The sequence below is a fragment of the Heptranchias perlo genome, chromosome 5 (assembly GCF_035084215.1).
Source record: "Heptranchias perlo isolate sHepPer1 chromosome 5, sHepPer1.hap1, whole genome shotgun sequence".
In the NCBI taxonomy this organism is placed as follows: domain Eukaryota; kingdom Metazoa; phylum Chordata; class Chondrichthyes; order Hexanchiformes; family Hexanchidae; genus Heptranchias; species Heptranchias perlo.
Genome location: NC_090329.1, coordinates 31764715 through 31836803, shown reverse-complemented (window position 1 = coordinate 31836803; position 72089 = coordinate 31764715).

The following is a 72089-nucleotide window of genomic DNA, read 5'->3' as shown; positions in this document are numbered from 1 at the left end:
GAAGGAGGAAGCCTCCGAAAGCTTGTGGAATTTAAAATAAATTTGTTGGACTATAACTTGGTGTTGTAAAATTGTTTACAATTGTCAACCCCAGTCCATCACCGGCATCTCCACATCACCAATCTTTGTGTCATAAGCAAGCTTAGATATGAGACTTTCTATGCCTTCATCTAAGTCGTTAATAAATATTGTGAATAATTGAGGCCCAAAGACAGATCCCTGCGGGACTCCACTAGTCACATCCTGCCAATGTGAGTACCTTCCCATTATCCAGACTCTCTGTCGCCTTTCACTCAGCCAATTTCCTAACCAAGTCTGTACTTTTCCCTCGATTCCATGGGCTTCTATCTTAGCTAACAGTCTCTTATGTGGGACCTTATCAAATGCCTTCTGGAAGTCCATATAAATAACATCCATTGACATTCCCTGTCCAATACTTTAGTCACCTCTTCAAAAAATTCAATCAGGTTTGTCAGGCACGACCTACCTTTCACAAGTCCATGCTGGCTCTCTCTGATTAACTGAAAATTCTCGAGGTGTTCAGTCACCCTATCCTTAATTATAGACTCCAGCATTTTTCCCACAACAGATGTTAGGCTAACTGGTCTATAATTCCCCGGTTTCCCTCTCTCTCCTTTCTTAAAAAGCAGAGTGACATGTGCAATTTTCCAATCTAGAGGGACAGTTCCTGAATCTAGAGAACTTTGAAAGATTATAGTTAGGGCATCTGCAATCTGCTCACCTACTTCCTTTAAAACCCTGGGATGGAAACCATCTGGTCCTGGGGATTTGTCATTCTTTAGTGCTATTATCTTCTTCATTACTGTTGCTTTACTTATATTAATTTTATCGAGTCCCTGTCCCCAATTCAATATTAGTTTTCTTGGGATTTCCGGCATGTTATCCTCTTTTTCTACTGTAAATACTGACACAAACTAATTGTTCAACATGTCCACCATTTCCCCATTGTCAATGACAATATCCCCACTTTCAGTTTTTAAGGGGCCAACACTGCTCCTGACCACCCTCTTTTTCCTAATATAACTACAAAAGTTCTTCATATTGGTTTTGATATCCCTTGCAAGTTTCTTTTCATGCTCTCTTTTTGTAGCTCTTACCATCTGTTTTGTGACCCTTTGTTGAGCTTTGTATCTTTCCCATTCGCCAGGATCTGTGCCATTTTTTGCCTTTTTGTATGTCCTTTCCTTATGTCTTATACTGTCCCTTACCTCTTTAGTTGTCCATGGCTGTTTTGGGTGCAGAGGAGATTTACGAGGATATTGCCAGGACAGGAGAATTTTAGCAATGATGACAGATTGGATAGGCTGGAGTTGTTTCCCTTGGAACAGAGAAGGCTGAGGGGTGATTTGATTGAGGGTGCACAAAATTATGAGGGGCCTAGATAGAGTGGATAGGAAGGACCAATTTCTCTTAGCAGAGGGGTCAATAAGGAGGGGGCATAGAATTAAAGTGATTGGTAGAAGGATTAGAGCGGAAATGAGGAAAAATGTTTTCTCCCAGAGGGTGGTGGAGGTCTGGAACTCACTGCCTGAGAGGGTGGTAGAGGCAGAAACCCTCAACTTATTTAAAAAGTGCCTGGATGTGCATCTGAAGAGCTGTGACGTGCAGGGCTACGGACCAAATGCGGGAAAGTGGGATTAGGCTGGGTGGCTCGTTTCTCAGCCGGCGTGGACACAATGGGCTGAATGGCCTCCTTCTGTGCCGTAAATTTTCTATGATTCTATGTTTACTTCCTAATATTATCAACAGTAACTTCTGGCTGGAAACATCTATAACATATTAAAAACAGTATACCACTGTGTGTAAACATCACAATCCAGACATGACACTTTGTAACAGATGCAAAACAATCTCAAAATGGAAGCACATTCCAATCTGTAAAGTTCCCCGATCAAACAATAAATAAATTCTGAATGATCTGAACATGAATGTAAAAAATTAAAATTAAATGTGCTGTATCTGAATGCACAAAGCATTCGTAACAAGATAGATGAATTAATGACACAAATAGAGATCAATGGGTTTGGTCTAGTAGCTATTACTGAGACGTGGTTGCAGGGTGACCAAGCTGGGAACTAAATATTCCAGGGTACTTGAATTTTAGAAAAGTTTGGAGAAATGGAAGGTGATGGCGGGGGGCTGTTGGAGGTAGCCCTGATAATAAAGGAGGCGATAAAGACAGTAATGAGAAAGGATCTTAGCTCAGAAAGTCAGGATGTAGAATCAGTATGGGTGGAGCTAAGAAATAAAAAGGGGCAGAAAACACTGGTGGGACTAGTTCACAGGCCCCCTTACAGTAGTTATCGTGTTGGACAGAGTATAAATCAGGAAATTAGAGGAGCATGTAACAAGGGTAATGCAATAATCATGGGGGACTGTAATCAAGACTGGGCAAATCAAATTGGCAAAAGTAGTTTGGAGGACGAGTTAATGGAATGCATTCGAGACAGTTTTCTAGAACAATATGTTGAGGAACCAGCTAGGGGAGAGGCTATTTTAGATCTAGTATTGTGCAATGAGACAAGATTAATTAGTAATCCTATAGTAAAGGATCCTCTGGAGAAGAGTGATCACAGTATGAAAGAATTTTATATTGAGTTTGAGTGAGGTAGTTAAGTCCAAAACTAGGGTCTTACATTTAAACAAGGCCAATTAAGTAGGTATGAGGGGAGAGTTGGCTAAGGTAGATTGGGAAATTAGATCAAAAGATATGATGGTGGATAAGCAATGGTGAACATTTAAAGAAATAATTCTTAATTCCCAACAAATATACCTATCCTTGAGGAATAAAATCTCCATAGAAAAATGATCCAACTGTGGCTAACTAGAGAAGTTAAAGATAGTATTAGATTAAAAGGAGAGGCTTACAATGTTGCCAAAAAGAGTAGTAAGCCTGAGGATTGGGAGGGTTTTAGAAATCAGCAAAGCATAACCAAAAAATTGGTAAAGAGGGAAAAAGTTGAATATGAGATTAAACTAGCAAGAAATATAAAAATAGATTGTAAGAGCTTCTACAAGTATATAAAAAGGAAGAGATTAGTGAAAGTAAATGTGGGTTCCTTAGAGGCAGAGACAGGAGAAATTATAATGGGGAACAAGGAAATGGCAGAGACGTTAAACAAATATTTTATACCTGTCTTCACAGTAGAAGATACAAAAAAGATATTAGAAACAATGGGGAACTAAGGGTCTAATGAGAGGTAGGAACTCAAAGTAATTATGATTAGTAAAGAAAAAGTTTTAGAAAAATTAATGGGAGTAAAAGCCAACAAATCCCCTGGACCTGATGGCCTATGTCCTAGAGTTTTAAAAGAGGTGGCTGCAGAGATAATGGATGCATTGGTTATGATCTTCCAGAATTCCCTAGATTCTAGAATGGTCCCCGTGGATTGGAAGGTAGCAAATGTAACCCCGCTATTCAAGAAAAGAGGGAGAGAGAAAACAGGGAACCACAAGCCAGTTAGCCTGACATCAGTCATCGGGAAAATGCTAGAATCTATTATTAAGGACGTAGTAACGGGGCACTTAAAAAAAATCATAATATGATTCGGCAGAGTCAATATGGTTTTATGAAATGGAAATCATGTTCGACAAATCTATTGAGTTTTTTGAGGGTGTAACTAAAGGGGTAGATAAAGGGGAACCAGTGGATGTAGTATATTTGGATTTGGGGTAATATATTAGCATGGATTGAGGATTGGTTAACAGACAGAAAACAGAGAGTAGGAATAAACGGGTCATTTTCGGGTTGGCAGGTTGTAACTCGTGGGGTGCCGCAGGGATCAGTGCTTGGGCCTCAGCTATTTACAATCTATATTAATGACTAAGATGAAGGGACTGAGTGTAATATATCCACATTTGTTGATACAAAGCTGGATAGGAAAGTAAGCTGTGAGAAGGACAGAAAGACTCTGCAAAGGGATATCGACAGGTTAAGTGAGTGGACAAGAAGTTGGCAGATGGAATATAATGTGGGGAAATGTGAGGTAATTCACTTTGGTAGGTAAAATAGAAAAACTGAATATTTTTTAAATGGTGAGAAACACGTGGTAAAGTTAACATGCAGGTAAGAACATAAGAGAACATAAGAAATTGGAGCAGGAGTAGGCCAAACGGCCCCTCGAGCCTGCTCCGCCATTCAATAAGATCATGGCTGATCTGATCCCAACCACAAATCTAAAGAACACAAGAAGTCGGAGCAGGACCCGGCCACATAGCCCCTGGGCCCTCTCCGCCACCCACAGGGCATTGACCGATCCGAACTCAGCTTCATGTCCAATTTCCTGCCCGCTCCCCATAACCCCTAATTCCCTTTACTTCTAGGAAACTGTCTATTTCTGTTTTAAATTTATCTAATGATGTAGCTTCCACAGCTTCCTGGGGCAGCAAATTCCACAGACCTACCACCCTCTGAGTGAAGAAGTTTCTCCTCATCTCAGTTTTGAAAGAGCAGCCCCTTATTCTAAGATTATGCCCCCTAGTTCTAGTTTCACCCATCTTTGGGAACATCCTTACTGCATCCACCCGATCAAGACCCTTCACAATCTTATATGTTTCAATAAGATCGCCTCTCATTCTTCTGAACTCCAATGAGTAGAGTCCCAATCTACTCAACCTCTCCTCATATGTCCGCCCCCTCATCCCCGGGATTAACCGAGTGAACCTTCTTTGTACTGCCTCGAGAGCAAGTATGTCTTTTCTTAAGTATGGAGACCAAAACTGTATGCAGTATTCCAGGTGCGGTCTCACCAATACCTTATATAACTGCAGCAATACCTCCTTGTTTTTATATTCTATCCCCCTAGCAATAAAAGCCAACATTCCGTTGGCTTTCTTGATCACCTGCTGCACCTGCATACCAACTTTTTGATTTTCTTGCACTAGGACCCCCAGATCCCTTTGTACTGCAGTACTTTCCAGTCTCTCGCCATTAAGAAAATAACTTGCTCTCTGATTTTTCCTGCCAAAGTGCATAACCTCACATTTTCCAATATTATATTGCATCTGCCAAATCTCCGCCCACTCACCCAGCCTGTCTATATCCCCTTGCAGGTTTTTTATGTCCTCCTCACTCTCTACTTTCCCTCCCATCTTTGTATCATCTGCAAATTTTGATATGTTGCACTCGGTCCCCTCCTCCAAATCGTTAATATAGATTGTAAAGAGTTGGGGACCCAGCACCGACCCCTGTGGAACACCACTGGTTACTGGTTGCCAGTCCGAAAATGAACCATTTATCCCAACTCTCTGCTTCCTGTTAGATAACCAATCCTCCACCCATGCCAGAATATTACCCCCAATCCCGTGATTTTTTATCTTAAGTAATAATCTTTTATGTGGCACCTTGTCGAATGCCTTCTGGAAGTCTAAATACACTACGTCCACTGGTTCCCCTTTATCCACCCTATACGTTATATCCTCGAAGAACTCAAGCAAATTTGTCAGACATGACTTCCCCTTCATAAAGCCATGCTGACTTTGTCCTATTAAATTATGCTTATCTAAATGTTCCGTTACTGTCTCCTTAATAATAGACTCCAAAATTTTACCCACCACAGATGTTAAGCTAACTGGCCTATAATTTCCAGCCTTCTGCCTACTACCCTTTTTAAATAACGGTGTTACATTAGCAGTTTTCCAATCTGCCGGGACCTCTCCTGAGTCCAGGGAATTTTGGAAAACTATCACCAAAGCATCCACAATCCCTACTGCCACTTCCCTCAAGACCCTAGGATGGAAGCCATCAGGTCCAGGGGATTTATCCGCCTTGAGTCCCATTATTTTACTGAGTACCATCTCTTGAGTGATTTTAATCGTATTTAGCTCCTCCCCCCGAGAGTCCCCTGTTTGTCCAGTGTTGGGATATTCTTAGTGTCCTCTACTGTAAAGACTGAAACAAAATATTTGTTCAGCATTTTTGCCATCTCCATGTTTCCCACCATTAATTTCCCGGTCTCATCCTCTAAGGGACCTATGTTTGCCTTAGCCACCCTTTTTCTTTTTATATAACTATAGAAACTCTTGCTATCTGTTTTTATATTTTTTGCTAATTTCTTTTCATAATCTAACTTCCCTTTCTTCATCAATCCTTTAGTTACTTTTTGCTGTCTTTTGAAGAATTCCCAATCTTCTATCCTCCCACTAAGTTTGGCTACCTTATATGTCCTTGTTTTTAGTCGGATACTATCCTTGATTTCTTTACTTAGCCACGGGTGGCTGTCATTTCTTTTACACCCTTTTTTCCTCAGTGGAATATATTTATTTTGAAAGTTGTAAAATAACTCCCTAAATGAACACCACTGCTCATGTACCGTCTTACCCTTTAATCTATTTTCCCAGTCCACTTTAATCAATTCCGCTCTCATACCATCATAGTCTCCTTTATTCAAGCTCAGTACGCTTGTTTGAGAATCAACCTTCTCACCCTCTAATTGGATATGGAATTCAACCATGTTGTGGTCGCTCGTTCCAAGGGGATCCTTAACTAGGACATTATTAATTAATCCTGACTCATTACACAGGACCAGGTCCAAGGTTGCCTGCCCCCTTGTAGGATCAGTTACATACTGCTCAAGAAATCCATCCCTGATGCACTCAATGAACTCGTCCTCAAGGCTGCTCTGCCCAATTTGATTTGTCCAGTTAATATGATAATTAAAATCCCCCATAATTATGGCTGTTCCCTTATTACATGCCCCGACTATCTCCTGATTAATACTTCTTCCAGCAGAGTTGCAACTATTAGGAGGCCTATATACTACGCCCACTAATGTTTTTTTTCCCTTATTATTCCTTATCTCCACCCAAACTGTTTCATTATCTTGATGCTTTGTCCCAATATCATTTCTCTGTATTACAGTGATTCCTTCCTTTATTAACATAGCCACCCCACCTCCCCTTCCTTCCTGCCTGTCCTTCCTGATTGTTAAATACCCTGGCATATTTAATTCCCAGTCGTTGTCACCCTGCAGCCATGTTTCTGTAATGGCCACAAGATCATACCCATACGTAGTTATTTGTGCCGTTAACTCGTCCATTTTATTACGAATGCTACGTGCATTCAGATAAAGAACTTTCAAATCTGTTTTGTGACGCTTAGTTCCTGCTTTTTCCTTTTTTAACACTTTACCTATTACTCCATACCTTCTGTCCCTTCCTGTTACGCTTTCCTCTCTCTCCCTGCTCAGGTTCCCAACCCCCTGCCACTTTAGTTTAAACCCTCCCCAACAGCACTAGCAAACACTCCTCCTAGGACAGCGGTCCCGGCCCTGCCCAGGTGCAGACCGTCCGGTTTGTACTGGTCCCACCTCCCCCAGAACCGTTTCCAGTGTCCCAGGAATTTGAATCCCTCCCCCTTGCACCATTCCTCTAGCCACGTATTCATTTGAAATATCCTCCTATTTCTACTCTGACTAGCACGTGGCACTGGCAGCAATCCTGAGATTACTACCTTTGAGGTCCTATTTTTTAATTTACCTCCTAACTCCCTATATTCTGCTTTTAGGACCTCATCCCCTTTTTTACCTATATCGTTGGTGCCTATGTGCACCACGACAGCTGGCTGTTCGCCCTCCCCCTCCAAAATGTTCTGTAGCCGCTCCGAGACATCCTTGATCCTTGCACCAGGGAGGCAACACACCATCCTGGAGTCTCGGTTGCGGCCGCAGAAACGCCTGTCTATTCCCCTTACAATTGAGTCCCCTATCACTATAGCTCTGCCACTCTTTTTCCTCCCAGCCTGTGCAGCAGAGCTACCCGTGGTGCCAGGAAGTTGGCTGCTGCTGCCTTCCCCTGATAAGTCATCCCCCCCAACAGCATCCAAAGTGGCATATCTGTTTGAGAGGGGGATGGACACAGGGGACCCCTGTACTACCTGCCTGCATCTCTTACTCTTCCTGGTGGTCACCCATTCACTTCCTGCCTGTATACCCTTTACCTGCGGTGTGACCAACTCGCTAAACGTGCTATCCACGAGTTTCTCTGCATCGCGGATGCTCCACAGTGAGTCCACCCGCAGCTCCAGCTCCGAGATACGATCGGTCAGTAGCTGCAGGTGGACACACTTCCCGCACACATGGTCGGCAGGGACACTGGTAGTGTCCATGACTTCCCACATCTTGCAGGAGGAGCATATCACGGGTGCGAGGTCTGCTGCCATGACTTGCCTTAGCTGAGTTACCCCTTTTAAATTACGTTGAAATTAGAAAATGTTAACTATACTAGGGACCTAGGTTCACTAAAAAAAAACACTATCTGCTATAAAACCTGCAGATCTTCCCTTTCTTATTACTTTACTTACAGTAAAATGGTAGAAATACTCACCTGAACCTACTCACCAATCAGCTGCCTCCCCTGTGCCGCGTCACTTTCTGACTGGTGACGTCACAACAAGCAATTAGGAAGGCAAAAAGCATGTTGGACTTTATTGCAAGGGGGTTGGAGTAAAAGAGAAAGGAAGTATTTTGTCCAAACATGGACAAAAGAGCTTAATTCCAGAGGTGAGATGAGAGTGATTGCCCTTGACATCAAGGCAGCATTTGACCAGGTGTGGCACCAAGGAGCCTTAGTAAAATTGAAGTCAATGGGAATCAGGGGGAAAACTCTCCAGTGACTGGAGTCATACCTAGCACAAAGGAAGATGGTAGTGGTTATTGGATGCCAATAATCTCAGCCCCAGGACATTGCTGCAGGAGTTCCCCGGGGCAGTGTCCTAGGCCCAATCATCTTCAGCTGCTTCATCAATGACATTCTCTCCATCATAAGGTCAGAAATAGGGATGTTCGCTAATGATTGCACAGTGTTCAGTTCCATTCGCAACCCCTCAGATAATGAAGCAGTCCGAGCCGGCATGCAGCAAGACCTGGATCCAGGCTTGGGCTCATAAGTGGCAAGTAACATTCACCCCCGACAAGTGCCAGGCAATGACCATCTCCAACAACAGAGAGTCTAACCACCTCCCCTTGACATTCAATGGCATTACCATTGCCTAATTCCTCACCATCAACATCCTGGGGGTCACCATTGACCAGAAATTTAACTCGACCAGTCACATAAATACTGTGGCTACAAGAGCAGGTCAGCGGCTGGGTATTCTGTGGCGAATGACTCACCTCCTGACTCCCCAAAGCCTTTCCACCATCTACAAGGCACAAGTCAGGAGTGTGATGGAATACTATCCTCTTGCCTGGATGAATGCAGCTCCAACAACACTCAAGAAGCTCGACACCATCCAGGACAAAGCAGCCTGCTTGATTGGCACCCCATCCACCACCCTAAACATTCACTCCCTTCTCCACCAGCGCACTGTGGCTGCAGTGTGTACCATCCACAGGATGCACTAAAGCAACTCGCCAAGGCTTCTTCGACAGCACCTCCCAAACCCACAACCTCTACCACCTAGAAGAACAAGGGCAGCAGGCACATGGGAACAACACCACCTGCACGTTTCCCTCCAAGTCACACACCATTCTGACTTGGAAACATATCGCCGTTCCTTCATCGTCACTGGGTCAAAATTCTGGAACTCTCTACCTAACAGCACTGTGGGAGATCCTTCACCACATGGACTGCAGCGGTTCAAGAAGGCGGCTCACCACCACCTTCTCAAGGGCAATTTGGGATGGGCAATAAATGCTGGCCTTGCCGGCGACGCCCACATCCCATGAACGAATTTTTAAAAAAGTATTGCTGCAATTGTACAGGGCTTTGGTGAGACCACACCTGGAGTACTGTGTGCAGTTTTGGACTCCTTATCTAAGGAAGGATATACTTGCTTCAGAAGTGGTGCAACAAAGGTTCACTAGATTGATTCCTGGTATGAGAGGGTTGTCCTATGAGGAGAGATTGAGTAGCTAGGGCCAATACTCTCTGAAGTTTCGAAGAATGAGAGGTGATCTCATAAGATTCTGAGAGGGCTTAACAGGGTAGATACTGAGAGGATGTTTCCCCCGGCTGGAGAGTCGAGAACTAGGGAACATAGTTTCTGGATTAGGAGTCGGACATTAAGGACTCAGATGAGGAGGAATTTTTTCACTTAGAGAGTCATGTATATTTGGAATTCTCTACCCCAGAGGGCTGTGGATTCTCAGTCGTTGAGTATAATCAAGACTGAGATCAATAGATTTTTGGACTCTAAGGGAATCAAGGAATATGGGGATCGGATGGGAAAGTGGAGTTGAGGTTCGACGATCAGCCATGATCTTATTGAATGGTGGAGCAGGCTCGAAGGGGCCATATGACCTACTCCTGCTTCTATTTCTTACATCCTTATGATCTGAACCTCTGTTTACTTATCAACAATTGGACTTTGCAGCCTTAAAGAGACCACTTCCCCACAGCTGAACAATATATTGTGCTTTATAGGATACAATCCCTTCTGTCCTCATTAAACAGCCTATCATCCAACTTACTCTAAACAATGTAACAGGGGATGCAACGTGTACATGGGGTAATTTTACAGAATCGCCTTCCTGGTTTGAGGCTTCACCCACCAGGATGACCGTATCAGAAATTCCAAATGATTGTTCATCCACTATATTATTCATTTCGACATCTCTGTGTCAGCATCAAGCACACCTAGCTGGAGCTATAGCATGGAAAGATGCGGAGTAAAGTTAACCCTATTCCACCCCAATAATGTGCCCCAGTCCCAATCTTAGGAGACCACCCCTACCCACCCCACCCCCCCCCCCCATCAACTCCTGCACCAATTAGACATTTTCCATTTCCATTTTCCATTTCCTATGCTAGCCATCCTTTGGCCTCTCTGTGTAAGACTGCCAATACAGTATGCCAATCAATGCCAAATTAAGGGCAGTTACATACCGTGCCCAATAGGGACTGGATGGAGATTGCCTCACCACATTTTATTTGGCGCCCTTACAGCCAGAAGAAACTTTCATTCCAATGGTCTGGACTGGATTCAAACCAGGTCACAGAACAGAAAAGCCATTGTCTAGCACAATCCATTCTTTTTAAATTAGTGATTGATGAAAAATTAACTTAACAAAAGAGGGAGTCCAAAACTAGGGGCCATAAATATAAGATAGTCACTAGGAGAAACTTCTTTACTCAGAGAGTGTTCAGAATGTAGAACTTGGTACCACATAGAGTTGAGGCGAATAGCATAGATGCATTTAAGGGGAAGCTGGATAAACACACGAAGAAGAAAGGAATAGAAGGATATGCTGATAGGGTGAGATGAAGTCGGGTGGGAGGAGGCTTGTGTGGAGTATAAACACTGGCATAGACCAATAGGGACGAATGGCCTGTTTCTGTGCTGTAAATTCTATGTAATTGACAACAGGTGTATGACTTCTCCAGCAGAAGGGCAAATGCTTGTCAATATGGGATGTTTAATTTTCCACTTAATTAATTTATTGGTATAATATAATAGTTTTTACATTCAACTTTTTGATGAGAGAAGTTAACTTAGAGGCAAATTCACATTTCATATTATGAATGGATAAAACGGCTCAGTACTTCTTCCACCAGAATGATCGGATAGTCATTATTTATACAACCATTTCTATAGTATTAATAAATTCAACCATCCTCAAAGCTTCCGAGTTTCTCCAGCTTAGCTTACAGGTGAGATGTCACGAAGATTTATTAAAGAAAAGAGAACTGAAACTTCATTAAGTATTGCTTCACAATAATTGAGCCTCCTTCCAGCTGATTCAGGAATCACGATGGAAACTATATGAAGCTCCAAGCCTAATTGGACACAGATGCATGTCAACCAGTCAAGTAACTCACAAACATCCATATATGCATGAACATTAACCAACATCTTTTCAGTACAAGGACAGTCATAATTAATGCTGGTCTGCGGTTCATAAAATTGCATGTACAATGGAATCAAAAATTGTCTACTAAAATCCAGGAAACAGTTTCACGCTTGTCAGGTGATAACCTGTATGTTGTTATGAATGATACTATTAATACAAGAATAGTCAATGACTTTAAAATCCACAATAAAAAATATATATCACTTGTATTGATGTTTTTAATTAGTAAGTGAATAAATTAATTCCGAAATCTTTAACACAAAAGGCTGTTGCATATAATGGTATATTTAGAGTAAAAATAATCTCACAAATAATTATCTTATATCCTATAATATTTTACGCTGCAGTTATACTGTCACTTTCACATTGATATAAAATAAGTTCAAGTGCACACTGATGTGAATTGGCAGTATAATTCGAGAGTCAAGTGATTAATCTGACTACTGAGCACATGGAAGCCAAGGGATGAGATGTCACCACCAAACAAATAGTTCACCTACATAACAATAGCTACCAAACTTCAAAGTAGCTGTTGCATGTGAAATGCTTTAAGATGTTTCTGGGAGATGTGATAAGGTGATCTATAAATGCAAGTCTTTCTCTTTTTCGCACTGCTTGGAAATACCTCTGTGCACGGTACAACTCCAGTGCAGCAAGTGATGTCCTTGATTGGCTCAAATGTCATATTCATAAAACTTCAATGCATTACAATTGGGTCGATGAGGAAAGTATCAATCAAAAGCAGGCAAAGCAGATGTATTCGTTTGCAATAAAAAATGCCTAAGGAGTTTTGAAAATAACTTTTGCAGTCAACAAAAGCTATTAAGTGGAAAAAAGATAAATCAATGAACTTGCTCTAAATATTTTTCGAAAATCCTTTTGGCCGCCATCTCACTAAACTGAGAAACAGTACTAAAAATAAGTTTTGCAACATAATAAAAACATAATAATTTACAAGAGAATGAATAAAATCACCTATGCAATAGCATTTTCTGCGTTTAAGGTGTGTCCTACAACATTTCTTGTTAGATGCTTGTGAATTCTGAGGCTTTAAAGTCACAGGGCTTTCTGGAGCCATTATTGTCAGTTTAAAGAGACTCAACAAGGTAGCTGCCGACAATTCTCAACATGCATCTGTGCCTCCTGTTTAGTGATTGGCAGCAAACTTGGTTATTTAGAGACTTGCAGAATTTGTTGTTTGCAAGCCCCACTCTCTGTTCACTGTCGATGGAACAAAGGAAAGGAAGATAGAAACAGGAGTGGGCCATTCAGCTCCTTGACCCTATCCCACCATTCATTGAGATTGTAGTTGATCTGTACCCCAAATCTGGATCAGGATTGATGACTACAGACGCTCAGGGAAGCTATTTTTATGAGCAATTAGGATAACTGGATATCTTTTTTGGTATAAAATTGTCAAAACAACCTAAACTTTGGAATTTAGCAGAGATAACATTCACAGGAAGTCAGTGTATGTTACTGTATTCAAAACACTATTGATTTACCAAATACACATGTGACAAATGAAACTTTGTACTTTGAAATTGGTATTCATTTCTGCATATTTTGTAATAATGTATTTGAAATTTTGGCATTTTTATTTTTATATACTTTGTAATAATATTCTCTAATTACATTAGAATAGCTCCATTTCATTTATTTGTTTCTGAAAAATAAACAATAATTGGAGAAGGAAGGCAACTTTTGAAAGGACTACATAAAAGTCATGAATTTAAATATGTTTATTTTAGCAAAACTCTTTTGTTACATTAAGCAATATGCCAGAGGTTATGGTGAAGAATAAAAGACACAAATACATTTAATCTTTTCTTACATCAAGTTACATCGAAACTACAGCACTGAAACAGGTGTTTTGGCCCAACTACTCTATGCTGGCGTTTATGCTCCACATGAGCCTCCACCCTCCCTACTTCATCTCACCCTATCAGCATGCACTTCTATTCCTTTTTCCCTCATGTGCTTATCTACCTTCCCCTTAAATGCATCTATTCTATTTGCTTCTACTACTCCTTGTGGTACGTTCCACATTCTTACCACTCTTTGGGTAAAGAAGTTTCTCCCGAATTCCCTATTGGATTTATTAGTGACTATTTCACATTTAAGAACATAAGAAATAGGAGCAGGAATAGGCCACACAGCCCCTCGAGCCTGCTCTGCCATTCAATGAGATCATGGCTGATCTTCGACCTCAACTCCACTTTCCCGCCTGATCCTCATATTCCTCGATTCCCTTGGTGTCCAAAAATCTATCGATCTTGGCTTTGAATATACTCAATGACAGCATCCACAGCCCTCTGGGAAGAGAATTCCAAAAATTCACAACTCTTAGAGTGAAGAAATTTCTCCTCATCTCAGTCCTAAATGTCAAACCTCATATCCTGATACTGTGTCCCTCCGTTCTAGAATCTCCAGCCAGGGGAAACAGCCTCTCAGCATCTACCCTGTCAAGTCCTCTCAGAATGTTATATGTTTCAATGACTCATTCTTCTAAACTCCAGACAGTAAGGGCCCACTCTACTCAATCTCTCCTCATAGGACAACCCTCCCATTCCAGGAATCAATCTAGTGAACTTTTATTGCACCGCCTCTAAGGCAAGTATATCCTTCCTTAGTACGCAGTACTCCAGGTGTGGTCTCACCAAAGCCCTGTACAATTGCAGCAAGACTTCCTTACTCTTGTACTTCAACCCCTTTGCAATAAAGGCCAACATACCATTTGCCTTCTTAATTGCTTGCTGTACTTGCATGTTAACTTTCTGTGTTTCGTGTATAAGGACACCCAAGTCCCTCTGAACACCAACATTTAGTAGTTTCTCACCATTTAAAAAATAATTCTGTTTTTCTATTCTTCCTCCCAAAGTGAATAACCTCACATTTCCCCACATTATACTCTATCTGCCACCTTCTTGCCCACTCTCTTAACCTGTCTATATCCCTTTCCAGACTTGTTGCATCCTCTTCACAGCTTAATTTCCCACCTAGCTTTGTATCGTCAGCAAACTTGGATACATGACACTTGGTCCCTTCATCTAAGTTATTAATATAGATTGTAAATAGCTGAGGCCCAAGCACTAATCCTTGCAGCACTCCACTAGCAACAGCCTGCCAACCTGAAAATGACCTGTTTATTCCTATTCTCTGTTTTCCCTTCATTAACCAATCCTCTATCCATGCTAATATATTACCCCCAACCCCATGAACCATTTTTTTGTGCAACAACCTTTTATGTAGCACCTTATCAAATGCCTTTTGAAAATCCAAATATACCACATCCATTGGTTCCCCTTTACCTATCCTGCTAGGTACACCCTCAAAAAACTGAAATAAATTTGTCAAACATGATTTCCCTTTCATAAAACCATGTTGACTCTGCCTAATCATATTATGATGTTCGAAGTGCCCTGTTAGCACGTTCTTAGTAATGGATTCTAGCATTTTCCCGATGACTGATGTCAGGCTAACTGGCCTGTAGTTCCCTGTTTTCTTTCTCCCTCCTTTCTTGAATGGGGGTGTTATATTTGCTACCTTCCAATCCACTGGGACCGTTCTAGAATCTTGGGAATTTTGGAAGATCAAAACCAATGCATCCACTATCTCTGCAGCCACCTCTTTTAGAACCCTAGGATATAGGTCATCAGGTCCAGGGGATTTGTTGGCTTTTGGTCCCATTAATTTCTCCAGTATTTTTCTTTACTAATATTAATTACTTTAAGTTCCTCACTCTCATTAGACCCTTGGTTCCCCATTCCTTCTGGACCTCTAGTTTTGGACTTCCCCGCAATTGGAAACATTTTCTCTATGTCTACCCTATCAGACCCTTACATAATCTTAAAGTCCTCTATCATGTCACCCATCAGCCTTCTCTCTTCTAGACAAAACAGCCCCAGCCTGTTCAGCCTTTCCTGATATGGATATCCTCTTAGTTCTGGTATCATTCTTGTGAATCTTTTTTGCACCCTCTCCAATGCCCCTCTATCCTTTCTATAATATAGAGACCAGAACTATGCACAATACTCCAATTGTGGTCTAACCAAAGTTCTGTACAAGTTTAACATAACTTCTTTGCTTTCCAATTCTATCCCTCTAGAAATGAACCCAACTGTTTTATTTGCCTTTTTTATGCACCATCTCACACTTATCTATTTTGAAATTCATTTGCCAACTACATACACGTTCTGCAGGTTTCTTAATGTCCTTTTGCATTTTGGCACATTCTTCCTTTGTATTAACTATACCCCCCAGTTTGGTGTCGTCCACAAATTTTGAAATTGTACTTCCGATTCCTGAATCGTTAATGTAAATTGTAAACAACAATTGTCCCAGCACCGATCCCTATAGAACGGAACTTCCCACCTTTTGCCAGTCTAAACAGCTACCCTTAACCCCTATTCTCTGTTTTCTGTTCTGTAGCCAGCTTGCTATCCATTCTGCTACCTGTCCTCTAACTCCACATGCTCTGACCTTATCCATGAGTCTACAGTGCGGTACCCTATCGGTGGTCTTTTGAAAATCCAAATATATTACATCTACTACATTACCCTTGTTTACTCTTTCTGTTACATCTTCAAAGAATTCAATAAGGTTGGATAAGCATGACTTTCCCTTTTGAAATTCCGTGCTGACTATTCTTTATTATACTTTCGTTCTTTAGATGTTTCTCTGTTACATCTTTGAGTAAAAATTCCATTATCTTTCCTACCACTGATGTTAAGCTAACTGGTCTATAGTTACCTGGACTTGTTCTATCTCCCTTTTAAAATATAGGAATCACATTAGCTGTCTGCCAGTCCTCTGGCATTATTCCCATTTCTAATGATTTTTTATATATATGTAATAGTGCCTCTGCTATCTCTTCCCTAACTTCTTTTAATATTCACAGATGCAATCCATCTGGACCAGGGGTTCTATCCTCTCTTAGTTTGATTAGCTTATCAATTATCTCCCCCCTTTCCATCTTAAATCATTTAATTTTTTTTTCGACCTCTTCTTCTAATGTCCTGCCTACCTTGTTAGTTTCCCTGGTAAATATGGAAGCAAAGTAACTATTCAATATTTCTGCCATTTCGCTGTCGTTACCTGTGAGTTTATTTTTTGCATCCCTTATTCTGATTTTTCTTTTGTTATTTATGTGTCTGTAGAATACTTTACTATTTGTTTTTATATTCCTTGGTAATTTAATCTCATTGTTTCTCTTTGTTTTAATAATTGTTTTTTTGACTTCTTTCCTAACCTCTTCATATTTCCTTTTGTTATCCTCCCTTATTGTTCATGTACTGAGAGTATGCCTTTTTCTTTAGTTTCAATTTTCCCCTTATCTCTATTCATCCATGGTGTTGCATTATTGACTAGTTTGTCCTTTCCTTTTAGAGGAATATATTTCTCCTGAACTCCACTGATCACTGTTTTGAATGTTATCCACTGCTGTTCTGTTTCTTTATCTGTCAAAATCCTTTTCCAGTTTACCCGGTCGAGTTCCATTCTCATCCCCTCAAAATTAGCTTTTTTTCCAATCTATTTCTTTGGTCTTTGTCTTACTTATATCTCTCTCAATCATCATTTTAAATAAAAAAGAAGAAAGCAATCTACAAAGGTTGGAATAAAAACAGAAAATGCTGGAAATACACAGCAGGTCCATAAGGGGATATATAGGTTAATGTTTCAGGTGTATACTCTTCCTCAGAACTGGAAAGTGAAGGATAAATAAGTTCCTTTGAAGAATGGAAAGGGGAGGGAGGAAAAATGTCAACAGATACTCAAATCACCGAGAGGAAGTCAATGGGTTGAATATCCTGCAAATTGCATAAAAGAGATGCAGGAGCCTGTTCGTTGATATGAAAGATCACTTCAGCGAGACAATGATAAGACACTAAAAGAACAGAAAAAGGTGCAAATAGCCAACATGGGAAAAGCTCACTTAAGGGAAAAAGTAAGAAAATGAGGGAAAACAGGAAATGCTGGAAACACAAGGTAGGTCCACCAGTTGTGAAAAAAAAAACAGATCAACAGCCTGCACACAGACTCCCACCCTGTGCTAAAGCTCTATTCTGATCAAGGGTCCATACCCATAGGATTAACTTGTCTCCAACTCTCCTCAGAGGCTGACTGATCCACCCTACATCCCCAGCAAACCCGGCTGAAAAACAAATGGCTAAAGTTTGAAGTTACCAAAGTAAACTTTCAGACCTCAGGTTTGCAAAGAAAGTTGCAATACTAGAGGTAATTTCACAATCCAGCAATCCTAATGAGCAACAACGTTTACAGGTGGTGCAGGTTGGACATAGGACTACAAAAGTGTAGCCTCAATTCTCTGTGCCTCAATTCTCTGACTCACAATCTCTGCAAGAGTAACTCGCCGCTGGAATGTGGGATCATGGAATTACCCCTACTGTTCTTGATGCGTGTCTTGAGCTTGGTCGGAGCAGAGTAAGAGGTCAAAGATGGACAGGTCAAACGGGGAATGGGTCAAGGAGTTAAAGTGGCAAGACACAGGTATAGAATCATAGAAGTTACAACATGGAAACAGGCCCTTCGGCCCAACATGTCCATGTCGCCCAGTTTGTACCACTAAGCTAGTCCCAATTGCCTGCACTTGGCCCATATCCCTCTATACCCATCTTACCCATGTAACTGTCCAAATGCTTTTTAAAAGACAAAATTGTACCCGCCTCTACTACTGCCTCTGGCAGCTCGTTCCAGACACTCACCACCCTTTGAGTGAAAAAATTGCCCCTCTGGACCCTTTTGTATCTCTCCCCTCTCACCTTAAATCTATGCCCCCTCATTATAGACTCCCCTACCTTTGGGAAAAGATTTTGACTATCGACCTTATCTATGCCCCTCATTATTTTATAGATAATGGGCCACACTTATAAATATTCAGAAAGTAGACGCCTAGTCGACATTTAGTCTCCCCAGCGCAGAGGGAACTGCACTGTAAGTAGCTAATACAGTATACTAGATTGGAAATTGTTGTCTCACATGAAACGAGTGTTTGGGGCCCAAGACTGTAGTGTGAGAGGAGGTGAACAGACAGACGAGGGTATCCCAGAGGATATGGTCCCTGCAGATTGGTTGTAGATGATGACAGGGGGAACCTGGTCATTGTTGTGAGATGAGTTTGAGGAGCAAGAGCAAGGACATGGGAAACAAGGCAGACATGTCTTTTCCCTTTACAGATGCTGATGGACCTAACATTTTCTTCTGTTTTATATTTCTTGGTCCTCAGTTTAAAAACTTGCCCAAGAAATACATAGGCTTAAGACTGCTTATGACAGTCATACTGGTGAGTGGCAATACCTACATCTTCAGACTATAAACCCAGAAACTAGTGTTGATGATATTAGTTCATGGACACTAGGCATGCTTGCATCACATCCTCTGTCCACACACTAATTTACCACAGGAATTAATTCTTGTTTTTAAACAAGTTGGTGGCTTTTGCTAAAATAAGATATCGAGGAATATCAGACGAACATATTACCATTTGTTGCTAATATCATCAACGGTAATATGTAGGCTGTAATTTTTTTCATTCCAGAAACTAATGCCTGTGCCCTCTAGTGGATCTGAAGTTAATTGTAGTTAGAATGCATTGAAATTCTTCACTCTGGCATTAAAAAAAATAAATTTAACCAATGTTAATTTGTTTATTTAAAGATCTCCAAACATAAATGTTAACAGATATAGTATTTTTGCTACACAAGAGGTGTGTACATTATCCCATCATTAAAATTAATATGCCTGAACTTTTAATACAGCAATAGGTGTCAGCCTTAGCTCAGCCTTAGCACTCTCGCCTCAGAGTCAGAAGTTATGGGGACACGTGCCACTCCAGAGACTTGAGCACAAAATCTAGGCTGACATTCCAGTGTAGTACTGAGACAGTGCTGCACTATTGGAGATGCCATCTTTCGGATGAGACGTAAAATAGATCTCGTCTGCGTTCTCAGATGGACATAAAAGATCTCACGCCACTGTTTGAAGAGCAGGGGCGTACTCCCTGGTGGCCAATATTTATCTCGCAACCAACATCACTAAAAACAGATTCATTTGGTCATTTATTTCATAGCTGTTTGTGGGATCTTGCTGTGCACAAATTGGCTGTCGTGTTTCCTACATTACAACAGTGTCTACGTTTCAAAAGTACTTCATTGGTTGTAAAGCGCTTTGGGATGACCTGAGGTCATGAAAGGTGATGTACAAATGCAAGTTCTTTCTTTCTAGATTACCACAAGGCATGAATCTAATTAAAATTAAAAATGATTTGTAGAAGAGTTTAGAACAGTGTTCTCTCACCTCGAGGATCTGGATTTTCAGCCAGGCTGCAGGAATGAAAGTGTCGACGTGCAGGTACCTGTAAGGATCATTTCCTCCCTCCCCTAAAATATTGTGAGTCTCGTGCTGAAATCTGTGACTTGTGCTGAGTACACTCTGGAGTACAGGCTGTACTGTATTTCAAGACCCTCTCTTTGAGACTTCATCTCACATTTACCAAGCAATACTTTCATACAAGAGGGAAATATACTCACCTCCCCACCAAAAAATAAATAAAAACGCACTCCCTGATGGTGCCTTCGCCAGCTAGACTATCAGGTGTATTACTGAGCCATACAGACTAGAAGGTTAGTGGTTGAATTCCTAGTCAACTGAATTGGCTGATCTCTGCACTGGCAGTAGTGGGAATTCTACAATTAGCTTCAATAGTCCCAACCTTTCCCGTAGGGTAGAGAAGACACTCAAACAGAAGACAAAAGAGGGTTTTTTAAATCTTTTTTTTTTAAATGGGGCAAAAGGGAACCAAAAGTTTATTAGAATGTATTCAGCTTCCCTATGGATCAGTTGGTATTGGGGCATCAGAGGGTTGTGGATTCAAGCCCCACTCCAGAGATGCGAGCGCACAATCCAAGCTGTCACTCCAGTGTAGTACTGAGGGAGTGCTGCACTGTTGGAGGTGCCGTCTTTCGGATGAGACGTAAAACTGAGATCCTGTCTGCCCTCTCACGGCACTATTCGAAGAAGAAAAGGGGAGTACTCCCTGGTGTCCTGGCCGATATTTATCCCTCAACCAACATCACTAAAAACAGATTAATTTGGTCATTATCACTTTGCTGTTTGTGGGACCTTGCAATTCACAAATTGGATGCCGCCTTTCCCTACATTACAACAGTGACTACACTCTGAAAATGCTTAATTGGCTGTAAAACGCTTTGGGATGTCCTGAGGTCGTGAAAGGAGTGATATAAATGCAAGTCATTCTTGAGCACAAATCCCAGTACAGAATTGAGCCGTGTAGACAAGGTTCAGTCCTTGTTCCATCTGTTCTCAGTTGGGGCAGCAGAAGGGATACTACAATTAGGCTCAGTATCCCCTGAGCTGGTGAAGGGGGAAATCAACTATCATTTCCTGCTCCTCATTACCATTTAGTGAATTCTCTTGGAAAGTGTGTATTTGTGAGTCAGATTGAGCTTGACTGAAATGACTCCCCATGGTTTAATAGATTACCAAAACTCTGTCTCCACTCGTACATGGCCACTTGATTGAAGCACTAGCGGACAGCTAGCATCTGTGGAACTATACATTAGTGTAAATTATGATCTTCAGTGGAGGAGGGGGTGGGAGGGAGTTCTAGTCACAGATCGACTGCAGCAGCAGGGAAGCTGTTTGTTTAAACGTAAACAAAAAACATTCACAAAGTATAAGCTTAGGTAGAATACATTAGATAAAGAGCAAACTTACAGTTAACATTGAGAGGACAAAGTTGGATGACAGCGCAAGTACAGGTAAAATCACTGGGCCAAAATTTGCTGCCAAAATAACGGTGAGATTAATGGCGCTCACCGTTATTACTGGGTGAAAGTTACAATATGTTCGGGTGAAGAGCAGATGTATGGTTAAACGTCAATATCCAAAAGTAGCTGTCCGAGTTGCACCGCTCTGCCGTTAGCTTCACAAAAACGGCATCTAACCCTTATCTTCCCTTTTCTTAGGAACTTGCAGTATTTGTTCATTATTCTCCTATTAAACTCACCACAGAAAGTTAAGTCCTGTCATACAAGTGGTAAGCACTCTTTTAATGACATGATAAGTGTTAATGACCGCCAATCAATCTCGCTGGCACCGAAAATTAACTATTACAGGTTCAGGTTTTGAATTTTTTGGGGAGATTTTAAAAATGTCAAATTTTAAAATTTACAAACTTTTTTCTTACTTTTCTGTTTCTTTTTTCTCTCTTTCTCTTTCTACATCTGATTTGACATTGAATTCACCCTCCTTCTCAGTCCTTCCTGTGTTCATTTCCCAATCCTTAAATTTCGTTGGTTAAGGAGATATACTGTTGGTTGTCCTGTTCACTCAGTTCCCAGATACTCAGTTTCCTTGGCTGCTACCTTTATCAGCTCACATTTTCAGCAACTTTGTGGGCAAAAATGTTTTGCGCTGAAGGGTGCAGGGACAACTCTAACACATGGCATGTGCCGTTAGATGCCCTGCCACAGCAAATTCTGGCCCACCAAACTTTTTTATTTTTCTGTAAGTCTGTATTATATGTATATAATTGATGAGTGTTTACTTATTATTTTTTGTCAGCGCCACAGTGTCTGAACTAAAAACAAACAAAAGTGTTCAGCCGGGGGGTAGGAGTTTCCCTCAAACTGCAGCAACCCATATCATCCACTTATAGAGGAGTTACTGCTCTAACGAGAACACAAAGCATTAGAATCTCTGATCGAGACTATTAGGAAGCATCGAGTAAAGGAAAAGTGAAGAGAACAAAAATATCCCTATGACAAATAACGGTTACAGTTTTATTTCAGAATCATCCATGAAACTAGAAATACTCTTGCTTTTATCGGGAGACTTTGCTGTAGTTTCTGTCATGCTGTAGTTCGTAGAAACTTTGTTTAAATAGATTCTATTTGCTGAGTAAATAGAATGTTTGTAGTAGTGTGATGTTTAAATAGTCTCTGTTTGCTGTTTGCTGAGTAAGTAGACATTGTTTGCTGTAAAATCGACTATTTGCTGTAAAATAGACTGCTGTATGTCATGCCCTAAGTCCCACCCTGCCTCCAACTCATTGGCTGACACATTGCAACTCATTGGCTGCCAGTGGTGTCAATATTCACTTTGAAGAACAAGTGCCAGTCATTAAAGATGTTGATTCGAGTTCAATGGTAACTAGCAAAGAAAGGAAGACATGCATTTATATAGCGCCTTTCACAAACTCAGGACGTCCCAAGGTGTTTTACACCCAATTAAGTACTTTTGAAGTGTAGTCGCTGTTGCAATGTAGGAAACACAGCAGCCAATTTGCACACTTCAAGGTCCCGCAAACAGCAATGCGATAATAACCAGATAATCGATTTAAGCGGTATTGGTTGAGGGATAAGTGTTGGTCAGAACTCCCCAGCTCTTCTACGACATAGTGCCATGAGAGCATTACGTCCAGCTGAGAGGGCAGATGGGGCCTTGGTTTAAAGTGTCATCTGAAAGACGGCACCTCCGACAGTGAGCGTTCCCTCAGTACTATACAGGAGTGTCAGTCAGAGATTTTGTGCTCAAGTCTCTGGAGACTCTGGAGAACAAGCAGAGTCAATTCACTTTTATTTTGTGTTGTTTTATGCCCAATCATCTTGCTGTTATCTTTAAAAGGTGCATAAGTGAGAGTGACTTAATGGCACCACAGAGGAAGGAAAATCTAGAAGGACTACTTCATCATTTTATATATTAGAAAATAATCGATACAGGAAAATATTGATTTTTTAAAATGTCAATATTCTCAGTACATAAAACCCCTTAAGTTAGGCTTTCCTCCCTGCCAGGCCATTCCAGTGGTGTCACCGACTGAAAGTTTCCATGACTTTAGATCAGCCCAAGAGCTAGTTGCCCCTGAGAAACCATACTCCAATGGGGAAATCAGCAAACCCAGGCAACTGCCTGCAGAAGGGAGAGAAAAATCAGGCGAGAAGCCCAAACAGAGTGTTCTCAGGTCCCTTCTTGTGACAAGCCCAATACAACACTGATTCTGAAAATGCCAGAATTGTATGGTCAGCTCATCAACATCTATTAAATGACAGGTTAATGTTTTAAATGTAGAACTTCATAAAAATTGAGTTGTGAGGAAGGGTCTGCGTCCAAGATATTATAACATTAACCTGTTTTTCCAGTGTTTTTTGTTTCTATTTCACCGAAAGTATGTTTTGTTTTTCACCCATCTCTCATAATATCCATTCCGTGAATTAAAGATGGCATTCTTAAATATTAAGCATAATGGGGAGCTTTTGGTGCACCAATACAATAGCAACTCCTGAGACTTACAGTATTCAATTTGGGTGGGAATTTGTTACGGGAATGGAAGGGAGTTCAGATGCAGCAAAAACTATCACGTGAATGCAGGCAAAATTTTAATGAATATTAAAATTGAAATTGAAGAAGTCGGATTTGTTTTAGTGCAGTTATATTGTGGTTACACTGAGCAGGTGTGGGAATACCTCCTTGAGGTGGTGTCACACTTGTTGCCAAATTCCAAACTGACTGATTCAGATGCCGTTATACAGCATATTTTGCACAGTTGCTACACAAACTGCAAAATGTGCAGTACAAAAGATTTTCTAACATTGCAAAATATATTTCAAGATCAGCAAATTCATGCATGGTTCAGATATAGCTAAAATAATCAGTTAACGAATGTTATAAATGAATAACATTCAATATAATTGTATAGATTGTCCAGCTTTCTTTTCTTCATAACCTTTGCAGTGGACAACTCAGTTCCCTTTGTTTCTGAAGTTTAATCTTCCTTGTTTATGCTGGCTTAATATTGTGCCCACATCCCATCCTTTCTACTCTAATAAGATGAGGCTGAATCTGGTAGGGAATTGCAATTATTTCTGTTGTTGTAAAGTGGCTAATAGCAACATCAAAAGACATTTGTTTTACTTGGATCAGTTAGAGAAAGTAATTTGTTTTATGCAACTTAATGAAGTCAGGATCTGCACCATTGATTCAGAATCTGCTTTTAGTCAATTCTGATTCACCTCACTCCCTTGGACCAACAGAGTGGAAAAATTGATAGGAGTTGTAATCAGCACATACGTCATCCCACCTTTGCTGTGTAGTGTTGTTCCATCTTGTGTTACTCATGCCCTCTGTTGGGTGCTAATGTAACAGTTCTCCTCACATGTACTTATGCCCCATATTAGCAGAAGAGCACAGCAAGATGTGCACCATGTATTAGAAAAATCACCATAATGCTAAATTTTAATCATGTGTTACTAGCACTACTTTTTAATTGTGGGATAAATTCCCCATGTGACCCCTAAATAGAGTAGAAATTACTGTTGGCAATAACAGCGAAAGAATGTTTAATACATTCTTATGACATTCCTCTGCTTGTTTAGCAGAAGTGTTAACCCATTATGGAGTTCCGTGGTTTTGAGGTACTGGGGAAAAATGAATTAGAATAGTCTTGGTTTGAACATGGTAAGGATATATGGAGGAGAGTGTGTGTAAGACAGCAGGAGGAAAGTTCAAAGACACTACAATAACAAATTGCTCTTATATAGCTTCTTTTAATGTAGTAAAATGTCCCCAAGATGCCTCATAGAGATGTAATCAAAAATGGATGCTGAGCCAAAGAAGGAACAATTAGATAGTGTTAGGAGGTGTGACCAAACATTTGGTCAAAGAGTTGGGTTTTAAGGAGGATCTTAAAGGAGGAGATGGAATTCCAGAACGTGGGCCTAGATGCCTGAACACATGGCCGCCAATGGTAGGGCAAAGGTGTGAGGATGCACAAGGGACCAGGATCAGAGGAACAAAGGGTTTGGTGGAATTGTAGGGCAGATGGAGGTTATAAAGATGGGGAGGGCGGGATGAGGGGGGCAAGGATATGAATGGATTTAAACATGAGGATGAGAATTTTAAATTGAAGAATTTTAAATTTAAATGAATATAATAGCATTACTCCATCCCAATACAGCTACGTACAAAAAAAACTATGGCTTAGATTTTCCAATTCAGCATTCCGTTGGCCGAACTGCAGCAATGCGCACTTCTGGCCATCCTTGGCCCTGCCACCAACCCAAGCAGATTTACCGGTGGATAGACCATTAACATATTGTTTGGTGAGTTCCCGCTGGAGACCTGGTAAGGACTGCATTCATGCATGGGGGCGGAAACTAAGGTGCCGCTGTAGGATTTATAGGCCTGCAGCAGACTAAAGGGGAAGTGGCACCAATTACAGCATTGGAGAGAAGCTGAAAAGTCATGGCAACCAGAAGAGCTGAAAGAAAGAGAGTCTCTAACTTCAGTAATACTGAGATGGTGGTTATTCTGGTGGTTATTCTGGAAGAAAGGAAGCCGAGATAAGAAGGAGTCTTTGGTAATAGGGGAAGAGAGCATCTGCTGCTACAGTGAGGGCCCAGTGGACTGGGGAGGCTGAAGTTGATAGCTGAAGTAAATGGAGAGTAATATTGGGCGAGGTATAAAACCAGCATTCCACCTGCTCCTGCGGGTATTCCACCCAGCATGTTAAGTAAAAGTTACCACCTCAGTGTCAGTAAAAATGTAATGACTTGACCAGAATGGGCAAGGTAAGTGTGTCAGCATCACCTTGCATGTTGTCCCCTTGTTCCATGTGCTACCAGTACAAAATTGTGAAACACCAATGCCCATACGCACACAGCAGTCCATCCACACCCACACAATAGATTCATAATCACCAGCATCCTGCGTGCTCCCCGTTGAAACTTTCACTGTCAGCCAAGTGTTACCGCCTCTAGTCTTCCAGTTTGCATTAGTCAGTTGGTTCCCCCTCCAAATTATCGTAGAAGTGGAATGATACAGATATATAATATTTTCTGCACTTGTGCTACAAGGAGAGGTGGCACATTATATCAAGGAGAGAAAGTTCAGAAGTAGAGAATTGGCAAATTATATGTAAATTGACTCACCATCGTCCGGTGGCAGAGGAATGGGAGATGGAGTGATTGGTGGATAGATGGCTTGTTCATAGACCAGTATTTCCCTGCTCTTTCCTGTATTCTTTATTACTTTGCTTTTTTGAGCAATTTTGTAATTCACTTTCAAAAGCTGTGATTGACTCATCTTCAATAGTCACTTGTGGTAACACATTCCACATTCAAATAATCTGCTGCATGAAAGCATTTGTTCTGACTTCTCCATTTATACTTCTTTGATTTCAAGTGCCAAAAAATTGGTAGCCCTGCAAATTGGGTCTTTGCCTTCCACCCCTGAATCTCTGCTCTGTACTCCCATTGAGCATGGTTCTGCACCAGGAGTTATATGGCTTATATATCAAAATCAACAAGATGTTACAAACTCCAGGAGTGCCATGGAATTTCCATAAGTTAATGACCTCAAACTGATGCCAAAGAGGAAAATCAAATACAGCAAGATCCAGTTGGTAAAAACATCAATTTAAATGGATAACGTTTGGTTGCGTATACTTCAAATGCATCTAAATTGAATGAATTATTCTGTCCCTCTCCTGGGCCTAAATTTTAACTATGAGGCGGGACCTCAGCAGGGGTGGGGTCAATAAGCAGGTGGGAAACCCAGAAAAAATGTTCACGCTTGTTCCCGAGCAATCGCCGCTCAATTGAAGCCACTTAACTGAACTTCCAGGTCTCGCACCCTCAAGATGCGCAGCGGGCGTACTGCGCAGCGGGCGTACTGCGCACCCGCATGACACGTTTAAAGCTCACTATTTAAAGGGCCACTCCAACAATGCATTTTGATGGAAAAAGGAGGAAAAATGAATATGTAACATCCTAGAGCAAAGCCTGCACCCAGATTCTCAGAGGCCTTGGAGATAAGCCGAACTGTGGAGTGCCTGGCCGTCAGGGATGCTGAGACTGCACCCTGCAAATGTCTGGTGACAGAACTTTAACATCACTCACAAATAACATGGATTGATGATATCAATGATTGACCTGTTGCACAACTCAGTATCCTCATCGCAACATTACTCCTGCGATGATTCTTAATATTGTTGTATGTTCTCTTCCAGGGGTATCAGGGACTGAAGACGTAAATAAGGGCGATTCCTCAGAGGAGCTCCCTGCCTCTGAGGGCACACCGTCACATCTTAGTGAGCCATGAACCAGTGCAGATACTCACACCTCGGTGAGTTCTATTAGTCAATTAGTTGTGTTATCTCCTGGTAAGTCACCACACACAAGTGAGCATGAGCAGACACTGGTGGCAGGGACAGCGGTGGAGAATCCAGGTCGGTGGGCGCACTCCTCTCCAAACTCTGCTTAGCTTGGCACAGACGCTGAACCCTGGGGGCCATCCTTTAAAGGGAGAATGATAGAGGTACAGACGCACCTTTGCGACGTACTGGAAGACTTGTCAGGCTCAGTCTCCACACTGACGGAGTGGCTGGAGGAGTCCACCTCCAGCATTAGTGGACTGGTGGCGCAGGTAAGCGGGGGAATGTCTGTGATGGAGAGAATGGCAGCCTCCATTGAGCTTCAAGCACGGCTCATAATTGAGTCCAGCCGGGCCCTGACAACAGCCGTGCGGACTCTGGATGCCAACATGTCTGCTGCCTTAAACAGGCAGACAGATACTTCAGCCGTGGCCTTAGAACAGCTGGTAGGAGTGATGTGGGCCTGGCCCAGGTGAAGGATGATGGCGAAAGGGGACATGGAAGTGGGGACGCCACTTAAAGCGCTCCCACATCTCACCCTTTGCCCCCCCCCCGTCCCCTCAGCCAGTACCGGCAATGCTGCCTCCTCTCCAGGTGGCCGAGTCTGCCCCTGCACAGGTGCAGGTGGAGCAGTCTTTGGAGAGGCCCTCATGGGCACCAAAACCAAGAGGTCATTGGCCAAAAGCATCTAAGCAGTCCGGGCATGAATCTGAGCAACCTGCTACTACTTCTGCTGCAGCCACAGGGGATGCACCACGTAGAAGCGGTAGGAAGAGGAAGTCAAAGGTTTTGTAATCACCAAGGGAATGCACAAGGGTGTCTGACAGACTGTCATATTTTTCATTTATATTTGTTTTTTAAAATTTTCATTTAAGTATTATGATTCTCCCCACCACTGTCACGTCTTGCCCATTCTTGAGTCCCTTTTGTGAAAGGGCCCGTTCATGTGCGTTTACAATGGGTGTATATGTGGTTGTCGGACTGTTTTGTGCAACCTGGGGTGGGGGGTGCTGGTGTTAGTGGTCGTTCCAGGTGGTCTGAGTACTTGACCATCATCAATTTGCAGATCTCCCTATGAGAATCTGTCAAATATGAGTGACTCCGTGGCATCACGAGCAGTCAGGTGAGACGCTGCTCTGCCGATGGTTCACCCATCCTCATCGTCCTCCTCCTCCTCCTCGTCTTCTTCTTCAATGTTGATAGCAGGTGCAGCTGCTTCTTGAGCACATGGGACCTCATCCACCAATAACCCTCTCTGTTGAGCGATGTTGTGCAGGACACAACACACGACTATAATTCTACCCACCCTCCCTGGTGATTACTGAAGGGATCCCCCAGATCGATCCAGGCACCTGAACCACATCTTCAGCATTCCTATGGCTTGTTCAGTGACAGACCTGGTGATCATGTGACTGTTGTTGTAGGTGCCTCGTAGGTGGGGTTTCTCACAGGTATCATGAGCCACGTCTGCAGGGGGTATCCCTGGTCTCCAAGGAGCCAGCCCTTAAGTCTGTTTTGTGCGTGGGAGAGGGCCGGGATCTTGGATTCGTGCAGAATGAAGAAATCATGGCAGCTCCCTGGGAATCTGGCACATGTCTGCAGAAACCTGTTCTGGTGGTCGGAGACCAGTTGCGCATTGATGGAGTGATATCATTTTCTGTTGATGAACAGTCCTGGCTCATGTGCAAGTCCTCAGATTGCTATATGTGTGCAATCGATTGCAAACTGTACCCATGGGAAGCCAGCCAGAGAGCGGAAACCCACTGCCCTCTCAGTCTGGCTGATGTCATCGATGGAGAAGTTGACATAGTGGGATGTCCTGGCAAACAAGCCATCCGTGACCTGTCGTATACACTTATGGGCAGATAACTGAGAGGTCCTGTTGATGTCACCGGTGGCGCCCTGGAAGGATCCGCACCCAGAGAAGTTGAGGGCTGTGGTGACTTTAGCTGGGAAGGGCAATGCATGGCTACCAGGCCCAGTCGGGAGCAGCTCTGCATTAAGTAGCCTGCAGATGTCTGCGACCACCTGATGACTCAATCTGACCCTTCGTAGGGACTGGTCCTCAGAGAGGTCCAGGAAGTTCAGCCTCCGCCTGTAGACCCTCTCACAAGGGTAGTGCCTCCTGCGACCTCGGACCTTCCATTTTTCCCCTCTCTGCTCTTCTGCAGGTCCTTGTGGCGCACCTCTGTCTTGTGGAGCTGCAACTGCGCTCCATGCCTGCCGCGGATGCTGATGTACCTCCTCCTCAGATGAATTGCCGAATAAATCCATTGCACCCCCCCATCCTGATGGTGTCAGTTTGAAGGGATCCAAAATATGGGTAAATATGTGTGAACACAAGAATTCTGAGTGAGCAAAGAAATCTCAATCTAAATACAATGAACTCCCAGCCAAAGGTTTGTCTGAGTGAACTGATTGCTCTGCTGCAAAAATTCACCTTTTCTTCACATGTGTCAGTCACTGGTTTAAAGGTCCAAATGGCTGCTGGCTGCAACTCGCCTCTGTTTCCATGGCGTCTTTCAGAGGCCACGGGAGACACGTTCAGGTAGAGTAAAAATTGTTTGTCTGCTTCAGTGCACAAAAATTTTATTCCGTTAACTATTTCAACTATCTTAATTGCCCCTTTAAATCTCATCCCACCGGCTTTAATTGCCGACGGGACGTCCAGGTTTCTGAAGCGTGGACGCACCCAGATGTGTTTGGGTGAAACGCATCATTGGGCAGGTTGGAGCTGTGATTCATTCCCGCTCCAAACTTTTAAAATTTTCACTGCACCCCGCCCCCCAATCCACCCGTTCTTCCGGATTAAAACTTAGGCCCTGGTATCTGCAAGAGTCATTCTAGATTAACAGTACATGTTTAGTCCAAAGTAATTAATGGAGCAATACCCTTAACGGGTTGGAAATTGCTTTAAAAAGAGCAGTGAGCTCAATGGTGCTCACCGTTGTTAATGGCCAAATGAAAGAGGAAGTTCCGGTGTTCGTTCCTGTGCAGACAAACGCAGGAATCCAGAACTTCCTCTTCCTGGTTCACCAGCGATCTGACAGCTTTGCCTTAAAGGGATATCGCTGGCTGCAATCAACAAAATCAACGGGCCAGCGCCTTGCTGGAAACTAACTAATATCACCACAAAACAGATAAGCTTAAATATACCAGGTCTAAACTAAGTTTTCACAGCGCAGTTAGTCTTAATGAATGCCAAACAACTAAAAATTAACTTTTAAAAATGTGCAGTCTCATTACTCCTTATTTTAATCATTTTTGGTCATTAAAAAAGGTTTTCTTTTTAAATTAAAAAATTCATTATTTTTTCAATTTTTTCCTTCTGTCTCTTTTATTTAATTCGATATTTTTTACCCTCTCTTTTTTCGCCGTCTATAACTGTTTTTACAAATTATTTTATTGTTGTAGTTTTCACTTCCTGGTTTTTTTACATTGCAGCTCGGACTTCAGGGTTTTGACTCTTTGCGGCTTTTCAAAGATGCTGCAATCTGATTGGTCAAGGGGAGAGATCGATCCTCTCGCTCCTCCCATGGGTCCTAGCTTTGCTGGAGTTAACGCTGGGCTCTTCTCCGCTTCCTATCAGAGGAGGTTCCCGCAGTAAACACCGCGCGGTAAGTTAGTGGGTTAGTATAAATCTATGGAGCGGCAATCACTGTTTGTTCGCCACTCGGAGCAATTTACCGGCCAATGAATCTTCAGGCAAAAGAAAACCAACATCAGCCACGAAAGACATGCTACTGAAGAAGCAGAACCGTACAGTTAGTGTTGGGAGGACCTTTCATACAATGCCAGATAGAGCATAGGACTTTATCTATGGTACATTATACAAGGTGAAAGGTGCATAACTTCATGAAACAGCCTTTGAAATCCCTATTACCAACCAAGAACCTCCTGGAAGTAGATATGCATCTGTTTCATCGGGCCATCCAAACTGTCCTGGTCAGACTACATTCTGGAAACACCCAAATGTGCACTGATATAACATTGTAAAACATTATGCAATTGGGCTGGCAATAACTGGTGGAACAAGTTTACTCTCTAGTCAAACATTAAACCAGACAGGTGAGAAACCATTACCATTTACCTATGAACATAATGAATTAAAAGCAGGAGTAGGCCATTCGGCCCCTGGAGCCTGCTCTGCCATTTGATAAGATCATGGCTGATCTGATTGTGACCTCAACCCTACTTTCCCATCTACCTACTATAACTTTTGACTCCCTTGTTAATCAGGAATCTATCTAACTCAGCCTTAAAAATATTCAATGACCCTGCCTCCACCGCTCTCTGGGGAAGGGAGTTCCACAGACTCACGACCCTCAGAGAAAAAATTTCTCCTCATCTCCGTCTTAAATGGGAGACCCCTTATTTTTAAACTGTGGCCCCTAGTTCTAGTCTCTCGCACAAGGGGAAACATCCTCTCAGCATCTACCCCTTCAAGTCCCCTCAGGATCTTATATGTTTCAATAAGATCACCTCTCATTCTTCTAAACTCCAGTGTATACAGGCCCAACTTGTCCAACCTTTCCTCATAAGATAACCCCCTCATCCCAGGAATCAGTCGAATGAACCTTCTCTGAACCGCCTCCAAAGCAATTATGTCCTTTCTTAAATATGGAGACCAAAACTGCACACAGTATTCTAGATGCGCGGACACGATGGGCCGAAGGGCCTCTATCCGTGCTGTATAACTCTATGACTCTATGTGGTCTCACCAATGCCCTGTACAACTGTAGCAAAACATCTCTACTGTTATATTCCATTCCCTCACATTAAATGACAACATTCCATTTGCCTTCCTAATCACTTGCTGTACCTGCATACTAACTTTTTGTGATTCATGTACTAGGACACCCAGATCCCTCTGTACCTCAGAGTTCTGCAGTCTCTCTCCATTTAAATAATATACTGCTTTTCTATTCCTCCTGCCAACGTGGACAAGTTCACATTTGCCCACATTATATTCCATCTGCCAAATTTTTGCCCACTCACTTAACCTGTTTATATCCCTTTGCAGACTTGGGCGCTAAATTGGGCCGTTGTTTCGGTGCTACACGGCCTCTCCGACATCCAAGATGGCATCTTGGATGCGCACACACGTTTCCTGTGTGACGTGCCCCGGACGCCATCTTGATATAGGAGTTTGCGCAGGCGCAGATAAGAAACGCTGGAATCATGTAAAGTATGGAGAAAATGGCTTCAATCAGTGTACATAGAGTACCTGGAGGACCCCCCACCAGCGCTATTTAAGGGGGCCATGCAGGATTTACAGGTTAGTGGCTGGATTATTGCTTCTGGCTGCTGAGACATTTGTAACCGTTTTTGGAGGTCTCCTAGACTTCGATACTAGGACGCGGGGACATCGCCTAACATTTAGAGCCAGGATGTGCAGGAGTGAAGTTAGAAAATGCTTCTACACGCAAAGGGTGAGAGATGTTTGGAACGCTCGTCTACAGACAGCAGTTGATGCTAGCTCACTTGTGAATGTTAAATCTGAGATTGATAGATTTCTGTGAACCAAGGGTATTAAGGGTATATGGAGTTAGGTCACAGGTCCACCATGATCTAATTGATTGGTGAAACAGGCTCGAGGGGCTAAATGCCACTGCCACTGCCTCTTGATATGCGCCAACTTCTCCTGCAAGAAAGCAGGACGTGTGCCTGGGTGATGTGCCTGTCATGGTTGAATAGCTGTCAGTGTGTGTGGCCTGTGAGTTGTGGGTGGGCAGCTTGAAACAGTGGTAACGTGTAGGAGCGGGAGGAAGCATCTGATTGGAAGAGTTGAGTACTGATGGAAAGAGTTTATTGGTATGTGGGGGATGGCGGTTGTCATGCGTGGTGCAATTGGTACGAGACGCCACTTGACAGTTGACCTCACTCACCTTGACCATTCATGTCAAAGCAAGGAACTTCTTCCTGCACTGCATCCATGTTCATGATGCTGTACGCCTGGCATTGACTTCATCCCCCGCTGCCTCCCACTGTCTTTTGAGTATATGTCTGGAGGGCCTCTTGCCCCACCCCCCCACTGCAGATATAGGATGTCACCCCTTCAATCCACCTCTTGCACCCAAGGTCTCTAGTGCATCAGCAGAGAACCTTGGTGCATGTACTCTCGCAGGCCTGGTACTAACTCGGATCGGCAGATTGGTGAGGTCTGGTGTGCAGATTGGAGGATGTGGGATTTAGTAATGCGCAACCTTTATTCTATGTTTTAACATAACTCATCAGTGTGTAAACATAGGGATGGGATCTGCATGTGTGTTTTACGTGTGCGATGTCTGATCTTTGCTCAGACTCCATGCAGACAGTAGGCTGTTATTTTCAGCAAATAACAGGTACAAAATACCTTTAAGAGATTTCTAAGAAACATCCTCCCTTTAAGAGATGGAGCTCCCTCAGATGGTGGAAAGTGCAAATTGCACTGATTCCACATGCAAGGCCTGGAAAGGAACGCGGATTGCAGGTAAGTGCTCCCTTGGGACCAAACTTGCACTTTGCCTGCCCAGGGTCCGTTGGGCGCGGGATGTTAGGGCATCGTGCTATCATCGCCCAGAACGGACCCTTAACCAAATTTTCCCCCCTTATGTCCTCTTCACAACTTACTTTCCCACCTACTTTTGTGTCATCAGCAAATTTAGCAACCTTCATCCAAGTCACTGATATAGATTGTAAATAGTTGAGGCCCAAGCACTGATCCCCGTGGGACTCCACTCGTTACATTTTGCCAATCTGAAAATGACCCATTTATGCCTACTCTCTGTTTCCTGTTAGCTAACCAATCCTTTATCCATGCTAATATGTTACCCCCTACACCATGAGCTCTTATTTTGTGTAGTAGCCTATTTCAGGCTCCATTCTGCTCTTGGATATCACCATTCAGAGCTCTCTCCAAACCTCTGAAGTCCTTTCCATGGGTGTTTTCAATAGAACAGTTCCCTTGTGCCAAATCCAAAACTTCCAATCTGTGCCTGGTCCTCCTAAAGATCGTTTTAAATCTTTGAACAAGACAAAATGAAATTTAGTAAACTGATTATGCTGAGATATAATACCTTGATTGGTATTGACTTCTCTAACGGGTTGCTAACCAGGTAAGTGAATCTGTCCATAGCCTGAAGTGTGTGATCGCTGATAGTGATGATAGGTGGAGTGTAATCCAGTGTAATCAAGTGTACCTTGAAAATTCTTTTTTAATTTGCTTGCACGTTGTGGCACATCTTGTTCTAACACTGAACACAATTACTGTGGCACTGGACTCATTGCACGTAAACAATGGTTTGTTAGTCTGTTGGTCCATTGTCCATTACATTACCTACTTATTTGCAGTCGCTATCTTAGACTGTGGTAAAGGTAATTACACTGATGTGAATATTGGTTTGAAAGTACAAGTGACTATTATTTTTATCTGCACCACTCTCTACTCATTGAAGCAAATTTATGTTTTTCTAATTTACAACCACTGCCATCTTTTTGATTTTCGTGGCAGTTTTTTCAATCCCAATTCAGAGGTAAAATGGATCCTTAAACAAGTTACCTCTTCATCCTCCTAAGTGCAATTATAAAGGTTTCTGAAACGTTCAGCCAAATTTGGTGCTCCTTCACTTGTGCCATTCACATATTTATGTAACAGGTATCTTTATTTGTTACAACTGTAATAGAGATATTATTTCCTCCATGTTAATGTTCTACCTGCAGCATTTACAGTGTTTGTATTCAGAATAACGCACTAATATAATGAAACACAGAAAGGGCTCATAACACAATGTGGACAAAATTGCTCAGTGTTAGCAAAAGGTACCTCCACATGCATCAATATGATAGCACACTTACTTTAACTGACACATTCAGATAAATATTTTTGAAACAACACTTAAATCATATTGACTTTAGTCTGCTGGCATAGATTAAGGCCTGGTCTGAGTGAGATTAAAAACACTGATACAATATGCCACATAACTATTCATAATATGATGCATGACTTACATTGATTAGGTCTCTCCTCTGCCGTATTAACCATATGCAGCACTGCAGGCCCTCCCCATCTCCAGATGTCTTGATTCAGATGTGGGAGGCAGAGAGAATGAGGCAAACTCTGCGCAAATCTCCCTCACTTAAATCAGTCTCATGCACAAATGCCATTCAACCATATGCAATATACGTGCACTAGCTTTAATATCACCCAAAGTAGCTTAACCAGTAGATGGCCATTTTCTGCATGACAGCAAGCCCATGTATAAATAAACAGGAGTTGGCATATCAGCCTACAACAGGACTACAAGCTTAAAAATTCCTTGGCTATATAAGACTGTGTTTGTTAATTTTATTTTGTGCCTGATACATAATCTAGAGTGCCAGAAGGTCAAGTTGGGAACTTTGTTTTGCTTCTAATCTATTGTCGCTAATGGCTTAATGTAAGGGTGTAGCTATTAAGAAGTGACAGGCTACTGTCTTAAAACTACTCAGAGAATACCATCTTATGACATGGAACACGATTCCAAATACCATCATTCTCCTTTATAAAGTGATTCCGCCAACAGTAAGCATCAAATCTGCTGATATCAGCGCCCGAATATAGCAGAGGTGAAAGGTCACTGGAGAAAAATGGATGACTTAACAAGTTGTGACTGTTCCGATTGATGTCAACCAGCATTTGCTCCGGATGTCAGGGACTTGTACTCATTCCAATCATAAGAAGCTTGCCAGACTATCCCTAAGGACATTGGATTCTGGCAGAATGTAATAGGGAATTAAAACAGGCTTACTTTAGCGTTACTATGAAGTCAGTGAACCAAGTTACTCCTCTCCTGCAGAAATACCAAATTCAACAAGTTAGTTTTAATGTACTGTGCACTCACAAGAGAAAGGAGCAAACAAATAGGAAAGCTGCATTAGTCATGTATTAAAGTATTAAAGCTGCATTAGAAATATGTATTATATTTGACTTTCAGACAAAACAGAGATGGAACTCTGGGTTGTGTTCCAAGATTGAAAAAGTACAATTCAGTAGAACCAATTCAGTAAAGCCAATTTTCTCCCCACAGTATGCCTGTGGCTTTAAATACATATGATCTAATATTTACCTACATGCCGATATTTAGTTTTGACCCCAGAGTTACCCATTGGGGGAATTAGGAACATGGGGGAATGATCTTAAAATTAGAGCTAGGAAATTCAGGAGCAAAATCAGGGCCCCAATATTTACGGGGAGGTTGGGAGGGAGTGGGGACGAGGTTTAATGGCTGGGAAACCCGGGGGTACAGGTCTCCCGGAGGTCCTGCCATTGATTAACATTGATGGACTCCATTTCCCGGCGGCAGCCAGCCAGATTGAGAGGCTGTCTGGCTGTCGAGTAGGTAGGCATGCGGGCACCAGGCCAAGGAGCAGAGAAGAGGGAGGGAGACATCGTGGGTCGATGGAGGCACATCAGGGGAGGGGGTCCCGGATAGATCGTGGGTCAGGGTGGACATCACGGGTGGGGACCGGAGAGATCGGTCGGGGGTTGGAGAGTTCGTGGGGTGGGGGGTAGGGGGGGGGTTGGCCGATTGCGTGGGGTGTTCCGATTGAGGCAGTCCGATCGTGGGGATGGAAGCAGGTTTGCTTGGGGGGGCCAGGGGGAAGCACTCCTGCCTCTCCTGGCTCACAAGCAGTGCTGGAAAGGCACTCACCTGCTGCATCCAGCCGTTCTCGCCTCCTTTCAGCTGTCGGGTTTCCTGAGGCCCGGGAAACCCAGCCAGTAAGCGTCAAACCTGAAACACAGGTAAAATCTGAGGCAAGCAGTCTCATTAAAATATTTAAATTAGGACCCTCCTCCGGAGAGCAGGTTGGTCACCTGCCCCCCCCCCCCCCCACCCCCCCACTGGAAGTGTTGGAGATGGGTTGGGGTCGGGTTTGCCATTTTTGAAATTTTACCCCCCTCCACACAAAGTATGGTAGAAATTTGGAATTCTCTCCCTCAAGATGTGGATGCTGGGTCAATTGGAGCTTTCAAGGCTGAGATCATTCGATTTTTGATAGGTAAAGGTATCAAGGGATATGGAGCAAAGGCAGGAAAATAGAGACGAGGTGCAGATCAGCCATGATCTAATTGAATGGTGGAGCAGACCCAAGGGGCTGAATGACCTATTCCTGTTCCTATGTTACTATTGTGTCCCAAGAACCATATTTCTCAGCTCCCCATAAGTGTTTAGAGCAATCTACAGTTCTGTGCTTTATTTCATGCTGCACTTAGACGGCAAGGATCAGCTTCTCACCTGTAACTGATTTGAAAGAAGTGCAACAGCACAGCACCAAATTACAGCGTCACGTTCGCACAGCTCTCCACTCAGAGCAAGCAGAATTCTGTGCCTGAATACTTAAACATCTACAGAGCTCCACTCGCAAATATCCCAGTGCTGGTAAAATATTTTAACGATAAGACAGAGCTACTGCAAAAGTCAACTCTTTCCCAATATTAGAAACTTAAAACTGGTCCAGTGGAATACCAGTGCGATTTTTAAGTTTCAAACTTAAGTTTAAAAAGTTTGATGAAACCAATGTGAAGAAGTGATGTAGTCTCTCACTGCTGCCATTTAAGCTAAGCATGAAATTATTGTTCATAAACTGGAGAATACCATAGATTCTATCGGCCCCAATTTTAACTCCAGGCCAGTTTTGGGCGGATGAGTAGTGGTGTGAGTCAGAAACTCACCCACTGCTCCAGAAAAGAACCTCAGGGTATTTTAACTCCTGGGCCTTATTTAAATCCTGCTGGTCAACTTCACAGCCGGAGGTCCAGAGGCCACCTGCCGAGAGCACATGGGTGGCGGGATTGGTTGCCGGGGCTGTCCCATGAAGATCACGTGATTGGAAAGGGGATGAAGCCCTAGCAGGGGAAACCAATGCTTTTCCTATGGGGCCCAGAGGAGGACTCCTGCTCCTCCTGGACCTGAAAGGAAATTTTAAAAACATATCTTTTCGGGCCTCTTCTGGCCCTAATCTGCTTCCCCACTAGGTTGGCCTGGCCGGAAACTCGCTGCAGCTTCCCGATCAAACCACTGACTTAAAATTATAGTCAGGTCTTGATTACATCACTGAGGTCTGGCAATAATTTGTAAAATAAGGACCCCACTGGCTTTGGGTAGGTTTCTTTGCCACCTGTTCATTTGAGCAGCTCAAAATCAGGAACCGCCATCTCCCAGCATCTCCAGGGTGGCTTAATATCCTGGGTGATTTTAATTGCTTTTAGAATTGCCCCCTACATCTTTGAAACATGAAAACTGCATTAAATCACTGCAAAATCTGTCGTACAATTGGGACACGAGAGTGTACTGCATTCCCCCCATCTCTGCAACCTCCACCAGCCCTACAACCCTCCGAGATCTCTGCGCTCCTCCAATCCTGGCCTTTTGCGCTTCCCCGATTATCATCGCTCCACCATTTTTGGCCGTTCTTTCAGCTGTCAAGGCTCTAAGTTCTGGAATTACCTCCTTAAACCTCTCCCCCTCTCTCTCCTCCTTTAAGACGCTCCTTAAAACCTACCTCTTCGACCAAGCTTTTGGTCACCTGTCCTAATAACTCGTTATGTGGCTCGGTGTCAAATTTTGTTTGATAATCGTTCCTGTGAAGCGCCTTGGGACGTTTTACTACATTAAAGCTGCTACGTAAATGGAGCTTGTTGTTGTTTTGTGTCACTGCTAAAATTGATCATTTACTCAATCTGGAAGTGTGTTGCTTTAAAAAAATTCTCTAAAGAATGTTTTTAATCATTCTGTGTTAGAAAGACACCTCAAAAACCTTTCATGTTCTAAGGTGTCTAGGTCACTAAGGCTTTACTGTACCATTAAGTATTTGTCACTTTTATTGCCAACAATAAATTCTAGGCTCAAAGAACTAAATATTGTCCATCCTGTGGTCAATTCTATTATGATACATTTAGGATGTGTGTCCTAAACCAGAAACATTCAGGGAGTCAACAAAGTACAAAATCAGTAAGTTTTAATAAACACAATCAGGAATCAAACCACTGAAAAGTTAATGTTTGCAACTCGCTATCCAAACATTCCCAATAACCTAGAATGAGGTAGATATGATTTTACCTTTGAGCAGTTTGTTAAGAGCTCAACAAACGGGACGCTAATATCAGTGTACAGTTCACCTAAGTATGTCAGTGAAGACTGCAGCCCTATGAAGAAGGAAAGACTTGCACATATAAATAGCGCTTTTCACTACCTCAGAACGCACTAAAGCACTTTACAGCCAATTAAGTATTTTTTTTAAGTGTAGTCACTGTTGTAATGTAGGAAACGCAGCAGCCAATTTGTGCACAGCAAGGTCCCACAAACAGCAATGTGATAATGACCACATAATCTATTTTTAGTGATGTTGGTTGAAGGATAAATATTGGCCAGGACACCGGAGGGAGAACTCCCCTGCTCTTCTCGAAATAGTGCCACTTTTACATCCACTTGAGAGGGCAGACAGTGCCTCGGTTTAACCTGACATCCGAAAGACGGCACCTCCAATATTGCAGCACGTCCTCAGTACTTCATTGGAGTATCAGCCTAGATTTTGTGCTCAAGTCTCTGGAGTTGATGTTGAATCCATAACCCTCTGACTCAGAAGCAAGAGTGCTAACACTGAGCCACAGCAGACATCCTATGATTTGAAATGCTTACTTGGGCTGAAAACAGTGGTTGGCAGTTTCACCTAGCCAGTCCCCAAAGCTTGCTCTCCCCAATAGCCATAGCCCCTCTTTTGGAGACAGAAACTAAATGCCAATGCAACCACAGTCTCCCAGCATCAGACCTGGGGACCTGACTAATGAAACCAGTCATTCTGATTTGTTAGCTTTTGCAGTCATGCTCAAGACCTAAGGTGGGCCTCTCTCCTATTTCGTAAATATATTAATCCAAGAAATGTTGATCTATCACCAAGACACAGTCACTCCCTTAGCACTGGGAAGACGTGTCAATACACGTTCAGCTATGTTTACAGCTGCACCCTTAAAAGTAATGTCAGATGGCTGAAGGCTTGCATGGCAAATTAATAACATTGCACTTGTTAAGGCAACAGAAATAAAAAAGTAAAATGAAAAGTTGCACAGTAATTAAACATCTAAACAAGCATTTTCTTCATCAGTATCTTGACAGGAGTTACCAACCAGTCTAGGGAATTGATTTTTATTGTATACAATAAATAAGAACTATGATTTACCTTCCAGTGGTTGCCATGTGCTGATTTGGAATGCAAGTTGTTGAGGTAACAACCTGATTGGAAACAAACAGAGCCTCTACTAAATCTCTGGAACAGTCTTCTCAATTATTCAACAGGGAGTCCAGCTGGCTGCCATCAAGGTTGATCAGGTCTACAATCTTAACCAATCCATAATGAAACTAGTGACGTGATCTGCTGCCTTGAGGTAAATGGCCTCCTTTTGATCTTTTAAAGCTACAGTGCCTTTCGGAAAACAAAAGTTTTTGAATCACACACACACATTTACCATGAGAGATTATGGGGATGAAATTGGGCCGTGTAGTGCCCATTTTATTGGCGCTTTGCGAACACCTAAATCCCAAGAATGGGGTCCGAGATGCGTGTACACACTTCTAACAGGAAGTGCACAGGATGCCACCTTGCTAAAGGGGTTTGTGCACACACCTATCGCCCGCCGGCAGCATACAGAGTAGGGAGATTATAACGAGAATCAGTGTACAACGCAGATTTGAAGCCACCGCTGACATTTTGGAACTCCACACTCCAGTCTTAACCTCGCACAGCTGAACATAACGTTAAATGGCATGAAGGACCCTCCCCCCACCAGCCCTGTTTAAAGGGATCATGAAGTTCCAGTTAGTTGCTAGATTATTTCTTCTGACTGCTGGTGCAATTGTACGCATTTTTGGAGGTTTCCTATACTTGTCTAAAGTTTGATTACTTTACAGGGCACGGTCTGGCTGGTCTTGCAGACATGGGTGGATTTGTAGGGCTTCCTCTGGGAATTGAATATGCCTGGGAGAATGAAGAGAGGTCATGTGGAGCAGGACAAGCTGCTAGAAGAGGGGGGAGGAGGAGGAAGAGCAGGGCACTCAGCAGGAGGCCATATCCGCAGAGGGTCTTCAGGGACCAATTCTTTTACCTCAACTCCAGGGATGACCAGTGCATCCGACGTCTTCAGTTCACAAAAGAGGTCATGACTGAAATTTGTCAACTGCTGCAGCCACAACTACAGCCTCAAAGCAGGGCAAGGACATCAACGCCTGTGGCTGTCAAGATGGGCGTGCCTCTAAATTTTTATGCCTCTGGCTCCTTTCAAGGTGCTGCTGGAGATATAAGCAACATCTCGCAGTTTGCAGTGCACTGCTGTATAAGAGAGGTCACTGAGGCTCTCTATACATCAGCAACACATTCATCTCGTTCCATCTTGCCAGAGACAAACAGGAGGAGTGAGGTTTTGCTCAGATTGCAGGCTTCCCCATGGTGCAGGGTGCTGTTGACTGCACGCACATTGCCTTGTGTGCTCCTCTCCTGAACTCGGACATATTCAAGAAACGAAAGGGATTCCACTCTCTCAATGTGCAGCTGGTGTGCGACCACAGGTTCGTTCATTTTGCGGAAGTCCTCTGTTCCACTTATATTTCAACCAGCACGGCAAGTCAAAGGCTGGCTACTGGGCGACAAGGGTTATCCCCTCATGACACGGCTCATGAATCCGGTCAGGAATCCATGGACACGTGCACAGCAGGCCTACAACAAGAGCCATTCTGCCACAAGGAACATCATAGAGCATACCATAGGCATCCTCAAGCAACGTTTCCACTGCCTGGACCGCGAGCCCTGCAGTACTTAGCTGAACAGGCATCAAGATTTGTCATTGTATGCTGCATGCTGCACAACCTCGCCATTATGAGGGAACAGCCCTTACCACCGCCTATCAGGCAAGAACCTGAGGAGCATGAGCAAGAGGAGGAGGAGGAGGAGGAGGAGGAAGAGGCAGAGGAGGAAGTGGAGGAGCAGGAGATAGTTCAATAGGAAGTAGAGGAAGAGGAAGAGGGGCTACAACGTAGACAGGCCCTTTCTGCCAGGGCTCTACATGATCAGATTATTAATGAACGACACCAGTAACCTCAACAACACCTCCCCATTCACCAACAGTCCCACACTCCTTACCTTTCCTCTCCCACATGACCATCAAATCGTCCTCCTTATGATTACACATTGCTTCCTCCCTCAGCTCATCGCAGAAATGAAAACCAACACCAAATACAAATTCATAACCACATTTATAGATTTACACATTAAATGATTCAAACAAACTGATATCATTCACCCTTGTGCATTCGCCTGTCTTTCGTGTGCCTTTACCTTTCCTAATGGTCCTATGAGGTGCTTCCCTAATGGCTGGAGCCGTGGGTGGTGGAAGGCTGCTGACCTTCAATTGAAGAGTGTGCAGATGGCCTTGGAGGACGACCTCGAGCAGCTCTGGGCCTAGACTGCACCATCTCGGCATGGGTTGCAGCAGTCTGGGCCAGCTGGCTGACAGGCAACAGCAAGGGCACTAGCGGAGTGACAGGGTGGGAGCAGGAATGCTGCCATCCTGAGAGAGGACAGCAGGTTCATCTTCCGTGAAGCTACTGCTCCTCTCCCGGGGCAGCGCCTCAGCAATCCTGATGATCTGTTGGATAACAGATTGCTGGACTGCTGTAACGCCCTGGAAGCCCCTTTTAACAGTAGTACCCAAAGACACAATGGCAGCAGTCTGATCTTTGATGGAACCTATTACATCGGCCATCAGACGCTGCGTCATGGTGGGTTCCACAGGTGTGCTGATGGAGGTGACAACCCGTTCCATATTGGAAAGGATGGGCTCCAAGCTCTGTGCAAAGCCCTGTGCCAAGTTGGAGCTGGACTCCTCCATGCTCTTTAACATTGTGTGCAGGCTTTCTGGCAGGCTTTCCAGTGCACCAAGCATTTGGCTGTGTACGCCCATCAACCTTCTTCTGTAGCCTGGCCCATCGAAGCCCTCATCTGAATCCTCTGCAGCAAAGCTACTGTGCAACCTCGCCCTCCGGTGAGCTGGCACCTGCAGTATCCTTCCCCCCCCACCCACCCTGACTCCTGCGCACTTGTGCCCGGTGTCTCACTATGTGCAAATTCCTGCTGTACCCTAGCCAGTTTCAGTCTCTGAGCTAGTGGCTGTGAGTGTAAAATCGAGTGATGGTGTCTCTTCATCATCACTATCTTCTTCCTCTGATTGGGAAGGTTCCAGTTCTTGGATATCTGAAATGACAAAGGGACATGGGTTGGGTTGTGGTGAAGAAAGAGGAGAAAGTAAGAAGTGTGTGCTTACACCACCGGCAGTTTGTGAGTCAGAAAGACTGTAGGATGAGGTAGATGTGAGAAGGAGAAGGAGGATTGGGTATGCAGAGACCTTTATCATTTATCCCTCCAGCACCACCAGTGGCCATGGCCTCAGTGATGCCCCTTCCCATGATGGCCAGCACTGTCTTCTCCATGGTGGTTAAAATGTGTAGGCACGCTTGTCCTCCTCCAGTTGTTCATTGCTACCTACTGTTGTGCGACACCTTCTCCTGCAAGGAAGAGGGAAGTGTGTCAGTGAGTGTCCTGCAAGATATTTGGGAGTTGTGGCTGTCATGGTGGAATAGCTGCCACCTGTGTGTGCCAGCTGTGAGTTGTGGGGGTGAGGCTTGCAACTGTGCTAAGCGTGTGAGGGTAAGGTAAAGCATACGAGTTGAAGGGTTGAGTACTGATTGATAGAGATTGTTGGTAGGTGGGTGATGGGAGTGTAGTGAATTGAGCAGTGGATGAAGTTACTGGTGCAGTTGGTACGGTATGCCACTTGAAGATTGAACTCACTCACCTTGACAACTCGTGTCAGATCATTGAACTCCTTCCTGCACTGCATCCATGTTCTTGGGGCTATGCTCCTGGCAATGACCTCCTCTGCTATTTCCTCCCACTGCCTCCTGTGCATATGTCTCGAGGACCACCTGCCTCCCTGTGGATATAGGCTGTCCCTCCTTCTCTCCACCTCTTGCACCAAGGCGTCCAGTGAATTATCAAAGAACCTTGATGCATGCTCTCTTGCATGTTCAGCCATTCCTCAATATACTGCAGCACAGATTCAGTTCACAATTGACCTCCTCCACTTCTCGCATCCACAGTGCACCTCCCCTTTAAGAGGTACAGGCTAACTTTAAGTAGTGCTAGCCACTCGCGATATCGGGCCTCCTGCTGATGCGTGCAGCCAATCAACAGCGCAGGTAGCGCTAGCTGCGCGCAGCAATCATGTAAAACAGCAGGCAGCACAAATATAACATACTGTCCGCATCGCAACGAACGGGCGCAGGTTAATCGTGCACCGTTTTCGGAGGTTATCCAATTTAACCCCCAAAGAATGCTGATGGAAACCATACTTTCAATGCTAGAAGGAGATGCAGTGTTGTATGTTACAGCATTACATGAGACAATGCAGCCCTCCAGACCTAGAGCAAGTGAGAGCTTTTAGCTAAGCTCTTATGCAGACATGAAGGAATTCTATTTTTCCAGTCCAACTCAACACAAGAGCCTAGTAATTACTGCTGGTGACATTACTAAATGTACATTACATTCCTTTATCTGCTTTTTTGTGGAGACAACAACCCATTTAAAATTTAATAAGATTAATACTTGCTTTAACAGTAAACAAAGGAATTTCACATCAAGCTCGGTACGTTCATTCAATAATATCAAAGGTAGTTTCTAGCTTTAGATCACAAGATGGATGAGAAGGCCATTTGGCCCAACCAAGCTCATCAGTCCAGAGAGATCCTACAATCCCTGCATCATAGCATCTAACTGACTCTTAGATATTTCCAGGGTTCTGCCTCCATGCCCTATCTGGAAACCCTTATGTGATGCTACTGGAAACATTCTGGAACATGCAATTAAAGGGACTCCAGCCTTTTTTTGATCCAAGCTGGTGAAGGGAAAAGAGTATTTACAACCAAAGAATAATGAGGTTCCTTAAATCAGACCAACACACCTGAGTACTAGAAGCATGGCCTTGCTAAGAAAAGGGCTAACAAGTGATTCAAATTTAACATTAAAACTAGCCTACTGCTAATTAGGTTCATCACCGAAGAGGGCATGACCTAATGAAACCCATCACGTAAGACTTTTGAGTCACTTTTCAAAACAAATAACAATAAAGCTCAGAGCCAGAAACTGTGGAATCAGAGATTCAGAAAATGAAGATTTTAAATCGGAAGGAACTCAAGTCCAAATAGTTGCTACTTAAATCACCCTTATCACTTATTCAATAAATCAAAATTGCTCTAAGGAAAATATTTGATCAAAGTCTTCATCATTTGAAAAAGATGCCTCAAAACTTTAAAAGTTTGCATGTACCTGCACCATACGAAGTCTGGCTAACAACAGGTACTGCTTTTACATTCTATAGGAGCTAAAAACAGAAGCTCATCTTGCAATTTATAGATTCTAATCTGTAATTATTTAATGTTGCTCTCTGAACAATATATGTGCATTCATCACACTTATGTTTTCTAGATGCTGCCTCTTCTACATTGTTTGTAGCTCAATAACACACATTGCCGTATAATAATTGTTCTTACCTGAGGTGGCAAGAAGGACACTATATCCAGATAGAAGTGAGACACTGCGTCTATGACACAAGGACACAGAACTCAGCAACAGATTCATTAACGCTGAGCTTCAGTGCAGCGCTTGTCAATGCTCCTCAGGCTGTTTAATGGATAAGAAGGTGCCACGCTGCCATCAACTAGCAGAGACATAAACATGCACAAGCGGAAAGGCAAATCCCTGCTGGCTGGAGTTCAGTTAGCTAGGGGAAACTGGCAGCTTCCACGAGCTGTTGCATATTGGAATGTGCAAAGGAAATGAAAAGACCAATCAGGAGCTGTTTATATCCAGGCAAGGACCTCTACAGCTGCATCTGTGCACAGGAAATACTTAAAGCTTAATCTGTTCATCTGACCCTCTCTTTAATGTCGGAATCATTGAAGTATAATTGAATATCAGATATTCAGTTATTAGTTTATTTTATTTTTAAATCAGACGTGACATGCCAAAGGTAACCAAAGAGTGATTCTCCGTGATATGGAAATAGTATTACATTGGAAATGCTGGGAAAATGTATACATTTATACCTGCTAATGTTTAAAGGATGGGCAAGTGCTATTATAGCATTGTGAAAATTCAACAATAATATGAGCTTTGTAGAAATCATTCACTTGGTTTTAGCTATGTCAGTGATGCAAATCTTATTCTCTTCTCACTAAAGCTAATAAATAAAATGTAATTTAAGGCCCATACTGAACAACCCTTCATTACTTGTGGCCAAATTTTGATTTATTTAGATTAAAATAAACTCCTTAAAACATTTCCTGCAATACTGCCCTTAAGTAGGATTATTAATTGGAATTTAAATTAATATGGCTTGATGGAAAAAGCATCGATTTGAATCTTTTAAACCCAGCTTTGCAACTGTACATCTCAAAACAATTATATATTAAATATAGCATGATAATGATCTTGATACACTTTTGGAAAGATAAACATAGGAATAATAGGTAAATGTAGCAAAAAATGTGGGGAGTATTGTAATCTGCTGTTTTGGTTATCATAACAGAAAGTTTGATTGCTAAGATTTGGTGATAGGCTGGTTTAGTTGCAAATTTAGAATTTTTCTCAAACTTAGAGCCATTTTGCATATTAATGTAAACACTACAGCTATTTTCTTTCATCATGTTTTTTGCAAAATTAGAGGCCAGTTTAAAACCAGATTTGAATTGCTGTAGTCCCAAGTTACTTTTCTGTCCATAGGAAACCAGATTATACACTTCAGGGTAGGAATTACAGTGTAATGCAAATGGGGAAAAGATGTTTAAGAATTGAAAGATGCATTCAATTCTGGGTCCATCTACACTACAGCTGTTGTATCAGAGGGAGTCTCACTCTGCTTTCCGGAGTCAGTTTGGGCCTCAACATCTGATTTACACTAAACTTGTGACTTTAATGCCTGATTTACATTAGACAAGTCTAGTGTCAGTGTGATGATGTCATTGCTTCACTCTGACTCTAAACTTGTAGTGCACCATGAAAAGAAAACCACATTAAATCTGTCTGCAGCACTGTTAGAACTAGGATTCTGAAACTAGTCCATCCATTCTCACATGCCCAGTCTTCAAGATTCGAAATCACAGATTCAAGAAATCAAATTGCAGAAAAAAATGGTGCAATAATAATGTGCAGTCACTTTATGTGGTTAGCATGCTTTGTAAACATGATAAAACTTAATATTTACTAAATGTACAACTTATATCTGGTAGGATGTCAACCAGCTTTTGATTTCATTACATTGTTGAACAATTCAATTTAAATATTTTTAATCCTTTCCAAAATGCCTAATCAAAAGGTCAATTGTCTATTTGACCCTTGGACACACAGCCAAATCTAACACTTCAAACGATGTTTTTGGCTGCAGTTATACTTCATCAGTGGTCTAGCTGCGGTGAAGAGTCTGTAACTGGCAGCAGTCCATTGATCTGCACTCCTGCTACCATGAGAGAACTCTGCATTTGCCTATATGTGTGAACAAAGCTATGTTCCTGGTCAGTAAATTTTGAATGTTTTGAGAGAACAGGCAAAAGCCGTTGCTTTCTCAAAACATGTTTAAAAACCCACTTCTGCTTTAGAATATAAAGCACCCAAGAGTTATATTATCACTTTTGCAGTTTCCTATGAAGTGGAAACCTCAGATCGCACATTCAATTTCTATATGTGTCAGCCATCAGTGGTAGCACTCTCGCCTCTGAGTCAGAAGATTGTGGGTTCAAATCCCACGCCAGAGACTTGAGCACATAATCCAGGCTGATCCTTGAATGCAGTATTGAAGGAATGCTGCAGTGTCAGAGGTGCCGAATTTCAGATGAGGCATTAAACCCTCTCAGGTGGATGTGAAAGATTCCATGGCACTATTTCAAAGAAAAGCAGGGCAGTTCTCCCTGGTGTCCTGGCCAATATTTATCCCCTCAACCAACATAACTAAAACAGATTATTTGGTTATATATCTCATTGCTGTGGGACCATGCTCTGCGCAAAACGGCTAATGTATTTCCTACATTACAACAGAGACTACATTTCAAATGTACTTCATTGGCTGTGAAGTGCTTTTGGACATCCTGAGGTCATGAAAGATGCTATATAAATGCAAGTCTTTCTTTCTTTAATGATAGAAAGTGGCTGAGAATCCTGTCAGTTCGTTTCTTATATTTGTTCTGGTTTTTCATGAATTTTTTCCCATGCCCTCCTCTCCTGAAGCAAAAATTCCTCACTGGAATATAGTTCCATTGGCAGCAGATGTTCTCTGGTATTTCGCTCACCTGGACATTATTCATGCGTGAGCCTTTACAGTGAGTGTGGGCAAGGCTGTGTATCCAAGAGGCATCACAGTCAAGTCTTTTCCTGCCTCTATTCAACATCTCCACATGTGCACATTTCCCACGGATATCATGGGTTGGTGATTACGAGCACAACCTCTAACGAATTTTCTTCCATCCTCACCTAGAGATGTTGAGGTCAATTGTAAAACTCCTACTGTTGAGATCAGCTAACTCAACACTCCTGCTAAGTACAGAGCTGTGCCTTCCACCGTTCAACAGCAATGTGGATGGCAGTATCCCCATTTCAGCTTCCCACTTGTATCTGTACTACAACAACTTGCACTTATTCAGCACCTTCAATGTAGCGAAATATCCCAAGTAAGATTAGCTACCAAGCAAAATCTGGGAGAATATTTAAGAGAGGTGCTGAGAGACACAGCTGAAGAGGTAGGTTTTCAAGAAGCTGGTGGGAAGAGACACAGCAAGGGTTTAGGAAAAAATTCCAGAATGCAGGAGCATGAAGCTGGATACCCTGCTACCGAAGGTGAAGTGGAGGAGGAATGCATAATAGACCAGAATCGGAAAAAGCAGATGGTCTGAACTAAGAAGGGGGTTACAGAGTTTGGGTGCAGTGAGGTCATGAAAGGATTTGTAAACAAGAACAAGGATATTTAAGTCAGTGCGCTGGGGGAGCTGGATAGTAATCTATAAGGAAAGAGATGTTAGGTTACCAGTATATAGTGCGAGATAGGATGCGGGAGAGAGAATTCTGGTCAAGTTGGAAATTGCATACGGTGAAGATGGGGTGACCAGCAAGGAGAAGTCAATGAGAAATTCAGCAGCAGTGGAGTGAGATAGCGATAGAGGCAGGGAATATTAATGAGGTGGTAATAGGTGTTCTTTGTTATGGATCAGATGTGGGGTTTGAAGCTCAGATCAGGTTCAGGTCGGACAATGGCATTGCTCACCACCAAGTTCAGCCTTAGTTAACAGCTGGAAAGAAAGATGGCATCAGTGGTCAATGTGCAAAGCTGCTGGTAGGAGCCAAACATGATGGTTTTGGTTTTGGTAATGCTGAGCTGTTTCATCCACAATTTGACATCAACCAGGCAAGCGGACAACATGGCAACAGTTGTGGAATAGAGAATGTGGCAGAGAGATAATTTGGCTGGCATTGCTGAAAGCCTGAGAGAGGAGGGAGCAGGGAGAGGGTGGGAATGGGACACTGAAAGGGAAAGCCTGAGAGAGGAGGGAACAGGGGGAGGACAAGAAGGGGACACAGAGACGGAAAGCCTGAGAGAGATGGGAGCAGGGAGAGGGTGGGAATGGGACACTGAAAGGGAAAGCCTGAGAGAGGAGGGAGCAGGGAGAGGATGAGACCAGGAAAACCTGAGCCATTTGGAAGAAGAGTTCAGGGTTGAAGATGATGCCATCCAGTCAGTTACACCAAGCATTCTTATATCTATAACCAACGATGCCTTGTACTAATTTATCCAGCTTACAGTCAACCTTTGTCCCGGCAGATAAATAATCCCCTGCTCACAGTAAAAACAAGGCTGATGTATTGGCACAAAGGCCAAAACAGGCGCCAATTTAACCAATGTGACAGCCAGAAAGCATAATAGTAAAGCTGGCATGTAGTAACACCGGTAACAATGGTACAATTAAATATGTGATTAAAATCAAGATTAACAGATTAAAATTTTTAATCGTGAGACTAAATGCGGGTAATTTTTAAAAATCGGTTGACAACTGAATCGGTTCAGAAACTTTACATTTTCATTCATGATTGCTTTTCTCTTTCCTTAGATGTTATTCTACATCTACACATCTTCATCATTAGTAATACCAAGGTTGAATGTCATTAAGGAGGGGAAAAGAGAGCTTTGACAAGGTAGATCCTTTCCCTAATGTCTCCGTTGTGTGTTTTCAGTCAGATATTGGATAGTGAATACATCTGATCAATTGGAACATCTGGTTTAGAAACCTTATTGGAATTGAACTAAGAAATTAAGCCATTTACTATTACAGTCATGAGGTTCTATATGTAACAACTTGGATTTATAGAGTACCATTAATGTAATAAAACTTCTCAAAGTGCTTCACAGCAGCCTAATCAGATAATTATTGACACCAAGATAAAGAAGGCAAGTTGACCAAAAGCTTAGTCAAAGAGGTAGGTTTTAAAGAGCATCTTAAAGGAGGAGAGAAAGGAGGAGAGAAAGGTGGAGAGGCAGAGACGTTTAGGAAGGAAATTTCAGAGTTTAGGGTCTAGACGGCTGAAAGCACGCCCACCAATTGTGGAGCAAAGGTAGGAGGAATGCACAAGAGGCCAGAACTGGAGTTCTTGGAGGGTTGTAGAGGTTACAAAGAAAGGGAGGGGTGAAGTCATGGATTTGAAGTCGAGAATAAGAATTTTAAAATCCGAGGCGTTGGTGGACTGGGAGCCTATGTAGGTCAGCAAGCACAAGGATGATGGGTCAACATTTAAGAGTCTCTGCAAAGAGGAGACAGTTCTTACCTTTTGTAATATGTAAGTATGAAACAGTAAATGTCCAATATATTTTTTTACCATATAGTATTAATTAGGAATTTAAGAATTGGTTTGAATGCAAATCTGAGCAAGAAAATAACTGTCTTTTTCTCACATAATGTGAAATTAAAGTATTTTCAGGAAATCTATCATTTGCATGCAGAGATAGCAAGGGATACAAATCACTTCAAATAAGTATGCAGATCTATTGTCCTGCATATTGAAATTATAGTCAATTATCTGGTGGGAAGGAGAGTTTGAATAATAATATGTACTGTTGTACAATTTGAATATGATAAAAGGTGAAATCCATTCTGTATTTTGTGTAAAAAGAAACTGAATTATCACATTTCCAAAACGACAAGCTTCAAAAAACTATTTTGAAACTTGTCAGTTACTATCATTCATAATTAACTTTCCAACAGATCAATAATTATGCTTTAATCTGATAGCAAACTATACAGGCCCATTTTTAAATGTTATCATCAGTGCGGTTCCACGACACCAGAAATTATGTGAGAATATCAATAGCCCCATTTTTAGGATTGGTTATTTTTATATTGGCTTACTGTCCAACAACAAACAGGAATCCGATGCAAGAGAAAAATTAATATTTTCATCCTTGATTGTATACTTTGATTTAAAGGTAAGAAGCAACTAAGTTTCTCAACTGGAAACTGTCTTCTCAAGGGTTCAAAGAGTTCAGTGTCACCTCAGCTACAGAAAAATCAATTAAGTTAAAAGTGCTTTGAACCAGGTGTGAATCGAATGTGTCTAACATTTATTGTGGGTTAAAATAGTGTCAGTTTGCCAAACCCAGATGAAATACATATGCAGTCCTCATCAATACTACCCATGTGGTCATCTTATGTTTATAAATTGTAAAGACTTGGGATTGTTCAACTGATAACCTTCATCTGACAGAATGGCCTTCAAAATAAATGCCTGTTCGTGAAAGTGACTAAGTATTATAACACAGCACATTTCATGTGTTAACGGTTCAGTTTTTATTGCTATGGTATACAAGAATAAAGTGGATCTGTAAGCTCACTCTTGCAGAACTCTTACAAAGACAATGGCCCCGATATTAGAGTGGAGGCAGGATGGCAGCAGGGGGGTGATTGGGCACGTGGGTAACCCGCCCAATAAAAAATGTCCATTTTCCACATGATCGCAATTCAATTGCTGCCACTTAACGTGGCTTCTGGTTTTGCCATCCGAAAGCTGAGCAGCAGGCGGACTACGCACCCGCATCACAGAGTGTCAGCTAGAGGAGCTCTATTTAAAGGGGCAGTCCTCCAATGGCTGTTCCTGGAGCAAACACCCACACACCATAATAGAGCAGCACAGGGGAAAGGCTGCTCCTAGATTCAACGATGCCTCACTCCAGGTGCTACTGGATGGGGTGAGGAGGAGGAGGGATTTGTATTACCCGGTGGACGGGAGGACGTGGCCTGCCTCTGCCACCAAGAAGGCCTGGCTCGAGGTGGCAGAGGAGGTCACCAGCAGCAGCAACATCTCCCACACCTGGGTCCAGTGCAGAAAGCGCTTCAATGACCTAACTAGGTCAGCAAAAGTGAGTACACCTACTCATTCTCCTACATTCTGTCTTCTACATCACCGCCCCCACTCCCCAACTCATTCTGCACTGACAACACTCCTCTATCACATCACTCCTCACACCCACTTAAGGCTGAGCCTCAACTTACCTGCACTTCCTCAGCACTTCCTCACCTCCCCATTGGTCACCCCAACACTACCACTCACATCAATCCTCATCCAACGTGATGGTTCTGTCTCATACTCACCCTCTGATGCATCTCTTTCATGGTTAGCCTCACCCAAACCAATGCATTGGTTGGCCACGTCACCATCACTCACTCACACGTCTGTATGTTCTCCCGTTATGGGAGAAGAGAGCTCAGAATGCACGGGAGAGGGCAAGAACCGGAGGGGGGCCGAAACAAATCATCGTCCTCAAAGAGGCGGTGCAGGAGGCGCTGGAGCTCAGCCAAACCCTCGAGCGCCTGACCGTCGTGGACGCCGAGACTGGCACCCGACAAACGTCTGGTGACACAACTTTAACATTCATCACACACAATATGAATTGATGTTAACAATGATTGCCATCTTCAGCACCTCAGTATGCTCATCGCAACATGACATATCTGTGATCATGCTTAATATTGCCTTCTGTTCTCTTACAGGGCCTTCAGCAACCGCTGTGATGGCAGAGGGCAATTCCTCAGAGGAGGTCCCGGCTTCTGAGGGTGCACCATCACATCATAGTGAGCCATCCACCAGCGCAGATACTCACACCTCGGTGGGTCCTTGTAGTCAGTTAGTTGGGTTGGCACCTGATGAGTTACCACACACAAGTGAGCACGAGCAGACACCGGAGGCAGGGGCAGCTGTGGAGAGTACGCCTCAGTGGGAGCACTCCTCTCCAGGCTCTGCTCAGCTAGAAGCAGATGCTAAACCCTGGGGCCATCCTTTAAATGAAAAATGATCGAGGGTCAGCAGCACATTTGTGAGGTGCTGGAACAGGTGCCACGCACACTCTCCAGATTAGCTCAGAGGATGGAGGAGTCCAACTCCTGCATTTGTGGAATGATGGCACAGGTACAGGAGGAAATCTCTGACATACTGTCACAGGGATGTGAGCAACTCTCTGAGATACTGTCACATAGATGAGAGGAAATCTCTGAAATAGTGTCACAGGGATGAGAGGGAATCTCTGAGATAATGTCACAGGGACATGAGCAACTCTCTGAAATACTGTCACAGGTAAGTGCGGGATTGTCTGCGACGGAGAGAATGTTAGCCTCCATTGAGCTTCAGGCACAGCTCACAAATGAGTCCATTCAGGCCCTGACAACGGTCCTTTGGACTCACAGTGAACAACATTATGCCACCTTAAACAAGCAGACAGATACACTAGCACTGGCCTTACAAGGCTTCACACATATCCTCCAAACTGTTGTCCAGCAGGGTAGTAGGAGTGATGTGGGCCTGGCCCAGGAGAGGGATGATGGCGAAAGGGGACATGGAAGTGGGGACGCCACTCAAAGCGCTCCCACGTCTCACCCATTGCCCCCCTCTCAACCAGTACCCGCAATGCTGCATCCTCTCCAGGTGGCCGAGTCTGCCCCTGCACAGGTGCAGGTGGAGCAGACTTTGGAGGGGCTCTCATGGGCTCCAAATCCCAGAGGGCATAGGCCCAAAGCATCTAACCAGTCAAGGCATGAACAACAGCAACCTGCCACTAACTCTGCTGCAGCCACAGGGTATGCACCATGTAGAAGTAACCGCAAGAGAAAGGCAAAGATTTTGTAAGCACAAAGGGTATGCGCAAGGGTGTTTGATGGTTGGTCATGTTTTTCATTTATATTAACTCTTTGTTAAAATCACATTAAATATTATGATTGTCACAACTGCTGCCACTTCTTGGCCATTCTTGACTGGCTTTTATGATAGTGTCTTTTCATGAGGTTCACCATGAACGGCGACACTTGATGCCACCCATTGGGTCACTTTACAGTAGGTGTATGTGTAGTTGCAGGACTGTTGTGTGCAGGGAGGGGTGGGGGGGCTGGTGTGGGCGCTGCTCTTTCCAGGTGGTCTGAGGACTGGACTCTTCACACTTTCTGATGTTAGGAGAACCGTTCACATATGAGTGACTTCCTGGCCTCACGAGCAGCCAGGTGAGGCACTGCTCTGCCCATGGGTTTTCCTCTTCCTCCTACTCCGCCTCCTCCTCCTCAATGTGAATGGCAGATGTGGATGGGGCCTCCTCAAGCAGCACCCCTCTCTGTTGTGCCAGGTTGCGCAGGGCACAACACGATACTATAATGCGTCCCACTCTATCTGGTGCATATTGAAGCGCTCCCCCAGAATGATCAAGTCACCTAAATCGCATCTTGAGCAGCCCTATAACATGCTCAATTGTAGACCTGGTGGCGATGTGGCTGTCATTATATCGACGCTGTTGCTCGGTGATGCGGTTCCTCAGAGGTGTCATGAACCACGTGTGCAGGGGGTATCCCTTGTCCCTGAGGACCCAGCTCTTAATGATGTTCGGTGAGTGGAAGAGGGGCAGGATGTTGGATTCCCGGAGGATGAAGGAATTGTGGCAGCTGCCAGGGAATCTGGCGCACATGTGAAGGAATCTTTTGCGGTGGTCACAAACGAGCGGAGTGTTGATGGAGTGATAGCCCTTCCTGTTGATGAACAGTCATGGCTCGTGTGGAGGTGCTCCTATTGCTATATGCGTGCAATCGATTGCACCCTGCACCTGTGGGAAACCAGCCACAGAGTGGAATCTCACTGCCCTCTCCGTCTGGCTGAGGTCGTCCATGGGGAAGTTGATGTACTGCGAGGCCCTACGAAACAAGCCATTGGTGATCTGCATTATGCACTTGTGTGCAGACGACTGAGAGAACCCGGCGATGTCCCCGGTGGCACCCTGTAATGATCTGGAGGCGAAGAAGTTGAGGGCAGTGGTGACTTCGACAGCGACAGGTAAGGAGATGCTGCTCGGCCCAGCCGGGTCCAGCTCGGCATGAAGGAGGCTGCAGGTGTCGGCGACTACCTGGCGACTGACTCTGAGCCTCCGTACGCACTGCTCCTCAGAGAGGTCCAGGAAGCTGAGCTTCAGTCTGTAGACCCTGTTGCGTGGGTAGTGCCTCCTGCGACGTCGCTCCCTCTGTTGTTCCCCTCTGCGCTCTTGTGCAGGTACCTGTGTCGCAGCACTGAGTTGTGGAGCTCCAAGTGGCGGAGGTGGATTCCGTGCCTGGCGAGGCTGGTGATGTTGCTCGTCCTCGAATGTAGTGGTGAAAGCAGCCATGGCGCCCCCCGTCCTGACGGTGTGAATTTGCAGGGGTCCGAAAAGTAGTTAAATATGTGTGAATTTGAGTGGAAAGTAAGAATTTTCAGTGAAAACACTAAGATCTCGCAGCCAAAACTTTGTCTGAAAGAACTGAGTGCCCTGCTGCAATAAATTACCATTTTTCCCCATCTGTCACGTAAGCATTTGAACGTGCAACTGGCTGCTGGCTGAAACACGTCTGTTAGAACATAGAGTGTTTCCCACACCTCTTCAAAGTCGCACCCCTGCCTCAATGTGGAGAAAATTAAGTAGTTTAACGATTTAAATTCTCAAAACAACTGCGTCAAGTATCATCCCATCGGCTTTAATTGTCGGTGGGACTTCCGCATTCGGGAGGCGCGCGCACCCGGGCGCGTCAGTGGGGAACCCGGAAGTCCGTGGGTTGCAGCCAGGTTCCGAACCTGAACGGGATTTTCCCAATTTTCGCAGCCCCCCCGCCCCAAACCCACCTGCAATTTCCCGGGAAAATTGAGCCCTATATTCTGGTTTTGCTGAGGAACAAGACAGTTTACTTTTGTAAGAAGAATTCAAAAGTCTGTCCGACTGGTTTGTTTTGCTTAACCCCTTCGAATCTGTCTCCAAGTTTTCAGTAACGTACCAACCCTGTTCAATATATCGCTTACATTGAAACTAACTCTAGTCATAAATAAAAGCAGCGACAGATTATCGACCTAGAATCATAGAATCATGGAAGGAGGCCATTTGGCCCATCGAGTCCGTGCCGGCTCTATACATGAGCAATCCAGCTAATCCCACTGCCCCGCCCTATCCCCATAGCCCTGCACATTTTTCCTTTCAAGTACTTATCCAGTTCCCTTTTGAAGGTCATGATTGAATCTGCCTCCACCACCCCCTCGGGCAGTGCATTCCAGATCCTAACCACTCACTGTGTAAAAAAGTTTTTCCTCATATCACCTTTGGTTCTTTTGCCAATCGCCTTAAATCTATGCCCTCTGGTTCTTGACCCTTCCGCCAATGGAAACAGTTTCTCTCTATCTACTCTGTCTAAACCCTTCATGATTTTGAATACCTCTATCAAATTTCCTCTCAAACTTCTCTGTTCCAAGGAGAACAATCTCAACCTCTCCAGTCTATCCACTTAATTTAAGTCCCTCATCCCTGGAATCACTCTGCACCCTCTGTAAATCTCTTCTGCACCCTCTGTCAGGCCTTCACATTCTTCCTAAAGTGCAGTGCCCAGAACTGGATGCAATACTCCAGTTGTGGCCGAACCAGTGTTTTATAGAGGTTCATCAAGACTTCCTTGCTTTTGTACTCTGTGCCTCTATTTATAAAGCCCAGGACCCCGTATGCTTTTTTAACTGCTTTCTCAACCTGCCCTGCCACATTCAACGATTTGTGCACATATACCCCCAGATCCCTCTGTTCCTCCACTCCTTTCAGAATTGTGCCCTCTAGTTTATATTGCCTCTCCTCATTTTTCCTACCAAAATGCAACACCTTGGATTTTTCCATGTTAAACTTCATCTGCCACGTGTCCGCCCATGCCACTGGAGTGTCTATATCCTCTTGAAATCTATCACTATCCTCCTCACTGTTCACTACCCTTCCAAGTTTTGAAATTGTGCCCTGTACTCCCAAGTCCAAGTCATTAATATATATCAAGAAAAGCAGCGGTCCCAGCACTGACCCCTGGGGATCACCGTTCACTACTACTCTCTGTTTCCTGTCATTTGGCCAATTCTATATCCATGTTGCTATTGCCCCCTTTATTCCATGGGCCGCAATCTTAATAGCAAGCCAACCATATGGTACTTTATCAAACGCTTTTTGAAAATCCATATACACCACATCAACTGCATTGCCCTCATCTACCCTCTCTGTTACCTCATCAAAAAACTCTATTGAGTTGGTTAAACATGATTTGCCTTTATCAAATCCGTGCTATCTTTCCCTAATCAATCCACGCTCGTCCAAGTGACTGTTAATTCTGTCCCGGATTATCGTTTCCAAAAGTTTCCCCACCACCGAGGTTAAACTGACTGGCCTATAGTTGCTGGGTTTATCCTGACACCCTTTTTTGAACAATGGTGTAACATTTGCAATTCTCCAGTCCTCTGGCTCCACCCCAGTATCTAAGGATGTTTGGAAGATTATGGTCAGCATCTCCACAATTTCCCCCCTTACTTCCCTCAGTATCCTGGGATGCATCCCATCCGGATCAGGTAATTTACCTATTTTAAGTACAGCCAGCCTTTCTGGTACCTCCGCTTTATCAATTTTTAGCCATCCAGTATCTTAACTATATCTTCCTTTACCGAGACCCTGGCAGCATCTTCTTCCTTGGTAAAGACCGATGCAAAGTACTCATTTAATACCTCAGCCATGCCCACTGCCTCCATGAGTAGATCTCGTTTAGGGTCCCTAATCGGCCCCACCCCTCCTCTTACTACCCGTTTACTGTTAACATGTCTGTAGAAAACCTTTGGATTCCCTTTTATGTTGGCCGCCAGTCTATTCTCATACTCTCTCTTTGCCTCTCTTATTTCCTTTTTCACTTCTCTCTGAACTTTTATATTCTATCTAGTTCTCACTTGTGTTATCAACCTGACATCTGTCATATGCCGCTTTTTTCCGCTTCATCTTATTCTCTATCTCCTTTGTCATCCAGGGAGCTCTGGCTTTAGTTGCCCTACCTTTCTCCCTCGTTGGAATGTACCTTGTCTGTACCTGAACTATCTCCTCTTTAAAGGCCACCCATTGTCCAATTACAGTTCTGCCTGCCAATCTTTGATTCCAATTTACCCGGGCCAGATCTGTTCTCATCCCACTGAAATTGGCCCTCCTTCAATTGAGTATTTTTACTTTAGAGTGGTCTGTGTCCTTTTCCATAGCTATTCTAAACCTTATGATACTATGATCGCTGCTCCCTAAATGCTCTCCCACTGACACTTGCTTCACTTGGCCCGTCTCATTCCCTCGAACCAAGTCCAGCAATGCGTCCTTCCTCATTGGGCCAGAAACGTACTGGTCGAGAAAGTTAAGCCTACCTTCCTCTCTCCACACATTCCCCTTGACCTGCTGAGTGTTTTTATTTCAGATTTCCAGCATCTGCAGTATTTTGCTTCTAATCACAAATAAACCTATTCAATAGGTTAGCTTAATGCAAAAAGTATCTGGCATAGCTGATATCAGTGGTAAGCTTACAATTAAAGGGATGATTGTTTGCCCTATAGTACACTATTGCTCATATACCAGAAGTACAAGGCTATGTTTCAGATCATATATGAAAGCGAGCTCACATATGGAAGCCTGAATCATAACATTGTGTTAAAGTTCATTATAATGTTGGAAATCTAAACAAAACCAGAAGATGCTAGAAACTCTTCTGAGGAAGGGTCCATACCTGAAACACCCCATCTGTTTTCTCCACAGGTGCTGCCTGACCTGTTGAATGTTTTCAGCATTTTCTATTTTTGTTTTAAAGTTAATTTTATTGATTTTAACCTTACATCACATGCCATTATAACTGGTGCACCAAAAAATCAGCTGAGCTAATTGGTCAGGGATGAACCAATCTAGTTTCATCATTACGTATTATCAATGATGGATGGAAAACCATGGGTAATGCCCTTGCAATTGTTCGATAATCCAACTGTTGCTTGAGGCCATGAAAATTGGCTATCCTTTTATAGCTGAGTGCTCTAAGATTTCATATCATCCTGATGAAGTTATACAGCACTTGGACTGTACATGCAGATTTTGGTTGTCCTTTAATTAGATAGACACCTGTCCAAAGACAGGATTTCTTTTAAAAATAGTTAGGGATAATTTTGATTTTGGGTAAAACGGATGATATTGATTCAGCCTGTTATACATCTCTCCCGATTTTCATTTCCATTGAATATAGAAACTCAAGGTTATTGCAATACACAGAACCTTCGTATAGTAATTAGTAAGAAAATAAAATGTACCAAAAGCTGTATAATGGTTGCAATTTTCTAGTTCTTGTGTTAATCACTTATCATGGGAGTTCCACAGATATATGTATACAAAAAAATTATGAAAACATTTTTAAATGATGTGTAAACTTTAAGTTTGTAAATTTAATATTGATTATTTATATTGAAAATCAACAATAGTATCAATACAAAGTTAGAACAGTGGACAGACAGGCAATTGTCTTTGTAAAATTATAACATTTTATAAGATTGTTAATTTACTGCAATATCATCAATTTCTGTAACTCTCAAGAAAGAAACCTAAATGCAATATGATGTATCAGTGTGGCATATATCCTCATTATATTATGATGTGGAGATGCCGGTGATGGACTGGGGTTGACAATTGTAAACAATTTTACAACACCAAGTTATAGTCCAGCAATTTTATTTTAAATTCACAAGCTTTCGGAGGCTACCTCCTTCCTCAGGTGAACGATGTGGATTTTCCACATCGTTCACCTGAGGAAGGAGGTAGCCTCCGAAAGCTTGTGAATTTAAAATAAAATTGCTGGACTATAACTTGGTGTTGTAAAATTGTTTACTCATTACATTAAAGAGAGATGCCTGCTCCCAATGTATGACAATTTGTTACACACTTTCTCTCCTCATTTCTTTTTGCTTTCCCCATCATTCCAACAATTTATTCCCTTCTGCCTTCCTGCCATTTTTTTCTTCTTTGTCAGTCACTGTGTTGACAGAGACACTTTCTTAAATAATTCAGCCTCCGATTTGTCATATTTATATCACCGCCTCTGTTTCTAGCCCTTTATTATCTGCTTTATCCTCTGTCCCGTGACAATTTATCTGGTATTTCCCTGTATGATGACATAAGGTTTCCCTTTGTTACAGGACTCCCTGTATTAGATCGAAGGAATCAGGCTGAGAGACAAGAAAAGGGGGAAGAAATTGCTGGAAAAATAATGATAAATTAACAGCACTCGCCATTATTAGTTCGTAAAAATCCAGCAATTTGCGGCGAAGGAGAGATAAGCCATGAGTTCCGATTCACCACAAATTGCTGGATGATTTGCCTCGACAAAATCAAAAAATTGTAACCTTGCCATGAGCCTCCCCCTTAAAATAAATTGTGTGTCATGAATGTGAATTAATCTTACATTTAGGGATGGTAATTCATGTCGTAAGGACTCGGATAATGACGTGATTTATGGTCCTGACATGCCACTCAACCTTGGAGGCACAGAAAGGGAACAATAAAGCTGCAGAGTCTCACTCCAGCAGGTCGTGAATTGTTCCTTTAGGGTTTTTAAAACTTTTTATCTGTCTTGGCAGTATTTTTCTGCCAGTCTTGCCATCCATTCATCTGTTCGTGTTGAACGGCAATAATTTTCAGGATGCATAGCTGTTTCGTCATTCAGAAATGATGGGTCCCCATTTCTGGGTCTGTTGTAGACTAATTGATAGAGATTGATTGCTATGATTATTCAACAACTTCATTATCATTGTATCATGCAAAAACCAGGATGGTAGAAGGCAAACTAGATGGATCTTGGTCTTTTTTTGTCGAGCAATTCCGATGTTCCTATGAAAGCAGTTCCACTGATCCTGATCACGATGAATGGAGCCATTGGTTCTATACTTCATGGGTCAAGAATGTTTGTACATTTCACACACATACCCTGCCATTCATTCATTAACTTCTCAAGGACTAATACAACAATTCTCAAACACAACTGGGTTACAATGTTTTCTTCTTCTGCTTGTTCTTTTTAATCTTTTTCTTGCTTTTCCTTTCTCTTTTTTCTCTCTTTCCCTCTCTTTATTTCTCTTTCTGTATCTAATTTGACTCTAACTCACCCTATTTCCTTCTCTGTCGTTCGCTCTGTTTCTTTTTTTAACCTTTTCTTTCATTGGTTAAGGAGACAAACCATTGGACACGATGTTCATGAGGTCCCAGATGTGATGGTGACATTGTTGCGCCATTATTAATTCGATGTTCCAGCAATTTGCGGCACAAATATAGTGTGATCTGGACGGTGAGGTAAAAAGTCCAATCAATGTCGTTTGCCATGAGATGCGCCATTGCAGCAATTTCTGGCCCAGTGATGTTACTCATGTCACAACTCCAGCTGTGGCTGCATCTCTGGCTATTGTGTAATGACCAAAATGATCAGTGTTTGAATTAATATGGCGCCTCAAAGGCCTGGTTCAGTTTTACACTTCACATAGAATTACATATGTACAGCACAGAAACAGGCCATTGGGCCCAACGAGTCCATGCCAGTGTTTATTCTCCACACAAGCCTCCTCCCACCCCTCTTCATCTAACCTATCAGCATAACATTCTATTGCTTTCTCCCCTCATATGTTTATCTACTTAAATAGTAGAGTGAGTAAACTATTTTAGTTTGAAGGCATTATTAATGCTTAATTATTATTGTGGTTTTCTACAACAACTAACGCTAAATTGTGGTTCTGGGTTTAATGAAAGCAATGTGTGCAACTCGATAATCCTGGAGATGCATCAGACTGTGTCAATAAACTGTCTGAAATTCCTTATGAATTGGATTGAGAGTGTGTTATTAATGGTGTTGAACATTTCTGAAATGGATCATTTCCGTTGATTGGATCTCGTTTGGAAATGTTCTCCGATGCGCTATTTTTCACCATTCAGTGCGGATCAGCAAATGCAATTTACCTCCCCTTACCTGTTCTTTCCCCTGGTCTGCTGGTCAAACCAATAGCAGAAGCAACCTGCAAAGCTGGACTCCCCACCTGTCGCATTAGCCAACCACAGAGTCAGGATTGCCCTTTGACTGAGTTCTCCAGCTGGGCAGATGTAATCCCACAAGCTCAAACCAGGCACCTTTGTTTTGAAAAGGAACACCCGCCATTGAGAGTGATGGTGACTGACTCATTCATTTCAAATACAAAACGACAGAGCAGGACCGCATGGGATGTGTAGGGACACCACAAGTGGGACAAAGCAGTCTGGAAAAGAAAGTCCGAATCCTGAGGTGCAAGCTCTACTTCCCTGCGATTTTTCTCCCGGGTTGCTCGCAGCAATACTCCCGAGAATAATTTTCCATTTTGGGAGACTCTCAGACAATCCCGGAGGGTTAGCAATCCTTGTCTTAGGCTGACCCAGCATGTTCACAACCTCAGCATTCTATTTGATCCTGAGCTAAGCATCTGACCACACAAGTTCTCCATCACAAAAACAGCCTACTTCCACTTCCAGCGGAGCATGGGATAAGCGATAAAAGGAGGAGAGAGAGAGAGAGGAGAGTGAGATCAGAGCACGGGATCAGCGATAAAAGGAGGAGAGAGAGAGAGAGGAGAGTGAGATCAGAGCGCGGGATCAGCAATAAAAGGAGGAGAGAGAGAGAGAGGAGAGTGAGATCAGAGCACGGGATCGGCAATAAAAGGAGGAGAGAGAGAGAGAGGAGAGTGAGATCAGAGCACGGGATCAGCGATAAAAGGAGGAGAGAGAGAGAGAGGAGAGTGAGATCAGAGCACGGGATCGGCGATAAAAGGAGGAGAGAGAGAGAGAGGAGAGTGAGATCAGAGCATGGGATCAGCGATAAAAGGAGGAGAGAGAGAGAGAGGAGAGTGAGATCAGAGCATGGGATCGGCAATAAAAGGAGGAGAGAGAGAGAGAGGAGAGTGAGATCAGAGCACGGGATCAGCGATAAAAGGAGGAGAGAGAGAGAGAGGAGAGTGAGATCAGAGCACGGGATCGGCGATAAAAGGAGGAGAGAGAGAGAGAGAGAGAGGAGAGTGAGATCAGAGCACGGAATCGGCAATGAAAGGAGGAGAGAGAGAGAGAGGAGAGTGAGATCAGAGCACGGGATCAGCGATAAAAGGAGGAGAGAGAGAGGAGAGTGAGATCAGAGCGCAGGATCAGCGATAAAAGGAGGAGAGAGAGAGAGAGGAGAGTGAGATCAGAGCATGGGATCAGCGATAAAAGGAGGAGAGAGAGAGAGGAGAGTGAGATCAGAGCGCGGGATCAGCGAGAAAAGGAGGAGAGAGAGAGAGGAGAGTGAGATCAGAGCATGGGATCGGCGATAAAAGGAGGAGAGAGAGAGAGAGAGGAGAGTGAGATCAGAGCACGGGATCAGCGATAAAAGGAGGAGAGAGAGAGAGAGGAGAGTGAGATCAGAGCACGGGATCGGCAATAAAAGGAGGAGAGAGAGAGAGAGAGGAGAGTGAGATCAGAGCACGGGATTGGCGATAAAAGGAGGAGAGAGAGAGAGAGGAGAGTGAGATCAGAGCACGGGATCAGCGATAAAAGGAGGAGAGAGAGAGAGAGGAGAGTGAGATCAGAGCACGGGATCGGCGATAAAAGGAGGAGAGAGAGAGAGAGGAGAGTGAGATCAGAGCACGGGATCGGTGATAAAAGGAGGAGAGAGAGAGAGAGCAGAGTGAGATCAGAGCACGGGATCGGCGATAAAAGGAGGAGAGAGAGAGAGAGCAGAGTGAGATCAGAGCACGGGATCAGCGATAAAAGGAGGAGAGAGAGAGAGAGGAGAGTGAGATCAGAGCACGGGATCGGCGATAAAAGGAGGAGAGAGAGAGAGAGGAGAGTGAGATCAGAGCGCGGAATCAGCGATAAAACTGGAGAGAGAGAGGAGAGTGAGATCAGAGCGCGGAATCAGCGATAAAAGGAGGAGAGAGAGAGAGAGGAGAGTGAGATCAGAGCATGGGATCAGCGATAAAAGGAGGAGAGAGAGAGAGGAGAGTGAGATCAGAGCGCGGGATCAGCGATAAAAGGAGGAGAGAGAGAGAGAGAGGAGAGTGAGATCAGAGCATGGGATCGGCGATAAAAGGAGGAGAGAGAGAGAGGAGAGAGGAGAGTGAGATCAGAGCACGGGATCAGCGATAAAAGGAGGAGAGAGAGAGAGGAGAGTGAGATCAGAGCGCGGGATCAGCGATAAAAGGAGGAGAGAGAGAGAGAGGAGGGTGAGATCAGAGCACGGGATCGGCGATAAAAGGAGGAGAGAGAGAGAGAGAAGGGTGAGATCAGAGCGCGGGATCAGCGATAAAAGGAGGAGAGAGAGAGAGGAGGGTGAGATCAGAGCACGGGATCGGCAATAAAAGGAGGAGAGAGAGAGAGAGGGGAGAGTGAGATCAGAGCACGGGATCGGCGATAAAAGGAGGAGAGAGAGAGAGAGGAGAGTGAGATCAGAGCACGGGATCGGCGATAAAAGGAGGAGAGAGAGAGAGAGGAGAGTGAGTTCAGAGCACGGGATCAGCGATAAAAGGAGGAGAGAGAGAGAGAGAGGAGAGTGAGATCAGAGCACGGGATCGGCAATAAAAGGAGGAGAGAGAGAGAGAGGAGAGTGAGATCAGAGCATGGGATCAGCGATAAAAGGAGGAGAGAGAGAGAGAGAGGAGAGTGAGATCAGAGCGCGGGATCGGCGATAAAAGGAGGAGAGAGAGAGAGAGGAGAGCGAGATCAGAGCACGGGATCAGCGATAAAAGGAGGAGAGAGAGAGAGAGAGGAGAGTGAGATCAGAGCACGGGATCGGCAATAAAAGGAGGAGAGAGAGAGAGAGGAGAGTGAGATCAGAGCACGGGATCAGCGATAAAAGGAGGAGAGAGAGAGAGAGAGGAGAGTGAGATCAGAGCGCGGGATCGGCGATAAAAGGAGGAGAGAGAGAGAGAGGAGAGCGAGATCAGAGCACGGGATTGGCGATAAAAGGAGGAGAGAGAGAGAGAGGAGAGTGAGATCAGAGCACGGGATCGGCAATAAAAGGAGGAGAGAGAGAGAGAGGAGAGCGGGATCAGAGCACGGGATTGGCGATAAAAGGAGGAGAGAGAGAGAGAGGAGAGTGAGATCAGAGCACGGGATCGGCAATAAAAGGAGGAGAGAGAGAGAGAGAGGAGAGTGAGATCAGAGCACGGGATCGGCAATAAAAGGAGGAGAGAGAGAGGAGAGTGAGATCAGAGCACGGGATTGGCGATAAAAGGAGGAGAGAGAGAGAGAGGAGAGTGAGATCAGAGCACGGGATCGGCGATAAAAGGAGGAGAGAGAGAGGAGAGTGAGATCAGAGCACGGGATCAGCGATAAAAGGAGGAGAGAGAGAGAGAGGAGAGTGAGATCAGAGCACGGGATCGGCAATAAAAGGAGGAGAGAGAGAGAGAGGAGAGAGAGATCAGAGCACGGGATCGGCAATAAAAGGAGGAGAGAGAGAGAGAGGAGAGTGAGATCAGAGCACGGGATTGGCGATAAAAGGAGGAGAGAGAGAGAGAGGAGAGTGAGATCAGAGCACGGGATCGGCAATAAAAGGAGGAGAGAGAGAGAGAGAGGAGAGTGAGATCAGAGCACGGGATCGGCAATAAAAGGAGGAGAGAGAGAGAGAGGAGAGTGAGATCAGAGCGCGGGATCGGCAATAAAAGGAGGAGAGAGAGAGAGAGAGGAGAGTGAGATCAGAGCACGGGATCGGTGATAAGAGGAGGAGAGAGAGAGAGAGAGGAGAGTGAGATCAGAGCACGGGATCGGCAATAAAAGGAGGAGAGAGAGAGAGAGAGGAGAGTGAGATCAGAGCACGGGATCGGCAATAAAAGGAGGAGAGAGAGAGAAGAGTGAGATCAGAGCACGGGGTCAGCGATAAAAGGAGGAGAGAGAGAGAGAGAGAGGAGGGTGAGATCAGAGCACGAGATCGGCGATAAAAGGAGGAGAGAGAGAGGAGAGTGAGATCAGAGCACGGGATCGGCAATAAAAGGAGGAGAGAGATGAGAGGGAGATCAGAGCACGGGATCAGCGATAAAAGGAGGAGAGAGAGAGAGAGGAGAGTGAGATCAGAGCACGGGATCGGCAATAAAAGGAGGAGAGAGAGAGAGAGGAGAGTGAGATCAGAGCACGGGATCGGCAATAAAAGGAGGAGAGAGAGAGAGAGGAGAGTGAGATCAGAGCACGGGATCGGCGATAAAAGGAGGAGAGAGAGAGAGAGGAGAGTGAGATCAGAGCACGGGATCAGCGATAAAAGGAGGAGAGAGAGAGAGAGGAGAGTGAGATCAGAGCACGGGATCGGCAATAAAAGGAGGAGAGAGAGAGGAGAGTGAGATCAGAGCACGGGATCGGCGATAAAAGGAGGAGAGAGAGAGAGAGGAGAGTGAGATCAGAGCACGGGATCGGCGATAAAAGGAGGAGAGAGAGAGGAGAGTGAGATCAGAGCACGGGATCGGCGATAAAAGGAGGAGAGAGAGAGGAGAGTGAGATCAGAGCACGGGATCGGCGATAAAAGGAGGAGAGAGAGAGGAGAGAGAGATCAGAGCACGGGGTCGGCAATAAAAGGAGGAGAGAGAGAGAGGAGAGTGAGATCAGAGCGCGGGATCAGCGATAAAAGGAGGAGAGAGAGAGAGGAGGGTGAGATCAGAGCACGGGATCGGCAATAAAAGGAGGAGAGAGAGAGAGAGGAGCGTGAGATCAGAGCGCGGGATCGGCAATAAAAGGAGGAGAGAGAGAGAGAGGAGAGTGAGATCAGAGCGCGGGATCGGCAATAAAAGGAGGAGAGAGAGAGAGAGAGGAGAGTGAGATCAGAGCACGGGATTGGCGATAAAAGGAGGAGAGAGAGAGAGAGAGGAGAGTGAGATCAGAGCACGGGATCGGTGATAAGAGGAGGAGAGAGAGGAGAGTGAGATCAGAGCACGGGATTGGCGATAAAAGGAGGAGAGAGAGAGAGAGGAGAGTGAGATCAGAGCACGGGATCGGTGATAAGAGGAGGAGAGAGAGAGAGAGGAGAGTGAGATCAGAGCACGGGATCGGCAATAAAAGGAGGAGAGAGAGAGAAGAGTGAGATCAGAGCACGGGGTCAGCGATAAAAGGAGGAGAGAGAGAGAGAGAGAGGAGGGTGAGATCAGAGCACGGGATCGGCAATAAAAGGAGGAGAGAGATGAGAGGGAGATCAGAGCACGGGATCAGCGATAAAAGGAGGAGAGAGAGAGAGAGGAGAGTGAGATCAGAGCACGGGATCAGCGATAAAAGGAGGAGAGAGAGAGAGAGCAGAGTGAGATCAGAGCACGGGATCAGCGATAAAAGGAGGAGAGAGAGAGGAGAGTGAGATCAGAGCACGGGATCGGCAATAAAAGGAGGAGAGAGATGAGAGGGAGATCAGAGCACGGGATCAGCGATAAAAGGAGGAGAGAGAGAGAGAGGAGAGTGAGATCAGAGCACGGGATCAGCGATAAAAGGAGGAGAGAGAGAGAGAGCAGAGTGAGATCAGAGCACGGGATCAGCGATAAAAGGAGGAGAGAGAGAGAGAGGAGAGTGAGATCAGAGCACGGGATCGGCAATAAAAGGAGGAGAGAGAGAGAGAGAGGAGAGTGAGATCAGAGCACGGGATCGGCAATAAAAGGAGGAGAGAGAGAGAGAGGAGAGTGAGATCAGAGCACGGGATCGGCGATAAAAGGAGTAGAGAGAGAGAGAGAGGAGAGTGAGATCAGAGCACGGGATTGGCGATAAAAGGAGGAGAGAGAGAGAGAGGAGAGTGAGATCAGAGCACGGGATCGGCAATAAAAGGAGGAGAGAGAGAGGAGAGTGAGATCAGAGCACGGGATCGGCGATAAAAGGAGGAGAGAGAGAGAGAGGAGAGTGAGATCAGAGCACGGGATCGGCGATAAAAGGAGGAGAGAGAGAGGAGAGTGAGATCAGAGCACGGGATCGGCGATAAAAGGAGGAGAGAGAGAGGAGAGTGAGATCAGAGCACGGGATCGGCAATAAAAGGAGGAGAGAGAGAGGAGAGAGAGATCAGAGCACGGGGTCGGCAATAAAAGGAGGAGAGAGAGAGAGGAGATTGAGATCAGAGCGCGGGATCAGCGATAAAAGGAGGAGAGAGAGAGAGGAGGGTGAGATCAGAGCACGGGATCAGCAATAAAAGGAGGAGAGAGAGAGAGAGGAGAGTGAGATCAGAGCGCGGGATCGGCAATAAAAGGAGGAGAGAGAGAGAGAGGAGAGTGAGATCAGAGCGCGGGATCGGCAATAAAAGGAGGAGAGAGAGAGAGAGAGGAGAGTGAGATCAGAGCACGGGATTGGCGATAAAAGGAGAGAGAGAGAGAGGAGAGAGAGATCAGAGCACGGGATCAGCGATAAAAGGAGGAGAGAGAGAGAAGAGTGAGATCAGAGCACGGGGTCAGCGATAAAAGGAGGAGAGAGAGAGAGAGAGAGGAGAGTGAGATCGGAGCACGAGATCGGCGATAAAAGGAGGAGAGAGAGAGGAGAGTGAGATCAGAGCACGGGATCGGCAATGAAAGGAGGAGAGAGAGAGAGAGAGGAGAGTGAGATCAGAGCACGGGATCGGCAATAAAAGGAGGAGAGAGAGAGAGAGGAGAGTGAGATCAGAGCACGGGGTCAGCGATAAAAGGAGGAGAGAGAGAGGAGAGTGAGATCAGAGCACGGGATCGGCAATAAAAGGAGGAGAGGGAGAGAGAGGAGAGTGAGATCAGAGCACGGGATCGGCAATAAAAGGAGGAGAGAGAGAGAGAGGAGAGTGAGATCAGAGCACGGGGTCAGCGATAAAAGGAGGAGAGAGAGAGAGAGAGGAGAGTTAGATCAGAGCACGGGATCGGCAATAAAAGGAGGAGAGAGAGAGAGAGGAGAGTGAGATCAGAGCACGGGATCGGCAATAAAAGGAGGAGAGAGAGAGAGAGAGAGGAGGGTGAGATCGGAGCACGAGATCGGAGATAAAAGGAGGAGAGAGAGAGGAGAGTGAGATCAGAGCACGGGATCGGCAATGAAAGGAGGAGAGAGAGAGAGAGAGGAGAGTGAGATCAGAGCACGGGATCGGCGATAAAAGGAGGAGAGAGAGAGAGAGGAGAGTGAGATCAGAGCACGGGATCGGCGATAAAAGGAGGAGAGAGAGAGAGAGGAGAGTGAGATCAGAGCACGGGATCGGCGATAAAATGAGGAGAGAGAGAGAGGAGAGTGAGATCAGAGCACGGGATCGGCGATAAAAGGAGGAGAGAGAGAGAGAGGAGAGTGAGATCAGAGCACGGGATCGGCAATAAAAGGAGGAGAGAGAGAGAGAGGAGATTGAGATCAGAGCACGGGATCAGCGATAAAAGGAGGAGAGAGAGAGAGGAGAGTGAGATCAGAGCACGGGATCGGCAATTAAAGGAGGAGAGAGAGAGAGAGGAGAGTGAGATCAGAGCACGGGATTGGCGATAAAAGGAGAAGAGAGAGAGAGAGAGGAGAGTGAGATCAGAGCACGGGATCGGCGATAAAAGGAGAAGAGAGAGAGAGAGAGGAGAGTGAGATCAGAGCACGGGATCGGCGATAAAAGGAGGAGAGAGAGAGAGAGGAGAGTGAGATCAGAGCACGGGATCGGCGATAAAAGGAGGAGAGAGAGAGAGAGGAGAGTGAGATCAGAGCACGGGATCGGCAATAAAAGGAGGAGAGAGAGAGAGGAGAGTGAGATCAGAGCACGGGATCAGCAATAAAAGGAGGAGAGAGAGAGAGAGGAGAGTGAGATCAGAGCACGGGATCAGCGATAAAAGGAGGAGAGAGAGAGAGAGGAGAGTGAGATCAGAGCACGGGATCGGCAATAAAAGGAGGAGAGAGAGAGAGAGGAGAGTGAGATCAGAGCATGGGATCGGCAATAAAAGGAGGAGAGAGAGAGAGAGGAGAGTGAGATCAGAGCATGGGATCGGCAATAAAAGGAGGAGAGAGAGAGGAGAGTGAGATCAGAGCACGGGATCGGCGATAAAAGGAGGAGAGAGAGAGAGAGGAGAGTGAGATCAGAGCACGGGATCAGCAATAAAAGGAGGAGAGAGAGAGAGAGGAGAGTGAGATCAGAGCACGGGATCGGCGATAAAAGGAGGAGAGAGAGAGAGAGGAGAGTGAGATCAGAGCACGGGATCGGCAATAAAAGGAGGAGAGAGAGAGAGGAGAGTGAGATCAGAGCACGGGATCAGCAATAAAAGGAGGAGAGAGAGAGAGAGGAGAGTGAGATCAGAGCACGGGATCAGCGATAAAAGGAGGAGAGAGAGAGAGAGGAGAGTGAGATCAGAGCACGGGATCGGCAATAAAAGGAGGAGAGAGAGAGAGAGGAGAGTGAGATCAGAGCACGGGATCGGCAATAAAAGGAGGAGAGAGAGAGAGAGGAGAGTGAGATCAGAGCACGGGATCGGCGATAAAAGGAGGACAGAGAGAGAGAGGAGAGTGAGATCAGAGCACGGGATCAGCAATAAAAGGAGGAGAGAGAGAGAGAGGAGAGTGAGATCAGAGCACGGGATCAGCAATAAAAGGAGGAGAGAGAGAGAGAGGAGAGTGAGATCAGAGCATGGGATCAGCAATAAAAGGAGGAGAGAGAGAGAGAGGAGAGTGAGATCAGAGCATG